Consider the following 72,089-nt stretch of genomic DNA (forward strand, 5'->3'; position numbering starts at 1 on the left):
ACATATTGCCTTGGCCATTCCCTTGTATTCGGCTTGAGCTGATGATCTAGCCATCACATCTTGTTTCTTACTTCTTCAAGTGACCAAATTTTCACCTACAAATGTAAAATATCCAGATGTAGATTGTCGATCCTCTATTGACCCAGCCCAATCGGCATCAGTATAACCTTCAATTTTCTAGTAACCTCATTTTTTAAATAAAATTAATTTCCCTAGAGATGATTTCATGCAGCACAAGATATGGTTGATGGCATTCATATGTTCTTCACTTGGAGAGTGCATAAATTGACTAACAACACTTAGTACGTAGGCTAAATCTGGTCTGGTATGTGCAAGATACATTAACCTCTCGACTAGTGTCTAATAACGTTCCTTGTTAGCAGAGACTAGATCTGAATGTGTTCCCAATTTTAGATTTTCTTCCTTGGGAGTACTAATTGGACTACATGTTTTCATACCAGTTTCCTTCAACAAGTCCAAAGCATATTTTCTTTGAGATAGAAAAATTCCTTCCTTCAATCTTGACACTTCAATACCAAGAAAATATTTTTGGTAGCCAAGATTTTTCATTTCAAACTCTCTGGCAAGATGACTTTGTAATGTTTTCTTTTCTTCTGGATCATTCCTAGTTACTATCATATCATCAACATACACAATAAGGGCTGTGATTTCTTCCTTTTTAGATTTCAGGAAGAGAGTATGATATGAGTTGCTTTGCTTGTATCCGATAGATTTCATAAAATTAGTGAACCTTCCAAACCACACCCTCGGGGACTGCTTCAGACCATATAGGGATTTTCTTAGTTTGCATACTTGTTTGCATCCTTTAGTTTGCATAATACATCCAGGAGGTAATTCCATATATACTTCTTCTTGGAGATCTCCGTGAAAAATGCATTTTTAACATCAAACTGATATAAGGGCCAATAAGATTCACAACCAGAGATAGTTGAATTCAAACATTATTGATTTTTGGCCATTGGTGCGAATGTTTCCATGTAATCAATCTTGTAGGTTTGAGTATATCCTTTGGCGATGGGCCTTGCTTTGAACTTTTCAATGGTACCATCGGTTTTAAATTTAATGGTACATACCCACCTGCATCCGACTGGTGTCTTTCCTTTAGGTAGGTCAACCACTTCCAATGTTGAATTCTTTTGGAGGGACCTCATTTCTTCATTCATAGCTTCTTTCCACTTAGGATCTTTCAAGACTTCCTGCACACTATTAGGAATAACATATAATTGATTCACAAATACTTCATTTGCCTTTGACAATCTATGATAAGACACAAAATTATGAATGAGATACTGAGATTTAGAGGTGAGAAGAGGTTCATAATTAACTGTAGGTTTTCCTCTTGTGGTTCGATAAGGTAGCACTCTTAGTTGAGTTTCAGAACTTACCTGAGGCTCAGACATGGACTCAGACTCAGAAGCAATTTATCCACTGGTACATTATGAAGGGGGGAAGATGTCACTGAGACTCTAGTTGCATCACTTCCATTTGGTCTTGAGTGTCTCCATCTTGTGAATCATGCTCATTTGTATCATTTTGATGTTCGTTGCTATAAACTGAATACTTACCACTTGTAGTATCAAAGGTGTCCAAATGATGATTAAGGGTTTACAATTCAATTATGTTCTCCCCTTGAATTTAAGATTCGGGTGTAGAATAATACATGTTATCTTCGTGAAATACCACATCAAAAGTGACATATAATTTGCGAGAGGGAGGATGATAATAACGTTATCCTTTCTAATGTTGAACATAACAAAGACACACTTGGGAGCTCGGGGTTCCAATTTATTTCTCAATGGCTTATAGAGATGAAAAAAAGCTACGCACCCAAAAACTCTAGGTGGCAGATTCGGCATAGCAGGTGAACTTATGGTTTCATGAAGAACACTCACGGGAGTCTGAAATTGTAATACACTCGAGTGTATTTAGTTGATAAGATAAGCTACAGTTGTGATGGCTTCACCCTAGTAACTAGTCAACATATGAATTTCAAACAAGGAAGCACGAACAACCTCAAGAAGGTGGCGGTTCTTTCGCTCTTCAACCCCATTTTGTTGAGGGATGTACAGACAAGTAGTTTGATGAGTAATACCATGATCATTTAGATTTTCTTTCAAACCTTGATTAACAAATTCTCTACCATTGTCACTGTGGAGAGTTTGTATTGTATAATGGTACTAAGTGACTATCATTCAGTGAAATTGTTTGAACAATGAACTAACTTCAACTTTTTGATTTCATTTAGCAAATTCAAGTCATACGGGTATGATAATCAATAAAGGAAATAAACCATCTTTTATCACTAAAAGAGGCTATATTTGCTGGACTCCATACATCAAAGTGGTTCAGATGTGGTTCATCGGTGGCATTCGAGAGTCACGCCGGAGTTCGGGTGGCGGCGGTGATGAATATGGGAGCACTGAAAGGTGGTATGACAACTGGAACTACTCCGTTGGGCCAAAGCAGAAAAACAAAGAGCTTTTGCTCTGTTTTTTTTAAGCGACTTCTGCTGGCGACAGAGATGAATACGGGAGCACTGGCTCTGATCTTCGGTGACTGGAAGGAGAAAAGAATTCTCTTGATTTGACACCAAGTTGATAATAAGAATTCAATTTCTGTGTTGTATTGTATTCACATCGTCGAGCTTAAATAATCGATTTAAAGATTGTAATAATCTATACATGGAATGATTGAGAGATATTACAGTGATTACACAATTACTTCATATGGGAAGAAATATCAACATGGAGAATCATAACTGTATTAAGATCGTTAAGGGGCACAATGACTATGTGCTCCTAAGCTCATGGCTTTACTCCTAGAAGTTTAAAATTTCCAATCTTGAGAAATCTGACCAATGAGGTGACGATCACAAGCTTGAAATGAGGATGCGTACTTTAAAATTAACAAAAAAATAAGCTTGATAAATTATGTTTGTGGACCTATGCTCATTTTGAAACTTTTGCATTCCACATTGGTTGATCTTGTGTGAAGCACTAGGTTTCAATTGTACTTGATTTAAAAAAATTTAAATGGATTGAAACCATATGCTCAAAATGGTTAAATGTATAGTGTGCTACGTGTTGTAAACTCTTGATGTGGCACTTAAATTGTGGAATTCTTTGTCAAAAGTAGAAAAAATAGTCATGCCCTCAACAAAGTAAACATTGCTTAGCTTGGCTTAACCGATCATCTTTTGGTTTGCCTATAAACATAAAACATTTTGAATTCTATGAAGGCAAACATGAACAAAAAATTGATAAATTTGTCCAAAGCCTTGGTTATTTATATGGCGCTCAAATTACATAAATGAACCTTTCAAATTATGGACATAAACATTTTGTAAAATGCTATTTGTCATGTATTTTAGAAACTTCTGTAAACTTAAAATGTAAAGTAGCTAAAGCTAAGTGTGTCTTGAGTGCCTAAGTATTTCAAGATTTGAGAATATCATGTTATGGTTCAAAAACTTGAAATGATTTTTGATCATTTTGATGCTTGGATTCATACTAATTCTCTAAATTGGAATGAAAATTTGGAAAGAGCCATTATTCCACGGTTGAAGATCAAATGGAAGGAGTGATTTGTTAGAGAATAAAATTGTGCCTAATGCTTTTAAGGTTAGAAACAAAAACCAAAATAGTCTAAAATTTTGAAACATATAGGTTTTCTAACCATTATGTTGGATTTAAGATCCTATGATGAAGAACATAATCAGATCATTGAAAGGGAGATAAGAAACCGAAGAGAAGAAGGAAGCGAAGGAAGAAGAGAGAAGGGAGAAGAGAGAAAGGAGAAGAGAGAGAGAGAGAGAGAGAGAGAGAGAGAGAGAGAGAGAGAGAGAATTTGAGAAAGAGAATTTGAGAAAGAGGGAAGGAGGATTAAGGATTGAGTGGTTTGCTTAATCCTTCCCCTCAACATCTATTTATAATATTGAATATATAAAATTACATCAATGGCCTTTACCCTAAGAAGGGAGGAAATGGACGGACAAGAATTAAAGACATTTTACATCATTGCCACTATACTGGAGTTACATATTTCAACACTCCCCCTCAATCTGGGAGAGAGAAAAAATCATAGATATCCAACTTGGCACATATAGTGGTTTGAATCTTGGATGTGATCGGCTTTGTAAGGATATTTGCCACTTGTCCTTGAGAGGAAACATGTCTGAGAGATATATGCTAGCTTGAATTTTTTGTCATATGAAATGTCAATCATCCTCAATATGTTTTATTCTCTCATGGAAGACTATTAAGTACCTAACCAATACTACCCAAAAGACCGGTCTGGTAGGTAGCGAAAAACCAAGTACTTAACCCAAGACCAATGGGTTATGAGCCCCTAACATCACACCCACCTTCACGAGCCAACATCCCGATGTCTTAACACATAGCGACGAAGATGATTGCCTATGTTTGAGATTCGCGATCGCCCATGCCTGGATTCAAACTTGTGTCGAAGAGCTAACTCTGATACTAAATATTACGGTCCCTAGTCATGGATCGTATAACACGGCGTGGGACTTGAGACTCCAGCACTGTCAGTCGGTTGCTAGACTCGGTAAGGTTAGGGAAAAGAGACCCTTTTCTTGACTGATCTCATCAGAAGGTAACACCCTCTTTGATGAGGCTAATATAGTGCTCATATAGGTCAAGGGACCCTATGTTATGAACATGAATTGTAGAGGGGAAGTGTTACCTTTTCTTGACCACGGAAAAGAGGGTAACACCCCTCTTCTTGCTGCTGCTCGTGTTAGGATTATAGCCCTAACTTGGATAGCCCTTGGCCTACGTTGAGGAGTTTCTACCTGGCTTCTTGTTGAACCCAATGCTGGAAAGAAACCTGCTTTGATGTTGCTCATGATGGAATGGATGGAATATGTCAATTCTGGCTCGGTAAGAGAGGGAGAAGCCTTCTCTTACTGTTTGTGATGGAGAGGAGGCTGAAGCCTCTCTTTGAACTCGGAAAAGGGACAAAAACTCCCCCTCCCTTGCTCGGTATTGATCAATGGAGAATAGATAAAAAATGAGATATAGATATGCAGATTTTGAGGAAATCTAACCTAGAGATCATCAAAGGAGATCTCCAAACCCTAGAGCTCGTCAAGGAGAGCTCCAAGCTTGTTTAACCTAATACTCAATGCTTGCCTTTTCTCTATTTCTTTACCCTTTAAATAGGGTTTGACGTCATAAGTGTTTTAGGGCTAAAAATGACCATATTGCCCCTACGTCCATACTCCTTACATAATTAATGAAAAATCATACTTAAAGAAATATCAATATAATACTAATAAAATTGATGAGTTATTGTCTCCTCCTTTGAGTGACTCAGTGTGCTATTGAGTCCACAACAGTCAGTAGCGGTAGAAGATAGAACATAGTCTCACCTTGAGGCAAACCTGTATAAATCTTGTTATGCCTTTTCGTGCTTGGTTTATCTTCTTCCACGTTTATTATTATTACTCTCGTTAGTTTGGAATTAGGACATCTAATTCCTAATAGATAATGCTACATGTAATAGTGTTTGTTTGAGAGTTTTGAAAGATGATTTTTCAAGAAATAGGAAATTGGTTTATGAGGCGAAGTTATTTCATGTGCGTTGTTGTATTCATATCCTGAACTTATTGGTCTAAGATGATTTTGTTCATATTAAGGATATAATTGAGAATGTGTGTGAGAGTGTCAAATTCATAAATCTGTTTGAGGCTAGACTTCACTTTTTTTTTTTAAATTGGGTAGGAACTACAACTAGGCGAAAAAAGGTTGGTTACTGATTGCCCAACTCGTTGGACCTCTACTTATAACATGTCTTTTGCATTAAAATTCAACGATGCATTTCCTAAATTTCAAGATAGAGAATCGACTTAAGATTGTTTGCCAAATCTTGATGAATGGGAAAAGGTAGAAATGGTGTGTGGGATTCTAGAAGTTTTTAATGTAGCCACTAATATAATTTATGGGAGTGACTACCCTACTTCTAATTTGTACCTCGGTGAGAAATATATAGGGTAAAAGAAGTACTGAATTTTCATTTTACAAATAAAAATGTTTTCATTAGGACAATGGTTAGTAGAATGAAAGAGAAATTTGAGAAGTACTAGGGTGAATACAATTTTTTGATGGCTGTTGCTTCAATTTTGGATCCAAGGGTAAAATTAAGATTGATAGAAATGTGTTTTCCAGAGATATATTTTGAGGAGGAAGCTACAATGAAAATAAACTTAGTTTGACAGACCTTATGTGAGATTTATGATGAATATGTATCCATATATAATGTGAGATTAGTAATGAAGGGATTACTTCAAGTATTAACTCTACGGGTGTTTTCACACGTCGTAGGTCACATTCTTCATCAAGTTCAGGTTAGTCAAAGTAAATGACTTATGTGAAACAAGTGGAAGTAGTGAGTTCACTAAGGTCAGAATTAGAAAATTATCTTGAAGAAGGTGTGTATATTTTTTAGAAAACTTTACAATATGAATTTGATGTTTTAGAATGGTGAAAAGTGAATTATTTGAAATTTTGGTTGTTATCTAAGAAGACAACAAACATCCTCATAATTCTCATATCCAAAGTAGCTTTAGAGTCTACCTTTAGTGCTGGTGGTAGAGTAATAGACCCATATTGTTCTTCCTTGGCACTAAATACAGTTCAAGTTTTGATTTGTGGTAGTGATTGGGTTCGGGTTCCTCACGGTGTCAAGAAAAATCAAAAGGTGAACTATTTTTGAATAATTATTTATTATGATATTTTTTTGAGTAAATTTTTTAGTTTTATTTATTAAATTTTTGTTTCATGATTACAACCCGAGAAGAAGATTGTTGAGATAATGCTACCAATTACTTGATTTTTTATTTTTTTCTCTTTTTTAATTTTAATATTTTCACTATATTAAGTACTTAGTAGTGGAAAAATATTTTTTTATCAGACAATAATAAGTTTTATTCTTTTGTTTTTGCCATAGGTGGAGAATTTGCTCATGTAAATGGGGACTTCGTATATTGTTTTCTAGCAAGAAAGAGTTAGAGTTTAAAAATTTATACTAGATGTATAGTTTTTATTTGGGTGATTGTAAATTGATATTGATAGTTTAATGATGTTTTTGTGTTTGATTATTAAATAAATTTTAGGCATAATATTATATAGTGTTTATGATCAATTTTATGTAGAGTGTATACACAATTTTATGCAGAGTTTATATACAGAGGTTATGCCCAATTTTATTTAGAGTTCATGTCCAAATTTATGTAAAATTTATGCAAAATTTATGCATAATTTTATATACACTTTATTTGACTTGTATTTTATGCAAAGTTTTAAATGTAGGTTAGAGCTCGAACTCAATTTATATTAATGGACTCGAGCTCGATTACAATTTTTGGCTTAAGGCTAGGTTCAGCTCGAGCTCGAGTTCGAAATATTTAAATCAAGCCACTCAAACATAGCCAGGTTCGATTCCACCCCTAGCCATAACTTTGTATTCTGTCTCGACACTAGATCTCACAACAACATTATGCTTTTTACTTCTCCATGTGACTAAGTTTCCTCCAACTAATGTGCAATACCTACAAGTGGACTTCCTGTAATCAGATGATTCAGCCTAATTTGCATCCGCAAATCCTTCAATGTTGAATTGACTATGACATTATCTAGAAGTCCCTTGCTTGGAGCTCATTTTAAATATCTGAGGATCCTCTCCAGAGCTTGCCAATTGGAAGGGGTGGCATCGAATCGAGTTGAGCTCAAACCTGCCTATGTTTGAGTTTGGCTTGATTTAAATATTTCAAAATTGAGCTCAAGCCGAACCCAAACTCGAGCAGACCCAAGCCTCGAGCCTAAAATTGTAATCGAGTTCAAGCTGAGTTCGAGCTCCAACTTTAGGATTTTGTAATAATTTAATTGAAATCTATATAGTTGGAGTCCTACATATATCTTGGGAATTCCTCTATTGAATAAGTTGAAAGGCCTCCATAAAGGCCATTTTGACCTTCACAACAATATAAATACAACTCTCACAGGGAAATCATTTTGACCAGATCTTTAAGCGATTAACATTAATGATTCACATCTCTATCATATGTAAGAAAAAAATCGTAATTTTCCTTTTTTACAAAGATTCTTATAAGTAAATTCCACCACAAAACAAATAATTCACACCATTTTTGCATGAACACTAATAACTAATCACAGAAAATAAACTTATACCTGCTAAAATAAAATCTCTGACTTCTATTCAATAATAAAACACAAAAAAATCATTGAAATAACATACCTGCTAAAATAGAAGTTTGAACTAACTTTCGATTATGCAAAAATCTTCGACGAGTTTACAAAATAAATAGAGGTCAAGCTAGATATGACCCACAAGCATCACTCGACGAATTTTTCTAAAAAAATCTAATTTTTTTAAAGTGGAAATATCCATTAAGAGAGGATAAAAACTGATTGTAGGGAGCACAAGGAATCTGGAATCTATTTTCATCTCCTCCATGATATTCAATAAAAAATGGGTTTCTAGGCAATGTGTTCAAATGAATCAAATTTTTTAACAGAGAAGAAATGGATACATGAAGCGGACTTGCAGAGTGTAGAAGTTAGGACCCCATGACAATGATTCTAAGTTAATGTGGAAGAAGAAGGAGAGAAGAGAGAGAAGAGGGAGAAAGGAGAAGGACGTTAGAGAGAAGAGTTTGGATTAAGGGAAGGAGAGAATGAGTCAAGGGAGAAGAGAGGGTGACTGGACGTCTTCTCAAAGAGAGAAGAAGGCTTGAATGCCTTACTTCTTCACCAATGATCTTATTTATAGTGTTACAAAGCCCTTAGGGTAACAACTCAATAGATTAAAAGACATACTAAGACACTGTATTTACATCTTCATGCCATCCTTATGGAATATACCATAAATAACCACTTTGCCACTCCTTTGACATGTGAGCTTCTAGCCTTGAGCTTGTTGGCTTGAGCCTATCTTCTAACACTCCCCCTCAAGTTGGGGGAGAAAATACATCATAAATACCTAGCTTGCCACCTATATAAGATAAAATTTTGGATGCATCCGGTTTGGTGAGGATATCAGCTAATTGGTCTTGAGATGAAAGATACTTAAGAGAAATTATTCTTGCTTGAAATTTTTCCTGTATAAAAAAACAATCCACTTCAATATGTTTAGTTCTTTCATGGAAGACTGGATTTGACGTAATGTGAATGGCTGCTTGATTATCACAATGTAGGCCCATAGAGTCTCCTTTATAAAATCCCAATTTGGTAAAAAAAATCTTTATCCATAAAAGTTCATTTACAGTGTGGCACATAACTCAGTATTCTGCTTCAACACTAGATCTTTCAACCACATTTTACTTTTTGCTTTTCCATGTGACCAAGTTCCCCAACAAGGGTACAATACCCAGACGTAGATTTTCTATCATCGGGTGATCCAACCCAATCTTCATCTGAGAAACCATCTATATTGAAGTGACCATGTTGTTTACATAGCAATCCTCTTCCTGGAGCACCTTTTAAGTATCGTAGTATTCTCTCCAATGCTTACCAGTGAGTAATTTGTGGTTTATGCAAGAATTAACTTGCCACACTCACAACATATGACATATCTGGTATGGTTATCGTGAGATAGATCAATTTTCCCACAAGTCTTTGATATTTTCTAGTGTCAACATCTTCTCTAGTTGTAGAACACAACTTTTCATTTGCATCCATAGGTGTATCAACTGGTCTACAACCCTTCATTCCTATTTCTTCAAGAAGATCCAAGACGTATTTTCTTTGAGACTATACTATTCCATGGTTTGACCGAAGGACTTCAATACCCAAAAAATATTTGAGCTTACCCAAATCTATAGTCTTGAACTCTTTACATATCATATTCTTCACTTCTTTTATACTATGAACATCATTCTCAGTCAAGATAATATCATCAACATACACGACCAATAATATCTTCCCTTTGATAGTATCTTTAACATATACTGAGTGACCAACTGAGCATCTATGAAAGCCAAATCGTAGAAGTACTTGATTGAATTTATCAAACCAGATCCGAGGAGTCAGTTTAAGCCTATATAAAGATTTCTTTAACCGGCATACAAACTACCCCTCAACCACATATCTTGGTGGTTGGACCATATAAATTTCTTCGCGTATATCACCATTTAAAAAAACATTTTTTACATCGAATTGATATACTAGCCAGGATGAGTTAGCAGGAATAGAGAGGATGACACGTACCGAGTTCAGTTTTGCAACCGGAGAGAAAGTCTCTTCATAATATATCCTATAGCACTGAGTATAGCTTTTTGCAACCAAGTGTGCTTTAAGGCGAGCTACCGACCCATCTGGGTTGTGTTTCACCAAAAAAACCCATCTATAACCAACCGGTCTTTTCCATTTTGGAAGCCATGCCAATGTCAATGTTTGATTTTCATATAATGCATGCATTTCTTCATCTATAGCCGCCTTCCATCCTGGATGCATCAGGGCCTTCTGATAGGATTGTGGTATGGAAACAGACGAAAGAGAAGCAAGAAACTGAACACACTTATAAGATAAGTGATGAGAAGACATAAAATTGGCGATTGGATGAGACGTAGTACAAGAAAGGGTTTCCTTTTGTAACGCAATAGGCCGAGTATCAAATTCAGGCCCAAACATAGGAGGAGGAGAAAGACTTACCTCAGGTGGATCGGACAAATCCACAGGTGAGGGGACAGTTGGTGCTTCAGGGGGTTGACTAATATCTTCATTAAACGACACAAACGGGTATGGAGTGGTAGGAGGAAATGTAAATCCTGGAGGAGCCTCATGTGAGGAGTAGAAAGAAATGTCTTCAAAGAAAGTCACCTCCCGAGATACCATCAACCTTCGAAGTGTAGGATTATTATAAATTTAACCTTTCTGAGTTCGAGAATACCCCAAACAAATACACCTCAGAGACCGAGGATCAAGTTTACTTTTATGTGGTGAAGTATCATGAACAAAACATGTGCAACCAAATACTTTCAGAGGAAGAGAAAATTGATCTTCACCATGAAGTAAAAACAGAATACGGAGTTTGATTTCTAAGTATTGATGAAGTAACCTATTAATGAGAAAACATGTTGTAAGGATAGCATGAGGCCAATAAAAGTAGGGTACCTTCATGGAGTAGAGGAGGCCCCGAGCAACTTCAAGGAGGTCATGATTCTTTTTTTTAGCAACACGATTTTGTTGAGGGATATAGGTATATGATGTTTGATGAAGAAGCCCATTACCCTTACAAAATGATTTAAACTCATTAGACAAATATTCCTTAGCATTATCGGATCTATAGATTTGAATTGTTTTACCAAATTACGTTAGAACCATTGCATGAAAGTTTTTTAAAATAGAAAGAATTTTGATCTTTCTTTAAACAAAAACAACCAAGTCACTCGGGTAAAATCGTCCACAAAAGTAACAAAATATTGAACCTGAGAAATGTTAGAGAGCTTTAAAGGGCCCCATACATCAGAATGTATTAAGGCAAATGAAGCAGTACTACTAGTTGTAAGACGAGGAGAATATGTACTCCTAACATGCTTACTTAATTGACATGCCTCACAATTGAAATTAGACAAATATTTAAGAGATGGAACTAAAGAATGAAGTGATGAGGTAGATGGATGACCAAACCGGTTGTGCCACAGTTGAGCCTCAGATGTAGTAGATGAAATAGCAGCTACTGGTAAAAGAGTAAAATAATATAAACCCCTATTTTTAATGGTCGTCACCAATCACCTATTTTGTAGTTAGATCCTGAAATATACACTAAGATGGTGACAAAACAATTCAATTGTTTGGTTAATTGACTAACAGAGAGCAAATTTAACGAAAATTGAGGAATAAATAACACATCTTGGAGAAGAATAGATATGGTAAGAGAGAAGAAACCCTTGCCAAACACCTTCGTTTGGGAACCATTAGCAATAGTGACAAATTTATGAGGAAGACATTGAATGAAGCATGTGTTTGTTACCTGACAAGTGTTCAGAAGCCCCGAAGTCAATGATCCAAGAGGAAGGGGTTGGAGTGGAAGAAAGCATACTTGAGGCAATGGTAATGGCACCAGTAAGGCCTGGTGGAGTAGAGGACTGATTTAATAAGGATTTTAGCTTCTGGATTGTAGCATAGTCTTCCGTAGAAATAGTCACATTCCCGGAATGAGAATCAGTCTTATCCTCCTTTTTCTCAACATTAACTGAGGCTGGATTGGTTGTCGCCCAATCAGGCTTGCCATGGAGTTTCCAGTATGAATCCACAAGGTGGTTCTGACCACCATAGTAAGTGCACAATTAAGGCTCAGTGTGGGAATGGGTCAGACCCGTTCGACCACCTCTATTACAGCCTCATCTTGTATTTTTGCTGCGTCCTTGAAATGGGGATGATTTACCCTGATTACCAGAGAACATAGCAGATAGAGTATCAATCGGAGAAGTAGGAGACAAATCATAAATCCATAATAACATAGCACTGATGTCATCACAAGAAGGAAAGGCAGAGGAACTAAGAAGCTGAGTCTTAGCCACCTCTAGATACGACTTAATATTGGTAACGCAAATAGCCGCTGCCAGGGCCTCACGCTATTTTTTTTTTAACAACAATGTCGGTAGAGTAAGGTTGAGCAATTTTCCATTCTTGGAGAAGGCCACGAAATTGGGTTAGAAACTCATGAATATTATCTCCTTGTTTGGTAGCCAACATACATTAGAAAACATCATATACTCTTTGCAAGGAGGCGGTACAGGAATAGAGCTTAGCACATGTGCCACAAATATCCTTGGAAGTTTCCAAGTGGATCACATTGTTAGCGACATGCTCTTCCATGCTGTTAATAAGCCAATTGATAACCATGTTATCATTTTTGACCCATTTACGATAGACTTCATCTTCTTCATCAATCGGAGGAAGGATTTTGATAACATGACTGAGAAGGTCACGAGTAATGAGAACCCTCCGTACCGATTGTGACCACCTGAGGTAATTGGAAAGACCTCTTAGTGGAATTATAGTAATTCGGAGTATGTCACTCTTATTACTCATATGTCCACTCTACATGTTGACGCAAATCAACTAGTGAGGTGAATTGTTATAGGGACTCAAAGAACAATTACACAACGTAATTTGAAGCACCCGTAGACCAAATTAGCCACCAAAAATAAGTAGAGAATATTTTCACAAGAATAAGCACCAAATCATGGAAAAATTGGTATATTTTTAAGTGATAACAAGAACTAACCACTACTCAACTTCTCTTATATTTATAAAAAAAAATAGAGAGAAGAGAATAGATGCAACTCTTATCCTTAATCCAAACTCAACCACAAAAGCGAGAGCAACTTTAGACAACTTTTCTTGGCAAACCGAGAGCAATTTCTTGGCAAAATAAATTCCAACTCATGGGAATACTTCAACACAAACAAAAAAGATTCAATTGCTGAAGTTCAAACGCAAAAATAATAGGGATAAGTGAGTGCTGGAATTTCATCAAACGTATAACGGTCATCCAACAACATAACACACTCCCACGAGTAACGTTAGATTATAGAATTGACAACAACATATGCTGGAATCCCATATCAACAATGTTTGATTCCTGTTACATAAAGGTAGCTGAATCCAAATAACAAACCGAAAAAAATAACCTTTGATCAATCATGTAATTTTGCTACAAGAAGATCAAGACTACAATATCCTTTTAGTCATACAATCTAGATCTTCACATTGTTTATGAAGGTTATCTTGCCTTGACGTGAATCGAGAATTCAAGAAGAGGAAAAAAATTGAAACAGTAAAGAGAGAATATGAAAAAGAAAACCAGATTTTACTTTTCTCTTCATGGCAAAACTCCTTCTTCTATACACAACTTCTTGAATGGATGACATAACTACTTGAATAGGGATCCTAACCTCCATGCTCTGATACCATGTAGAAGTTAGGACCCCATGAGAATGACTCTAGGTTAACGTGGAAGAAGAAGGAGAGAAGAGAGAGAAGAGGGATAAAGGAGAAGGACGTTAGAGAGGAGAGTTTGGATTAAGGGAAGGAGAGAATGAGTCAAGGGTGAAGAGAGGGTGGCTGAACGTTTTCTCAAAGAAAGGAGAAGGCTTGGATGCCTTACCTCTTAACCAATGCTCTTATTTATAGTGTTACTAAACCCTTAGGGTTACAACTCAAAAGATTAAAAGACATACTAAGACAATGTATTTACATCTTCATGCTATCCTTATGGAACATACCATAAATAACCACTTTGCCACTCCTTTGACATGTGGGCTTCTAGCCTTGAGCTTGTAGGCTTGAACCCATCTTCCAACACAGAGTCGTCATCCTGTTCGAAACATGCATTTGTTATAGGATGAGCCCACACATTTAATTACTCCATCTTTTTGTCGTTTAGTAAAATTTTATTTTTCGTTTTTTTCATAAAGGCTTCCTTATATTGCATAGAATCAGCTAGGATTACATACGAGACGAGTAGAGGTCCAAATTGGAGAACCTCAGAGAAGGGACGAGAAGAAGTGGTTGAGACAACTTCAAAGCAAGAGTAAAAGTCTCAGAAAGATCCAGCTTCGTGCCTTCAGGCAACTTCCAATCAAATAGATGTAAGAGGATAGATAATTATTCCAACCTTTTGTACCTTTGGATTGTGAATTTATTGACTCTCGGTCTTGAATTCCAACCCATCTTCCTCTTCGGAACCTGAATCCTCACTTTGATTGTCATTTTGATGATTGCTGAGTAAATGCAAGCAACAACGGAGTTGGAGTTGGGAAAGCAGAGTACCGTAAGCAGAAGGAAGAAGATCGGAGAGGAAAAAATCGGAGAAGAACATTGAAGAAAAAAAATCGATTTAATAACCAAAACTTACATAAACAAGCTGATTTCAGTCCAATTTTTCTCGCCAACAGCAGCAGATTTCCATTAGATCTTCCCGAGCCCGAAATCCCCATTTCCCTGATTCCCAAGCTCGGAGTTGCCCTTGTGCTGCATATTTCCCGCATCCCTAAATTTCTCAAGCCCTCGTTAAGTTATCTAGCCAGCTCGCAAGCTTCTAAATTGAACCATGGTTCGATTGAACTCGGTTTGTTAACTTAAACAAGGCCGAACTCGATCTTGAATTTGAATCGAGATTGAGATAAATTGAACCACCGAGCCAGAATAGAGCCGAGCTTGAGCTGCTCACGAACTGGCTCGATTCGATGCCTCCCCTACCAATGGGTAAGTTGTGGTTTATGCATATACTGACTAACTACACTTACTACATATGATATATTCGGTCTAGTCAGAGTGAGGTAAATAAGTTTTTCCACAAGTTTCTGATATTCTTCTTCAACAACATCTTCACTAGAGCCTGCACACAACTTTGTGTTAGTATCCATGGGAGTATATGCTATTCAACATCCCATCATTCCCGTGTCCTCAAGTAGATCAAGAACATATTTTATATGAAATAAGATAATCCCATGCTTTGACTAGAAGACCTCAATACCCAAAAAATATTTCAGAAGTCCTAGGTATTTTGTTTTAAATTATTTGTATATCTTCTCCTTGACTTCTTTTATACTATATGTATCACTGCCAGTCAAGTGAATGTCATCTACATAAATCGGCAGTAATACACTTTCCTTTAAGGTATTCTTTACAAAGACAAAAGGATCTACTAACAATTGTTGAATCCAAACCTCAACATCGTTTGGCTAAATTTGTCAAATCAAGCCTGAGAAGGCTATTTTAAATGATAAAAAGATTTTGTTAATCTGCATACTGACTCCCCCATTAACAAAAAATCTAGGTGGTTGATGCATATAGATATCCTCCTTAATATCACCATTTAAAAAGGAGTTGTTCACATCCAAATGATATACCAACCAAGAAGAATTTGCAGCAAATGACAACAAGATTTATACCAAATTTAACTTTGCCACAGGGAAGAAAGTTTCCTCATAACCAACTCCATACCACTGAGTTTACCCCTTTGCTACTAGATGGGCATTGAGATGGGCCACAGAACCGTCCGCATTGTGCTTAACAATAAAGATCCATTTACAGCCCACCGATTTTCTTCCAGAAGGAAGTGGAACCAAGGTCCAAGTCTGATTCTCATTTAAGGCAATTATTTCTTCTTCCATCACCACCTTCCATCTTGGATGTCTCAGATCCTTTTGATATGTGATTGTGGGATATATATATAGAAGACATAGATGCACGAAATTGACAACGAGAAGGAGACAAACAAAAATTGATATAGGATGAGAAGTAGAGGGCCTGTACATGTCCTAGGTTTCTTATGAAGAGCAGTAGGCCTAGTATCAAATGGTGGGACAATAGTGCTTCAAACTCAGGTTTGACACCCCTAAAGTGGTAGCACCTTCTAAATCTTCCGTTTGTTATTCCAATGTTTTTTAATCTAGGACCAATGGTTGATACAATAGCAGTACTTGCCATATACTATCCAAGTCATCAATATACTTTGTCGAGGACTTTTATCCTTTGTGCAAAGTAAAAGCCTTAACATACAAGTCATAGACCTTGGACATATGTCAATATTTGGAAAAATGGTTATAAGACGATGTCCATATCCCTTTATCATTTATGTCAAACTCCACTTGACTTAAAATCTAAGGTTAGACATTGTATAATCACAATAGAAGAGGATTAAGGTGTGAGAAGAAGAAGAAGAAGAGTTGTGGAGAGAAGGATTTAGGAGGAGAAGAGGAAGAGACGAATTTGGAGAAAAGAGGAGGAAGAATAGGGTAATGGACATATCTCCAAACCCTCCCCCTTAAGCTCTATTTGTAACTGATAAAAGTATAATATTATAATCATGCCCTTCACCCTAGTAAGAGTGAAGAAGACAAGAAATATAAACTAATTATATCAATGATACCCTAATTACATCATATCTTCTAACACTCCCCTTCAAGCTGGGAGCTAATAGCAGTGATTCCAGCTTGAAGCAAATAACATAGACGTGACGTAGTAATAATCTCTTCCATCATGGTGTCCCAAGGTAAGCACGACACCGGGAAAAAACTCTCAAAAGATAGAAATAGGTGATAAGTCAAAACCAACCTCAAATAATTTCGAACAGATATAGTGATAATAATCACTAAAGTGGGTAATGCATATCATTCAAAAGATGACGATAAAAAAGGACCAATAAGAAGAAAAGATGAAAAAGATGGGGCCATCATGTGCTTTATTTTCTGAAGTAATTCAAATTCTTCATCGTGTGGACCAATGCTGACAACAATCAACAAATAATGAACCCAAGGCAAGCAACTGAGGAGTTCCACTTCAATAATAATGTCTCAATCAAAGAGGCACAATAGCAATTGCTGTAATGAGCCAATGCCAGACTAACACATACCAAATATGTTGTTATATAGCATAACCAGAAAATAGTAGAAGTCCTTAAGAGTAATAAGGACACATGAGAAAATTTGCAACAAGTCCATCCTTGAATAAGGAAGATGTGCAAATAATAAGTTGAAAACGAATTGCTAACAAGTTGAAGCAAGTGTTGTTAATCTTCTCAAAAAGAATAACTGAACTGAGTGCTACTGGTTCTGAGAGCAGCTGCAAGGTATTATCAAATATAGACAATAGTGAATAAAATAGTAATAGATGTTGCTTCCATGCTTACTGCATCAGTGATTAATTTAGATACAAAATTGAGAGATAGCCATATGAAACCAACTAATTAGCGGCCAATGACATGTCCTATTTCTGAATATAGTCCATGCTTAGAGATGTAATTACAAAATGAAATTGATTCTGAAAGGAAAGATAACAAACTGAAGGTAAAGATTGAGGCTAGACCAATTATATCTTGAAAGGATTTCATCGAGTGATAGACTGAATGAGGCTGCATACTTCATAAGTGAATACGTACCTCGAGTGCTGCTCCAACATGTTGTTAATAAGCTGTAAGGATTTCTCATAACTAGAGAAGAAACACACGTTTTGAATCTGATCCTAGATCAAAATATCCTTACATCTATAATTTTCAGCATTAAACAAAGTAACTTCTTTTTTGGTAAGTTGCCATAATTCAAAATAGGAACACTTCTCTTTAATAAATAAATCATGGAAAATTTCTGAAAATAAAATGATCTTTTAAAGAGTCTTTCCAGATAATGTTAGTTAATAAATAAAAAACTTCCAAGGGTCGATCGTGAGATACTTTCCTGATATTGTTTGATCAATAAAAACAACTCAAAAAGTGAAGATAAAAATTCAGCTTAAATTCTGATCAACAGAATACCTGCATGACCTTTGATTCTTCCAATGCAAATATCTCCTTAAATATAGATCAGATTGATATGAAATTTATCCTTATGAAACTAGTCTTAAATAAATTTCATCCATGTACAATATCACTTCATAAAGCATACTTATTTTTAGATAAATAATCTGATAGGTTTTTGACTTTGTAATCAAGCCAAACTGAGTACTCTTTCTTCTATGGCCAACATGACCATTGACTCTTTCGAGATCGATATCTCCACATAAAAAAACTCAGATTGTGAATTGATTGAATGGGTAAGACAATAGACTTACATATATTTCTTTTGATATATAATTCTTCGTATAAAGTCTCATTCTTGATGATATAAAATGGCTCCAAAGTTGAAGTTTTCTGCTGCTGCATGAAACTTTTCAACTGCTTGACCTTTGCTACTTCATATGTCGATTTCTCTTTCTAGAAAAATATTATTTCAACAAATATTTTTTATTTAGAAAATAGACTCAAATATATTAACGATATGTATTTTTATATATTAAACATATGATAAGAGAGTTAAAAATCCAATGAAAACATGAATTGGGAAAGAAAACTAAAGGAAAAATGAGAAGCTCCTCTTGTTTCCTTTTTTGTTATTCTCCTTCTTCCTCCCCTTCTTCTCTATCTTCTTCTCCTTTTCCATCTCAGATCTTTTCCCACTCTGATACCATGTTGAAACTTAGAATTCCATTATGTCTAATCACTATAGAAGAGGATAAGGGGCGAGAAGAAGAAGAAGAGTTGAGGAGAGAAGGTTTGAGGAGGAGAAGAGGAAGAGGAGGAAGAATAGGGCAATGGACTTATCTTCAAACCCTCCCCCTTAAGATCTTTTTATAACTGAAAAGTATAATATTAAAATTATACCCTTCACCCAAGTAAGAGTGAAGAAGAGACAAGAAGCATAAATTAATTACATCAATGACACCCTAATTACATCATATCTTCTAACATATTGTTCAACAGTGAAGACATGACTGTATAATTAACTATCTTTGACTTCCAATTTAAGATCAAGTGGGTCTTGAGTTATATATCTGAGTATCATTTTAAGCCTAAGAAAACTTGAACTGCTTGAGCCCAAGTACATAATTTCTTGCCTTGAGTTTCAAAAATGTACTTTTAGTGATATTTTGTTCTTTTTCATCACTAGTTGGCTTACCATCACAAAAGCCAGCCATTATTCACAACCACAACAAGAACGAACACAATAATAGACCATTATATGCTGAATAGTCAAGATTAAAAATAAATGGTCATGGGAGTAATGGTTTGCACAAATTAAATAGTAATACATAATGGATCAAACACCTCTTCAACTTTGGTATAAATAGGCAGTAGCAATAGTTGCTAGCAATCAACAATAACATTGGCAGAACTACACCACATGGATTTCCAGAGAAGATAGTAGGTAGAGAAAACCACTCAACTCTTTACAACTTCCCTAGAGAGGGTAGGCAACATGAATTAATTAACCAATTGTAAAAGTACCAATTTGGGAGTATCTTGATCATTTTTCATATTATGTTTTATCCTAGTTTATATCTGTTAGCTAGATAATGTTTTTATATTCTAATGTTTCAAGTTTCATTCAAAATAGGGTTGTATTTTAGGAGATATAAGATTTTTTAATCTAGGGGTATTTTTGTCTTTTTATTTACTTAAACCCTGAAATAAAAGAACGGAGCTTGTGCTTTTCTAGCTTAACTCAAATGCAGCTTTCCCTCCTCCCGTTTTTCACATTTTTTTCTCTTATTTCTCCCTCAAATCTCTTTCTTTATATGGTATCAATGCAGTAACGTCAATCTTGGGCATATTTCTTTCAGTTTGTTGCCTTTTCCCTTCTTCAACAACTCCATTGAAGTTTTTCCTCGAAATTTGAATTGGTAGGATAAAAACTCAACTTTTTCTCTTTTCTGCCTGCCATAACCAATTGGGGTTGGGTAATGACTATTGGGATTTAAAGCCCTTCAAGGAACTGCACTTGAAGCCCTAGCTTCATTCTTGCTTGTGTCATTCCCCAATTGCCTACATCAACCAAAAGCCTATGCCATCATTTTTTCTTTACATTTGGATCTCCCAACCAATTTGTGGTCTTAATTTCAAAATATGAGTACTTTGGTTTGTTTGTTGGATACATTGCATGATATTTTCCCCTAATTGTTTTGATTGTGGGGTTCACTTGCCTGCCCAGAAAAAATTAAATTGGTGAAAGTGAATCTGTGTGGTTATAGACATTATATTGGATTGAATTGTATTTTGTTTTTTTGAAATTGAAGGGCTGAATAGACACTCTGGTTATTGTCGAAAGGTCACCTGAGAGACCATATGGAAAACACTCTTAGCCTATTCAGATAACAATGATCTAGGTGAATGGATCAAACTATCTGAATTGGTTGTTAGAAGATAGGTTCAAGCCCACACGAGTATGGAGAAGGTCCACATGTATAAGAGAGGTGGCACGAATGTAAATTAGTCATCTCACAAAGATGGCACAAGGGTGTAATTAGTCAATGAGAACTTGTCTACTTATGTCTTTTCTTATGTAAAGCTTTTAGTCCTAAGGACATTACTGACATTATAACATCCTCTCAAAAACTATACTTGGGGTAGAGCATCAAGTCTCTCTCCCCTTCTCTCAATTCGTCCCTAAGCTTTTCTCTTATTCCAATCTCTCTCTCTCTCTCTCTCTCTCTCTCTCTCTCTCTCCCCTTTAGCCGTGCTCGTCTCTTGTTCTCTTTTCTTCTCTTCTCTCTTTCTTCTTCTCTCTCTCTCTCATCGCCTTGTTCAAGGTTTTAATTATGGGGTGGGTTCTAAATTCAATATGGTTTTAGAGCTTTGAATTTAGGATCCCCACATTGAAGTGATTCTTATCTTGGATTTTTGGCAGTTTATTACTCAACTCCTTATTCAAAGATGGAATCTCTATGGATTATTTCATGTGTCCTTATTAAGGACTATCATTATTTTTGTATGTGTTATTTGGACTCAGCCCCATTTCCGTTGTTGCTATTGTGTCTCTTTGACTCAGACATTATTATTGAAGAAATACTCGGTTGCTGACTATTGTTAGCATTGATTATTTTGATGAATTAAAGCACATGGTGGCCCTAACATATTATCTTTCGGTGATTCCCCATTACCCTTTTATTATTTATTAAAATCACTTTTGAGCAATGCCTATAGATCCACTACCTACAAAGGATAGGAGTGTGCCCAACATCTAGCATGAGTCAAGTCTATTATTCACCCAAGAGATGTTTTTTGAGCTACCCTTAAAAGTGAGTAGACTATATGCCCCACAGTTGGGTTACTTTTTCGCCTTTGAAATTGAGCGAAGTGTATTTTTGACTATGACCATTTGACTGGAGTATGGAGCTTTGTCATATTACTAGGAGTGATTTTTCTTTTCTCGACATTATATTGTGCACGCTGGTATCACCAGCTTAATGGGAGTGTTGGAAGATATGATGGACAACCATTTTATACAAGAAGATCCTACCCACTATTTACAACAAGTTGGGTGTTTATGATGTTCTCTCACCCAACTTGAGGGGGAGTGTTGGAAGATGGGCTTAAGCCCACACGACCAAAGAAGGTCCAAATATCCAAGTGTGTTACAAGATAGGCTCAAACCCACATGACCAAGGAAGGCCCACACATCCAAGAGAGGTGAAAGATTGGCTCAAGCCCACAAACCAAGGAGAAGGCCCACATGACCAAGATTGGTGGCGTGATGGTAAATAAAGATTCATCTCATAAAGATGACACTTATGTAATCATTTTAAGTTTTAGGGCTATAGTTGTAAGATTTTAGTTTTACTCATCTATAAATAGAGCTCCAGGGGGAGGGTTAGGACACAAGTTCATAACCTCATTCTTCCTCTTGTTTTCTCCTCAACATGTCTTCTTTCCTTTTCTTCATGAGCTAATCCATAGATTCATGAAAATCACCAATAAATGTTGGGATATGATAAACCTACCTAGGCCAACTCCATAGTCAGAGACACAAATGTCACTTCTCACACTGGGTCACATGACAAAATTCAGCAGCTACTGCAACTGTTACAAGGTAGGTTCCACCAAGCTTGCACGAGCTGGTGGGACTCACCATGAGGATGAGGGATGACTTGATGAGTCATCACACGAGCTGGCATGAGTTGGAAGAGTTTAAGATCAAGTGGGACTACCACTAGCTGGCTTTCTTATCTCATAAGTTGAAAGATTAAGTGGGACTCATACAAGCTGGTTGGAAGAACAAGAAGGACTCATAAAGAGAACCATGAGCTGGTTAGAAGATCTAGTGGGACCACAAAGATAGCCACAAGCTGGCATCTTATCCTAAAGGTTACGTCCTCATAAGAAGGACTTAGAGTTTGAGTTATGTTAGACTTCTAGTTTACATTGAGTTATCTTATTATGATAGGTTTATATTTAAGAGTTAGAGGATGAATCTAATTAGGAGAATGAAGTGTAATTATACATGGACTCTACCACGTCCTCTACTATAAATAGAGGACCTTGTACATGGATTATAATAAAGGAAGTAGTTTTAAACTTTTCTCTTCACGTGAAGAACTCTTTGCTTTCTTAACTTCTCTCTTTGCTTTCTTTGGTTTCTCTCTTCTCCTCCTTACCCGAGAGCACTCTCTTTCCTCTTTCTTTTTCTCCCTCTCTCTTCTTGATCGAGATTTCAAAAAAGGGATCCTAAATTCAGCAGCAACGACTTGGCCAATTGACTACACTGCCTACTACTTCTGCAATTGATTCTCATCCTTCATCCTCAACAAGTGCCACAGTGGCGAGTACAAGTATGATTGTACTGAATATGTCTCATTCTCACTTTTGGATCATCAATTTAGGAACCTCTACCCATATGTCCAGTATGTCCTCCTTATCTCAATCTGTTAATCTCTCTCTTTCATATTGTTGAGTTACTTTAGCTGATGGGTCCACCTTTCCCATTCAGGGAGAGATACTATTCATACTACTCCAAAGAACTTCTTAGATTCAATTCTCCCAAAATTTACAGTCAACCTCTTGTCTGTAAGTCATATTACTAAGTCTTTCAATTGTTTAGTAACATTTTATCCTACTTCTTGTGTTTTTCATGACTTGTATATGAAGAGGACAATTGGTTTTGAGCATGAAAATAGAGGCCTCCACCTACTGGATGATGTTTCTATTCCTAAAGCTATGTCACTAACTAATGTTGATTCTACCTACTTATGGCATCTATGCTTGACACATCTATCACCAATTAATTTGTATTAGTCTTCTCTTTCCTTGCCATCAGATATTTCCTTTGATTGCAAGTCCTATCAACTAGAAAAACATCACCGAGTAAGTTTTCCAGTTAGTTCTAGACGTAGCTCCAAATTGTTTGAATTAGTCCATTCTAATGTATAGGGTTCATGTTGGATTCCTACTCCATTTGGTTTCAAGTATTTTGTTTCGTTTGTAGATGATTTTAGTCAAGTAACTTGGGTGTATCTCCTATGGGAGAAATTTTAAGTATTTGATGTATTATGGAATTTTTTAATAAAATAAAGATTCAATGTGGTGCTTGTGTTCATGTTGTTCATACTGGATAATGGATTGGTGTATGTTAATCACAATTTTTCATCATTTTTGTGCCTCACATGGTATTACTCATCAAACATCTAGCCCCAATACTCCACAACAAAATGGGGTCACAGAACGTAAAAACAAGCACCTTCTTGATGTTACTACATATGCATGTACGTAGTCTTTTGGGGAGATTTTTTTTGACTTCCTGTTTCTTAATTAATCACATTCTCTTTTCAGTTTTGCTTGGTCAAGTTCTACTACAAGTTATGAAACCTCATTGTAAGTTGTTTGATATTGTTCCTCGTCTCTTTGGATACACATGTTGGACACTTCAGTCGATAAGTTATGACATTAGTTCGTTAAATCTGTCTTTTTGGGATACTCTCATCAATAAAAGGGGTACAAAGGTTATTTCCATGTTCAATGAGAGAAATATGTGTCAACTATGCGGCTTTCTTTGAGCATACTTCATATTTTTCATAATATTTTGAGTTTCCTATATCTTTTGGATCCTCGTTAGATAGTCCAGTTCCTATAGCTTTTTGGATGCACTAGTTCCATCATGTTGTTCTAGACCTCTGTGTCTATAGCCGATGCCCTCATGCTCCAAAAGTACCTCTAGCAAATAAAACTCCCGACTCCTCTCATCTAGACCGACCGTCTTCCTCTTTGGTTGTAGGTCCCATTATGTCAGATTTGTACTTGCCTATCTATCTCCAAAATGGTAAATAGTTTTGTACTTCACATCCCATTTCAAAACATGTGTCTTTTGATTTCTTGTCCCATCCTTTAAATCCTTTGTCATGTCCTTGTCTACTTCCAATGTTCCTTGTTCAGTGCAGATGCTTTGTGTTCTCCAGAGTGGAAATAGGACATGGATGATGAAATGAGTGCTTTAGTGTTAAGGAGAACATGCATTTATGTGATCAACTAGCAGTGGTAGATATTGTGGGGGTGTTATTGGGTTTATACCATAAAATATAAGGTTGATGGCTCTATTGAACGAAATAAGTCAAGATTGGTGGCAAGTGGGGTATACACATAATTTTAGTGTTGATGTTTTTGAGACATTTTGCGTGTGTCCAATCTTACATTTGTATGTATATTGGTCTCTATGGCAATAAATAAAGGATGGCATCTCTTCCATGACATGGATGGTATGTCAGTTAAAGAAGGCTATTCATAGACTTAAATAGAGTTCATGAGCCTGGTTCAAGAAGTTTAGTATTGTAGTGAGTAAAAATCATGTTGGTCTCCAGTATTTTGATGATAAAAAAATTGGTAGCTTGAAATTGTTCTACTAACAGTGTTATCAATGTGAGTAGACACAAAGCCTTCTAGCACTTACATTATGCGGTCCTTAGCAAAACTCAAACAAATAGAACAATAGATCAAGTCACCAAGTCAAGACCTAAAGAAAAACAACCTTGAAGATTGTTGTTGAGAAGAAGAACTTACAAAAAAAAATGTGTAAAGAATTGAAGTCTTAGAGTAAAGTCCAAATTAGAAATCTCAAGAACTCTAGTCATGTAAGTAGATAGTCATCCAAAATCCTGATATTTAAGCACATATATAGATTGGAGCTTTAGGACACCTCATGTTTTCAAAACCATTCTCAAAATCATCACATACAAAGGTTTTGGAATCATAACACATGCTTTAGCTTTTTCCAAAAACTAAAATATCACTTAAACTCGTGAAAAAGCTTTAGGTTATAATTTGCACTTAGACATGTTTAGAATAATCATAAAGATAATTTAGAACATACTAGAGCACTTACAAAAAAATGTTATCATGCTTTAAAAGTCTATACTTTTGAACTGGCATTGGAATGATCGATCAACCACTGGTAATAATCGATCATCCAGAACTGTGTATGCCAGAAATATGAATCATTATCATTCAATCGTAATTGATTGATTAATCATCTAGAACATGACATTTTCATGCTATAAAGTATGATTGTTCATCTTACCTGGTTGATAGATCATCTCTGCCCAGACAAGCTAATTTCTCATGGAATGATCAATCATCCCACCTAATTGATCAATCAATCAGAACCTTGCCAGTAGGGGACTTAACACATGATCGATCATACTTGTAATGCACAACCAGAGGGAATCTCGATTGATCAATCAATCACTAGCAATAATCGATCAACTTGATTTTTCTGGACCAATGATAACATATTGATTGATCATCTATCAATCAATAAGTCATTGTCTGATAGAAAAGTAGTAGTTATGATCAATTGATCGATCAATCAATGTATTATTTTTTAAAATGGGCAAATAATGACTAGTTTGAGTTGGGAAACTTATAAATACCTCTCTAAACATCTTCAAGATGATGATTTCCCAACCAAGGGTTCTTGGGCGGTGACTACACGTGGCTTAAGAGTGCCATAAACTCTTTGTAATTTCCAGCTATTAAAGTATATAGTGAAGATTTCCCAACCAAGGGTTCTTGGGCGGTGACTAAAAATAGGAGAACCTCAATAATAAAAAAATCTTTTGTTCCTTGGTTGTGTGCATGTGTGTTGAATGTACTTATCTGTATCGCTTTTATATGCACAATGAGATTTAGGTGTTTAAATTGATTACAACTTATATGAATGTTTAGCTTAATTAAAATTTTAATTTATATTCTCAATCCACCCCCTCTTAAGAAGCCACCTGGGCCAACAATTGGTAGTAGAGCAGGCCAAATACTTAAATGAAATCAGAATCCTCTTGGATTTGAAATAGATTAAATGACATCCTAAGTATAAATTATGTTCCAAGAGGGTCATGGTCCCTTTTCGGTTCCCTTGCTCATTACATCACAATACCAATGGTGGAAATTAAGAATGGAGTACTTCTTACAATCCATTGGATTTGAACTATTAGAAGCTATCATGAGTGAACCCTTCATCCCATCCCAAAATGTAAAGGGAAGATTCATTCCAAAACATGTTTATGATTGGGATGACCTTGACATTGCAAGAGTAGATGGCAATGTTAAGGCTATGGAACACATTCTTATTTCCTTGAGTGATGAAATAGTTGATTCTTGCTTATCTTGTAAATAAGCCAAGGATTTAAGGGATAAATTGGAATATGATTTTTCTAGGAACTAAGAATATTGCTTTTCACACTCTCAGTGTAATATATTTAGTAATAACATAGAAATTATTGATTGTGTGCACTTATGCTTATACGGAAACACCATCTCAGGTCGAAATGAAATTTCCGAGAGTGATAGTTGTGAGGAATCGAACAAGGAAGAACTTAGGAGACAACTAGATGAATCCTTATCCTCACTTAGGAGAAGAGAAAAAGAAAAAAGAAAATAACAAACTTAGAAAGTCATCTTTCAAAAGTAGAAAAGGAAACAAAATCCTTAAAAGCTGATTGTTTCACCAAACTAGAAGATTTTAGGAAAGAAATGATAAGCTCATTTCAGAATGTGAGAAACTCAATGACTATTCATCAAACATTATTGAATTGAGAAAATAAAATGATAATTATTGCTCTAGGATTTTAGAACTACAAGATGAAAACAATTCACTAAAATCTAACAACTTTATAACTGAAAGAAAAGCCCATGAGTTATCTCATGCTTTGAAAGAATTGACTATGGGAAAAGTCACTCCTATGAACAAATTAGAACGTCATGTGAGAAATGTGGAACTAGAGACTGATGTCCATAAGACTAGTGAAAATAGAAAATCTAGTTGCCCTCATAGGAAAAATGTGACCAGGGTCACAATATCACTGATGCATTATGATTCTTGCTATAAATGTAGAATCATAGGACATTATGCATTAAAGTGTTCAACTAGAAGATCAAAGCTGAATAAGGTGAATCAAATTTGGATTCCCAAGGGAAGCCTAAATTTGTCTTCCAAAACTGAGATTGTGGGACCCAAGCAAATTTGGGTACCCAAGGTCACTTGATCTTCAAGCTAGGAGTGAATTCTCCAAGCCAAGACACACACTAAAGGAATATCACCTAAATAGCTTGTGGGAAATGAATTGAGCATATCAAACTTCAAATTTGATATTCATGTCATTTCAGATATTCTTCCATAGGATTTGGTTTTGAGGATTGATTCATTGAAACTTCTATGAAAATCAAACTCCTATATAAAGTAGTACTTTAGTATTAATTGACTTAAGCAAATTAGATTATCAATAGCCAATGATCTGTAAGGAAAGATTTTGATAGTTTCCAACCTAATCCAAATTTAGTTAACATATGTTGGAAATAACAATAGTTGTTCTTAAGTTAGGTTATGCATAAAACGTAGGATTGTGAGTAGCCTTGATTCATGCTTCTTGTTGAATCAAGAGGCTATGGATGATGTGTTTGACTTATGTCAACATGGGCAACATGAACTCATATTCTGAAATCCATGTCCATCCTATTCACCACATGAAATTCATGTGAATCCCCTCATTCCCAACTAGAACAACCAACCTTAATGGGATAAGGCCTACTCACCAAGACGTAGAAGAGAAACTCTTTTAAATGAGTAGCTTTCGTTACACATTTATTGATGCAATCCCTTCCTTCTCATGGCATCAAACAAGAATTTATGAATTGAGAAAGAACTATTCATCTTGTGTTTTTAGAGTGTCTAAGCAACAAGTCACTCTTGGATATTTGATACCATCTACCTTATGGTATTTGGGATAGACTCTGATCATCAAATTGCAAATATTCCACTTGTATCAATTGGATAGGATAATACTTTGGAATTCCAATAACACATCAGATAAAGGTAGTCATGGGTGAGTATCTATGAGTCATATTAATTTCCCAAGAATTCTTGATTCGTTACTTATTGGTGCAAATCAGCTTGGTATTGTTATGCAAAGAAATACTATAATTCTCACTCCAAGATAGTTGATTTATCTTTCACTACTTAGCTTGAAAATAAATTGGATTGCTTCAGAGTATGCTAAGATATGTGAAAATGTTTTATTGTCTAAGGACTTAGACCAAAAGTCAAATAATTAAGACCTTGGAAGTTAGGTGTCTCCGACCTCAAACTAAGAGTAGAAAATTCAAAGCCTTGTAGTTTGAGTAGCTTGAGCTAAATGGATGATTCAAGTGGTTTTTTTTAGACGAACCAATAAATGCTTTGAGAATTAAAAAGTTAAATCAGCCTTACCTCATTAACCAATCTTGAAACTTGTTCTTGTGGAATTAGGCTACCTTAGAAAATTAAGCTCTCTACATTAACAAAATTTTGCCTACTAGGTTTCAACCTAGCTGAGGGTTGAGAAACTAGATAACTCTGAAACCTTAAACTTAGATTAGTTAATCTATTACCCTTAGTTCTAGCTGTATGAATTTATGACTTAGAGCATATTTGAAAACTGAACACACAACCATAAATTCAAACTTAATGTGTAGTTATATCCACAACAAAGTGAATTCAACCAACGATTAATATCAACAATTGGAAGAATTAACTTCTTTGTTGGCATGGGCTTAATTAGCAATCATTGTTTTCCTACTTTAGTAAATCATGATGTTTGGATGAACTTGGGTAAGCTGTAGCCACATATTAATCTTTTCCCAAAGTTAGAAAAACCATTTATCTTGGGAAAGGTTAGTTTATTGGAGGAATGAAACCCATGAAACTATGTGCCTCTACACAAACTAATCAAGCCTAATATGATAGAAATGGATTAGGACTTGATTAGAAGAAAATTAGAAAATCTTTTAGGTCCTATAGCCATCAGATCCCTTATAGCCCAAAATTGGATTTATCATAATATCTTAGATGATTGGCTATATTGGATACCTTTTTGCCTAGAAAGCAAATTAAAAATCTCTTGGTTTAGGCAAATCAGGCTCATGTTGCCATGAGCCTTACTTATACCATAAGAACTAATGAGCTGGGTGAGTTAAAAAAACACAATACTTGAGTAAGTGCATATTAGGTATTATTAGGAGTTGAAGATGGAAAATTTCAAAGCCTACTCCAAACATCAGATAGTTTGTGCTCATCCTTATATTAAGTTAAATATTACAAATTAATCGATTAATTTTTTTTTTAGCTTACAATGTTAACTTTGATAATGTTGTTAGTTATAGGAAAAGTTTGATGTTGACTTAAATAGTAATGTGCTAGTACGAGCTATTGTGCATGCCATATTGGGTACTGCATTTAGATACCATCGAATTGCTATACACACCTGGTATAGAGGGTGTTGGGGTTACCCCCACAACATTGTCTACTCTTTATAAAGTTCCCTTGAGGACTGGGAGTGGTTGTGCATGAACGTGTTTGAGTGGGAGAGGTTCCAGGTAATTAAATTATTAGGCATTTTTTAAATATCAATTATCATTATTTTACTCATGTCAGATTTTTATTTGTAAAGACATCACCGAGTAAATGCTAAAAACATTAGGAAAAAAAGTGTTCGACATAGTACTGGATAAAAAAATATTTTATGCATGTTTGAGAGAGATGTAATGTATTTAACTTGGATTATATTCTCTTTCAAATGCACTACTAATGTAATACACTTACATGCATGTGTCCTACTAAATGTATAGGGTACAAAGTGCTTTGATATTGAACAATTTTGAATCACTCATCAGTCCGATTACAGGTGGAATGAGTGATTTGAAGAACAATATGTAAGTATAACTTTCTTATAAATATAATATTTTATTTTAAGCAAATATAATTTTAACTTATGTTATTTTTTGACATGAGGTGATACAAAGGGTGGTACGAGCAGCACAAGAGGCTAGTGCGATAATTTATGAGAGAGCCATTGTGTGATAGGTTCATTAAGCTTGATCTGGGTATGTTAAAGGGCTGGGTTTGTCTCAACCGCCTCTACCTAAGAATTGACGACCAGATTTAGATGTACAACATCATGTTGAGGAGCAAGTGCATAAGATGAAGAACTTAGAGATTCATATGCAATTATTCTTTCAACAAATGAAGACTCCAAGCCAGCCAGCCCCAGATCCTCACGTTAACGTTGTGTAGTTTTTAATTTTGTATAACTTGAATATTTTAATATTTTTAAAAAATTATAATTTTTTAATTTTTTTGAGATTTAATTATATATTTTTATATATAGTTTATTTATATTAATTTTTTTATTTAAAGGACTCATTTATTAGATAGGAAAATTTTAAAATAAAAATATATATAAAGTGATATAAAATTGCCATTTTTTTTGCATAATTGGCAAAAGTGAATCTCTGCTAACAAATTTATAAAAGTAAATTCAATGAAAATTTTAAAATAATTATTTCTTAAACATTATCTATTAAAATAAATTTATTTTCTACCAATGAATTTGAGTTTCATAAGCAGAAGAGTCACCCAACGAAAAATAAATATCGTTGGAAGAATCATAGTCCAACAAATTCAAAACTCACTGGCAGGAAATCTTCCCAATGCATTTCTTTCATTTTTGATAGAAGGTTGTCCCAACAGGCTAAAGTCTCTTCCAACATAAATTAGCCAAGAAATTTTTGCCAACGAAAATTTCATTGGTAGAAGTCTAATTTTTTATAGTGTCATTTGATCGATTGGTAATTGGATTCATCCAAATTTTATCATCGATAAATGCCCATGTTGTATTTTATTTTATTTAAAAAAAACAAGTCATCTTCTCCTCAGCATACAAGGCAGGATGCAGAGTCCCCTCTCCCCTCCCACTTCCTCATGGCATGTGTGGGAGCCGCATTGTAAGATGAACAAGAGGGTGGAACCCTTTAACCTTTTGTGTGTTTTCACAAGAGGTTTCAATTGAAAATTACCATACATTAAATCTAGATATTTTATGTAGGTACAAAATATTATTTTTTAGTGTTGATTTTTAAGACTACATGGATTACCTCATGGAGAAAGTGTTAAGTTGTAGGGCTTAATTAATGCCTTACGCTGAGTTTGTATGCGGATTGACCTTGTGGAGCCCCCTTTAGGTCCTCGATATATTGATTGTTATTTTATTAAGGGTAGTTTGGGGATTTCACTCTTGTATTGCGGTTGCCCTAGTTTTCTCTTTATATTTTGGAGCACCGCTATTAGGGATCATCATCGAGGGGGATCATCAATTACGGTTGAGAGAGAGGTTAGAGAAAAACACTTGAGTGTGTGCAATTTCTCTTGTAAACTATTTCATCTTCATAGTGAATTACTACAGCGAACCTGTATAAATCTTGTGTTTTTCCGTGCTTACTTTTTCTTCTTCTGCAATTATTCTTGCTCTTGTTAGTTTTGAATTAGGGTGTCTAATTCCTAACAGAAAGAAGAATAACACACATGAGAAGAAAAGGGAGAAAGAATGAGGTTATGGACTTGTGTCCAAACCCTCACCCTTAAGCTCTATTTATAAATAAATAAAAGTATAATATTATAATTATGCCTTTCACCCTTGTAAGAGTGAAGAAGTGACAAGTAACATTAACTAATTACATCAATGATACCCTAATTAAATCATATCTTCTAACACTCCCCCTTGAACTGGGAGGTAATGGATGTGATCCCACCTTGAAACAAGTAACATAGTTTTCATAATAAGCTCCTCCATTACGGTGTCCTAAGGATAAGTACGACACCCAACACAATTCTCAAAGGGTAGAAATGGGTGATAAAACAGAAGTCTCATCCAACTTCAAATGATTTCGAACAAATATAGTGATAATTATCACTAAAGTGGGCAATGCATGTCATTCACAAGACGGTGATAAAAAAATCCAAGGGTACAATTAAAACACCCATATATATAAAAGAGACTAACCAAAGCAACACTCCAAAAAGGGTTGGCTAAAGGGGTAAGTGAGAGTCAAATAAAGGATGGTAGGAGAAAGACTGTCAAGTAATAAGAGGGTAACGGGAATCAAAGGATGATGAGATGTTGGGGCCACCCCGTGCTTTAATTTCCCAAGAAATTCAAATCTTCATCAAAATAACCAAAGTTGACAACAGTCAACAAATAATGAACCCAAGGCAAGCAACCGAGGAGTTCTTCTTTAGAAATAATGTCTCCATCAAAGATACACAATATTAGCAATAAAAATAGGCCAACACCCAAATAACACGTACCAAATGTGTAGATGTATAGCAATGGATAATCTGTAAATAATGGACATCCTTAGAAGTAATAAGGACACATGAATCAATCCGGAGCTTGAATAAGGAAGTTGTGCACAAGTAATAAGATGACAATAATCCAAGGTAATAATTAAGTCAGAGGCAAAGAACCAAGTCAGACTGAGGCAAGCCACCGAGTAAAACCGAGTTAGGTATCAAACCAATATAGCTAAGTCACAAGAGGAATCGGTATAGAACTTGGGACCTGGGCCAATATAACAAAGGCAGAGAACAAGTGGATCGAGTCAAGCTGACTGGAGCCCAAGTTCATTCGGCTTAACTCGAGTTGAGTCAAGACCGAATTGAGTCCGAGATAACCCCAACAAACCAGAACCAATATGGTAATCAGTCATATGCAATATGATACCATTGGACTGAGAATAGTAGTAATAAGCAGAGTAATCAACTTGGCAGTAATCAACTCAAGTGGGTTAACTTTGAACCAGTGTAGTAGAGTAATCAACCTATAACTCGACAGGGAGATAACTCGGCAGTGATTATTCTCAACAATAAACTCTAGTAAATTTGAGATTGGCTAGTTAGGCAATAACAACCGAGAAAGAACAACAACTTGTATAGTCTACATACGAGATCTTTCCAAAATAGAGTAGTAATCATATGTTATCAGAGCATAATGAAAATTTGAGAGCAAGATTACTGGCTCGGAGTGGTGATCTTTCCGAATAGAGGAAGATCAAATATATTTTCAGAAATTGAGATCAAACCAAGATATAAAAAAAAACTGTTTATCTTCCCGAACAGAGCAAGATCAACAAAGAATAACTCAATATCTTGTATAACCTCTTAGCAATAAACCAACTCGGCTCTGTCAATTAGAGTTACGACGTTACCAATCAGATTAAAAATGGAATGATAGGATCCGAAGATCAATCAGATGCTAGTAGCAATAATCCTGGTCAAAGGTAAGCTTGATCAGAAGGGACGAGCCAATGAGATAAGCATGATCAGAGGAGATGAGTCATTGAGGAATAACATTCCAAATGTTTAGTTGCTCATTTTGGCGAGATAACAACAACATTAGATTCAAAACTTGGGATACCAGCTCCTAATGGACAGTGAAGCAAAATAATGTTTCCATGTGATGAAATCTTGTACGTGGTGATATGATGAACCAAGATGATTTTCCAACCACAAACAAAACCGAAAAACACTCTGATCGGTATTGTTGAGCGAAAGGCTCTTCCTATGAATCAATGAAGCTACTTTCAAAATAATACACCAGTAGCCAACGGTTATCTCCTGAAGGTAAAACAAAATCAATCTTCCAGACCGGATGTTATATGCTTGATCATAAGCCAGCTAACAATGATGACGAGAACAGTGAGTTGCGATGATGAGGCCAGAGAACCAAAATGCCAACAATATCTGGGTAACAAATTACGAATGTGAAGAAACGAACAACAGAAAAAATGAAGTTTCAACAACAACAACAACAAAAATGAGCAACAATATAAAAAAGAAGTTCCAACAACAACAACAATAATATGTAAACTCAGCAACAACAACAACAGAAACGAAGTTCGAACAACAGCAACAAAAACAAAGTTTTAGCAACTTGAAGTTCTAGCAATGATGAAAAACAAAGCAGCAATATGGTCAAATAATCTGAGATGGGTTAGCGAGGTAGCAAGATCGCAAGAGAGCTTTTTCCACCACTAGGCTCTAGATGCTGGTGCTTATCACAACGAGATCACAAAAAATACCAAAGGAGATTAGCAGTAACTCGAGCAGAGAAAACTTCGAGCAAAAATACGATGATGAGTATTAGCAAGAGATACCAATCAACAAGTCGATCTTCCACCAAGCAGAAACAAGTTTGGAATTCTAAAAAAACCATAGCTACGAGTCTTGAAAACCAATGCTCCGATACCATGTTGATTTTTAGGACTCCATGGATTACCTCATGGAGAAAGAAGAAGAACACATATTGGAGAAGAAAGCGGAGAAAAAATGAGGTTATGACCTCTGCTCTATTTATAAATGGATAAAAGTACAATATTATAATTATGCCTTCACCTTAGTAAAAGTGAACAAATATAATCATATCTTCCAACAATTAGTTTGACCAAATATATTTTTAATGTTTCAAGATTATAATATAATCAAATATTATAATTTAGTATAGTTTTTTAAAACTTTTCTTTTGTTTGGATAATAGGTACAAACATTATAATTGTTTTTTCAATCGTTTCCTATGATTATAATGCAAGTAACTAGGTCAAAGATAACATGTTTTCCCATAGAAAATTGAACAAGAAAGTTGTTAAAGATGAAAATGATTTTTTTGTTATCGTATTTTTTGGTAATGATAGACGTCGTCCCTAAGTGGTCTATTATTTCCTAAATGGAATCCAATATATGTACTTAAGAATTTTATAGCTTGATATTCTCTAAAATAGTATCTTAAGTGTGTTTTCATTGTATTGTTCAAGGGATGCAAACTAAAAAAAGAATTTACTGACCACATGCTCAAGATATCTTTTGAGTAATCATATATAATAGGACACTTTTCCTTCTTCATGACACAAGGAATAAAGTTCCTTCTGTTAGGAATTAGACGCCCTAATTTCAAACTAACTTGAGCAATAATAATAATACAAAATTAAGGAAAAAAAAGCATGAAATCAAACATAAGATTTATACAGGTTTGCTTCAAGGCGAGACTACGTCTTGTCTTCCGCCGTTGCAGTAATCTACTATAAAGATGAAATAGTTTACTAGAGAATTCGCACACACTTACAGGTGTTTTCTCTAACTAATTTTTGGGCTACAACTCGAACTCCTTATCGATGATAATAAAACCCTAATCGCCCTGCCCTCCCCCCCCCCCCCCCCCCCCAATTATAAAGAGAAAATTAGTGTAACCGCATTACACACTTATAAGTGTTTTTTCTAACCTATTTCAATCCGCGTACTGACTCAGTTTAGGGCATTGATTAGGCTCAACAACTTAACACCTTCGACAACCATAAATAACTCTTTTTTATCAAATTTAGAGGTCACAAATTCCAATTGAAAAGGGTGTAAACATATTTGAAAAACTATCATGTTGAAATTAAATAAACAACTACAAAAAGTTTTTCATTTGTTTTACTTATGAAAAATACTAAAAAGATGAGAAAATGAGTTTCCTATTGCTCCAATAGAAAACTATGAAAAAAATAAACTTATAATCACTAAACTAGTTCTCATCACTTCTTATTTTAAACTTATTTTAAACTTCAAATGCAATTACTCTTATTAATACCACATCCTTTCGAAGTATTCTCGGTCATAAATCACAGTCGGTAACACTACGGACAAGCAATTGCTCCCTCCCCCACTCAAGAGAATTGATGCAGTGGCTCATCATTGAAGGGGATTATTTGTGCGCCTGCATCCACTTTACCCCAGAAAATTGCTACCTTAACCCAGAAAGAAAAAAAATTACCCTGAATTTATTTGAAACATTTAAGCAATTTTGCATGTCCGTATAGAGTCTTTAGGCAGTATTTATTTTCTTCACCTACCCTGCATCGTAATTGTAAGGTTCTGCCACTTTTGAGTAGATTCCCGATGACCCAAAATAAAATCTCATATCCATATTGTTGTCCCTGTATCAGTTCTATCACTCATCTGACAGTTTCTGAATTCGCCATGGTGAGGAACCATCAAACCCTGCCGAGGTCCGCCCACCCAAATGCTCTTTCCATTAATTCCGACTGAAAAACATAAAAAGACAAATATGTCAACCAGAGTTGGATCTGTTTTTTCGTAGAACAGTACGGGCCTAATCCCTTCTAATGATCAGCTTAAGTTTATTGAAACTAATTTGCTTGAGAAACAATCAAACAGGTCTCATTCACCCTTCCTAACCCTTCTCGTTTCTGTAGTCAAGTCTGTGAAAGCAGCTGGAAAAGAAAGAAATTACGGTGAACATACAAAACGAAACAAGAAACGAGTACTCATCCTCTGGAATCAAGGGAGGATTGTGACTACAATATACAAGTTAACTGTATAATCTGTGTATGAATAAATGTACTGTATCAATCTAATTCCACCCGGCGAAATCATCCTTCTTTCATGCATCCTTCGCGACGGAGCTCCGATGGATCGTCTTCTAACCGGCCAAATCATGTAGCAACTGGGCTGCCATCAGGTTTCTGTAAGGCAGGTTCTGGGATTCTCCGTCCAAAACGGAGTACTGGATGGGTTGACACTCTTCCATGTGCTGCCTCGGGTAGAAGAGAGACGGCTGAGATCCAGTCCGGGAGAATGACAGGCCCAAGCCGGCTGCCTCACCATGCTGCTGCAATCCCAAAGTCAGAGACACGCCACTGGCACCTCCACCAGCGAATGTCCCATCGCTATTGCCGCCATACGTCACCGCGCTGTTTTCATGGCTGTAAGATGAGAAATCGAGATCCACCACCCCGAAAGACTCCGGCCTTCCGAATTCGTTCTGTTGCTGCTGCAGCTGCTTATCTTTCCGCTGCAATGGGTTCCTTCTATCCGGTTTGTTGATAATGGAGGAGAGAGAATCGGAGTCGTGAAGGACTAGTTGATCTGGCGTGGGCTTGTGATCCTCCAGACGTGGCTGTAGGTCCTGACTAGGGTTAGGGTTTTCTATGGATTCCAGCCGGCCGCCACTGTCCTGCTGGCCCGAAGCTGCATCGCCTTCTTTTTTGTCCTGCTCTTTTGTTTCTTCCAAGTACATCTCCTCCACCATGGGTTTCCACAACCGGACTCTCGCGTTTATAAACCAATTGGAAACCTATCAAAGCATATCGACAGAGTTCATGCAAATAATATATGCATTTCGTGACAAATATGAGACGATTAATCACACGATACTATAATAATCCTAATTGCAGCAATTTAATACTAATACGAGCCTCCATCTACGAGAATCTTTAATCATTAAGAAGAAACTTTTGAGAAAAGACGACGTACCTGACTTCTAGAAAGGCCTGTCTGCTGAGCAAGAATGTGTTTATCCACGTCGCTTGGGTACCTGTTACTCATTACAGCAGATTCATATAATTATCAGAGCTCGTGAGTGTTTGAGAACACAATCAATGGATTTCATCTTTTCAGTACTAGTTAGGAAGAAGAAGAAGAAGAAGAAGAAAACTATTAATAATTAAATACGTGCTTCGACCCGGCTTTGTCCCGGTCACCGGAAAAGCTAGAGTCTACTGTTTGAAAAGATCAACGGCAGCTCAGAATAATCCCTCTACAACATTATAGCTGCTGATCTGGGTGATCAACAGTTTGATCCCCTTTTCGCAATACAGGGTAGCACCATCCCAATATCCATGCAACACGTCGCGCGACAGACCCACTTTGCAGAACTCACTGATGATCATGATTTTTTTTTCTGAAGCTCAAATTACTAAATATATCTGGTGGGATTCATTGAAGATCAAGAGAGATTGGTTGCAGAGGATCAATAGTAAATTAGGGGCTTTCGCAGAGGTAGATGAACGTGAAAAATCGATCCACTTTCCTAGTTCCCTTAAATGAGAAATAAGCCCAAAAAAGCTTACTGTAGAAGAGAGAGAAAGCCGTCAAGCCAAAGCTTTTGATGCCTGCAAATCTTTTAAACTTGGAACAGTTGCTTCGGTGGGTGAATACCCGAAAATTTTCCTGTTTCGGTTTCTTTAACATGGGATTTTCTTACTTGTATAACAAGGTAGACAATGTTCGTTTTCTAGATGATGCGAGAGTGAGAAGAGGGACTTACGGGTGCAGGAAATGTTCGAAAAGCCAGGCGCGAAGAACCGAGACAGATCTCTCAGGCAGTCCTCTCTGAGGTCTCCATGGATGGTTTTCCATCAACCCCATTTGCTGCAACGCCCTCTGCTGTCGGAGGGTCTGGTCTAGAAACCGAAGCCTCGGTGTTTCGCCTCTGGCGGTCCCCGGTGCAACTGAATCCTTCTCTCCCATGGCCTTTCTTGTTGCCTTGATCTGACACACAATTCCATCCCTCAGACATCTGAAATGTCTTGACATGGCCTTCGACGCGGAGCTTGAGTAAACGGCCGCAGATCCTGAGCCGGCCACCGCTTCAAATGAAGATACCACCGCCTTCATCTGTTCACAGTATTGTCTGTATCTCTTATCCACCTGTAGAAAACATCATTTAACTCCATCAAACCCCACATATGTGGCTCTACATGCTTCTTTTCTCTGTTTAAATCGGCACTTACGTACTCTTTCTTGAAAAAATATGATCATTCACCTGTTCGTTGCGAAAATGGGTCCTTTAAGAATTTATCGCGTAGTGATTGAGAGGAAGTTGGGTCCAAAAAAAAAAAATCTAACACAAAATCTAGCTACATAAAACCTTTTACAAGTGAGAGGACTCAATTTTAAGCAGTTGTGGTAGAGACTGGAGAGTCGCAGAAGCTCAGACAGAAGAAAGAAGGGAAGATCTGGGTCGACGCATAAAAACAAGAGAAAGCAAAAAAGGCAGATGTGGCTCTTTAGAGTACATTAATGTCCAGGAAACGGATATAGACAGGAACATTCACTTTCACACGAAGACCTTCCTGGTTCCCAATATCAATGGCCAAAAAGAAAGAAATTGAGGTATCTTATCCTCCAGTAGTACTATTAGTCAACTTTTGTTCTGTAAGAACTGAGAAGATGGTGACTTGCTCTTGCCATGGAGAAAAGTGGGAAAAAGGGAGATGAATGCTTGTTTTCATTTTCCGACTGAAATTACAGCATAGGGGAGATTTGGTGGGGGAAGAGAGGACGGAAAGATGCCATAGGAGGAATGAGAATAGAGGTTTCCAAAAGTAAATGAAATGCCCGAATTATCAGTCTGTCGCTACCCCAGGCTGGATAACATTAATGGAAGGCTCGCATTCTCCCAATTAGTTCAAGATTCACGTCTCAGAGAACTATAAATCAATCATGCCCAGTAAAAGTTCAGCAAGTTTTGAAAATAAAGATGTGTTTTGATATTTAAAGTCGAGTAACGAAAAAACAAAAGGGAAAAACACAGAGAGAAGGTAACAGAAGAAGAATAAGAGAAGAAAAATATGAACTTTTGAGAGCTTTTTCATGGCGAAAGTTAGAAAAACAGAAGAATAAAGAAAAAGATAAACTGAAATCCAGTTTTTCACGAACCTCTTCGAGCATGGAAACCAGCTTTGCTTTTCTTTTCTGTAATTCAAGAAGATCTAAAGAGTAGAGAGATTGATTTCCGGGTGACACTTCCTCTACCCATTGTTTGCTTTTGTGGTGGTGCTTAGAACTCTTGGACCAACCATCAGTGTACCCATTTTCCTTGGTACCCAGATCGCAAAACTCGTTCAGAAGTTCCTGGGTCGGAAGTAAGTACTTGGAGTTCTTCAATTGCTGATAAGAGACTGACTGTAATGAGAACGACAGACCTTCTTGCAGGTACTGTTGATGAAAGTCGGAAGCTTTTCCGAGAAACCCATCTCTGGAATTTGAAGAAGCATATAGATGATTCGTGTCTCTCAGTTCAAAAGATTGCAACCCGATCTCAGACGGATTGTTTGAACTCAGAGAAAGAGAGAGTCCTTGACTCGGCCGCTCATTCGTCTCACACGGGAAAACGCACCGGAGAGAATCGTCCACAAGTAGACGATTCTCCGGCCATGTCGTCTCGGGTGCAATAAGTATGTTCTCGTTTGGGTTTGCTTCAGTGAACCCAGAAGAGAAATCCGGCTTTTGGAATTCGGGGTGGTGGTAGTAATCACCGGAAGGCTCCGAAGCAGCTGTCTGGGAAGACGAAGCTTTGTCCAGAAATCCTCTACACGGAATAGAGCTTCTATCCCTCTGCTGAAGATTCTTCCACTGCGGACCTAACATCTCCATACCCATCTGCAAATTGAAAAGCTCCGTGTTTGGCTCGAAGCTCTGCATCTGGTGGTCGAACTGGGAAGCCGACAAATCGCAGTACAAAAACCCGGAACCGATCTGAGACTTAAGCTTATGATCATGGCGTGCTTCGCTTGCCATGGAAGAAGCCGACGTACACCACAACTGTCTACCAATCCTTCCTAATGACAGTTCTGCTACAGGAAGCTCAACTAAACCCCCTAAAAAATCTCACCGTCCTCTCCATCACTGGCAACCCAAAAGAGGACTTCACAAAAAGCCGAGTACAACAACAACATACTCCCTTTCCAGCAAAAGGAAAATCAAAACAACATCTTGCCGTTATATTAGTGCTAGCACACAGATCAATCAATCCCTTAACGATTTTAGTACAAGCAGACGCCTTGTCGTAGTGTTCTCCTGACCCCTTAACAACAAATGACACAACGTAGCTTAATTGCCATGGAGAACCAAGCTCCGGGTATGATCACATCTGAGTTATGATTTGCCCAATAAAGCCCGACGTCACCCCCTTTTTCATCGACCAATCCAAATAAATAAAATCCAAAAATAAACTGAAATCAGCAATTCACCACCTCTGACCGCTCCCCTCCCTTACCCGCGATCACAGCTTCCGTGCTTCTCTCCTTCGTTCCCAAGGCCAACTCCTCGCCGCCGCATGTAAAAAGCTTCCACTTTCTTTCCATTTTTTTTTTTTTTTTACTGCACAAACCCTCAAGGGTCTTTACTTCTCTCTCTGTCTCCCTCTCTGCTCTCTGATCCCTATAAAATTTTAAAAAGCTCGAATCCCGATTTGCCTGGACTGAGAGTTTTTCCTGAAGTATTTCAGAGAAACGGAAAAGAGAGAGGGGGGCGGCGAAGAGGGAAGAGGTGTCTGATGGAGGAATAGATGCGCCTGGAAAATGTTCCGAAAATAGAGCTGGCGCCGACCCAAGTTTTGGTGGTCCCCATTTTCCAACTAATTGGAATTAAACGGGTATTAAAGGAAAGGCTCCGCTTGAGCTATCCGACCTTTTTACGGGACCGGATCTACTTTCTTTTTTTTTCCCCTATTTTTTTATTTTCGGTATTTGGATTTTTCTAGCTCTGTTTTTACCATTCGAGCCGGTGGTCCTGCCACGTTATCTCCGCCGCTCTCTCATCTCAGCATACACAAATCGCCTACTCGCTCCTCAAGTGGTACCGACCGGAGGCTACTCTCACTCTCACGCTTCCACCTCAGCTGGTCCCACGCAGTATTTCACGTTTTCCAATAGAAAAACGATAAAACGAATATAAACAGAAATTCCAAGTTTGCGGTAGGAGTTTTACAGGATATCCGATATCTTCCGTTTCCGATACGCCTCGGTTTATGTGGGGACTGTTTTTCCCGTTTTTCACATCGTACACGCGGGGGAGAGATTAGACATGAGTGAGCAGAGACAGGAGGAAGCGTGAGGGCAAGGGTGCGTACTACGCACGCCTGGATTTTGCTCTGGACAGATCGCTCAGGTGCAAGAAAACATCGACTTCACCCCGATATAGAGGCACAAGACGGCCTCTACTTTGCCCCCTGTTTTTTTCCGCTTCCTTAGCGTGTTCTACAACTTGCAAAGTAAGATAAACGAAGAGAACGGGAGCCAGAGAGCCGTAGGATATCTATATCATGAATTTCTCACGGCGTTCCACGAATAGAGTGAACGGCGTTGTCTCGTCTATCGTAGATGTTTGTCGATGGTAACGTTCAGACATGCCTCTGCTAGACCGGACCCCTTTTATAGCATCCTCTCCATCAAAGGAGACCACAAAAGGACCGGAAATTATGAGATTGTAACCAACAACCACCATTAATGGAAAACCGATGACAGATAGGTCACTTAAGTGACGGTTCTTGAACCGTCTTACACCTCCCACTCCATCTCCCTTGTGTTTTCTTTTTTAATTACATACACTTAGGTTATAAATACGTTATTTTTATCATTGAATTTAAGAATATTTAAGGATCAAATTTACTTTTGTATTATACATTAAAATACATTTACTTTATTATACATTAAAAAATACATTTCATTGCACTATGTATATGACATATTAATACAAAAAAAATGTACATTATAATTCATAGAAAGTATATCACCCTCGAATTCACATTCAATTTCACTTTCTTGGGGTGATCTATTTTCTAAGTACACTCTACCCTCTTTAATCTTGTGCATTAAGCAACCCATTAAGGCAATTTTAATTGAACTAAGAAACTAATAGCAAGAATACTAATTTATCTTAGCTCATAGTTCCTAAAACCTTCCTTCAGCTAAGACCATTTGGGCGAAAGTAAATCTTATCCAAACTAAGAAACTAAGTTAGCTTATGGTTTCTATTAGCCTACCTTGAGCTAAGCCTTCTAACTAGACTAAGACCCACATCTCCTAATTAGATTACCAATTTTGCTTAGTTTATGATTCCACCAGCCACCCTCAAACTAAGCATGCTTGGCTTGCTCAAAGTCATCCCATTCCACACTGGGTGTTGGCAAATTTTGTATCTTGTTTGGATGCTTCACCTTTTTGGTTTGAATAGTGAGGCTTGTAATGACCCTTTCACATGGATGATAAGACTTGTAATGGCCGTCCAGCTTGCATGGAGCACTAGATGTGAGACTAGTTCTTCCCTCACATCCTAGTTTTTTCTATGTATGAGACTATCACCTCTTCTTTTGTTGAGTAGCAACTCTTTTTGTTGCCCCATAATATCAATTGATTCTGCAACACCAACCACAATCGATTAAGTCTTCTTCAAGATTTTTTTGCTCATTAACTTGTAGAGAACTCATCTTGTCAACTAACAATTGAGACAAATTCATTAACTCTATGATGGCAATGGTTCTTTGTCACACATGCAATTTCGGCCTTGTAGTTCTTCTTGTCTTTAATGTTGAAAGATAAGCATTCACATCACCGATCGACGATCTCGTCGACTCTTCAAATTCGGCGAGTTTTGTAACTACAATGATCACCTTATTGAAATCATCGCTTTTTTTTCTTCTCATTGTTGCTATTTGATCGACTAGATGGAATGTCCCATGGACTAGCTCGAGTCTACTCAACCTTTTGATATATGACCTAGAGTCAGGTCAAGATGTATCTCATACATCATGCAAAGAGAGAGAGAGAGAGAGAGAGAGAGAGAGAGAGAGATTTACTTTATAAGGCATAATTTTGTATTGCTTACTCTATTCTAATGGCACAAAGAGACTACATTATATTAGACTATTTTTTGGAGTATATTCTGCCCTTTTTTCAAAGTGGAACTAAAACTAAGGTCTAAACACATTGAACCAAGACACTTTTCTTAAATTCCTAGTATTACATACTAAGAAACCCATTCAAGGTAATTTCAATAGAACTACCGATAAAAATCCTAATTTATCTTAAATCATAACTCCAACAAATTGTTTTGTTTTTAATTTGTCATATGTTTAAGAAAATGATTTAGGCTATATTTTGTCAAAATATATTTTTTGAGTCAAAATAATACAATTTCTTGAAATATTATTGCAATTAAAATTAAATTTTGGTATGACCAAAATTTTATAGTGTGTGTGTGTGTGTGATATTTTTGGGGACAAAAAAAATTTATGCTTGATTTCTTTTACCTATAAGAAATATTACAAATGATTAAAAAAAAAATTAATAAAAACTAAAAGTGGTTCTTATCACTTACCTCTGACTTCATATTTAATTTTTATTTTTTATAAAAATTAATGTTATTTTTTTTGTAAACACAAACATTTTTTTTGTTATTTCCAATAGTGGTAAAAATGCAAGAAAATCGGTCAAAGAATTTTTTTTCTTAGCAAAATTTTTTAATAGAAAATTAATTTTTCATCATTTTGGTTTCCTATGGTGGCACAAACGGTCCGTTAAAAATAAATTTTTTAAAATCCTAATAGATAATATTTTTTATTCGAAAACATGTCATCGGGATTTTATTTTGAAGTCATAGAATTTTTAGCTTTTTTCAAATCATAGAAGTTCTAAATCAGTGTTCTCTTTAATACTACTACTTATGACAAGAAGGGAAGTAAAAAAATAAGGGAAGAAGATTGATGAATGAATGAGAGAAGAGTTAGTCTCACTTTTTGAAATCTAATTCCTTCTCAAGACCTAAATAGAAACCTACAGATATGAAAAGAATTTAAAAAATTCATTTTTAGTTTTTATTGTAGTCCAACTACTAAAATAAATCCACTATCACTAATAAATTGCCCTAGTTAGAATGCAACAAATGTCGGGTAGAGTAAATACCTAAAAGACGTTAGCTAATGTGAAGAGTTCAAGTTAAATCTATGTTAAACCTAAAAAACCTCATGAGCACATGAAGAAGGAAGGAGGACTGGCCCCACCTAGGGCAATGAACAATTTTCAATCAAAGGGTGAACAATTTGGCAACATTTTATGATTTCTACCTTCGAACAAAAAAAAAATCTATAAAGAAAATCTATTTTTTAAAAAAAAATTGAAGATAGTAACTCATAAATAAACATATAGTGGTCCACAAAAGGAAGAGGTGTGATAACAATGAGACATGCATCAAAGTTAGTAGGGTTTCAGAAAGAGAAATTGAATATTTTATGAAATCTAACAATAACCAAAAACAATTTTCTCCAATTTCCACAACCCCACAAAGATGTAACACCTTGTTGTAGCTCTAGACAACTTTGGCTTGTATGACTTAGAACTTTTTGGAAATTGATCGAGGATTACACAGACAATCGAGGAGTAAGAGGGTTTTGTTTCAACAGTGATGAAATTTTTTCACTAGATCACTTATGTAAGAAATTATCAACTACTTCTAATTGAGAAGTTGGATGAGAGCAGTGGTTGTCTCAAAGGAATTACCAGACCTATGATAAGTAACCATAACCCACAAACTAGGAAGTTAAAAAGTACAATAAAACTTAAGGAAGTGGTGATAATGTTAGGTAGTGTAAGTACCGATAACTTCATTTATGGGAAAGTAGCCAAACAATTGGGTTTAGCCATGTTCAGTGTGTCTACCCTCAATGTCAAGGTTGGGAGTGAAAAATATTAGTTGTGCTCATCTATGTCTAAGGGGGTGGGGGTTATGATGTAAGACATGAGTTGGTCCTTGATTTCTTTATTATGCCTATTAAAGGAACAAACGTGGTATTTGGTATCTAGTTGCTTCAAACTCCTTATACAATTCATTAAAACCTTTTTGATTATTTTTTTGAGTTTGACTTTGAAAGGGTTTCAATGAAATGGCAAATTGTGAAACCAGTTACTAGTGGGATTGAGTTGGATTTGGAAGCAATGGGCATTAAATGTATCACTGGCATAGTTTATTTACAACAAGAGGTTGTTAGTCAAACAATGAATGGTGAATCTTCTATTCGAAATAATTTGGAGTCAATTGTGGAGTATTTTGATGCTCTTTTAGGAGCTAAGAAGACTGCCACCATGTGAGTAGGGCCACAAGATCCCCATGTTAGCTAGGGCTCTTCTTACAAACATACATATATATACCAACATATTTAGAAAACTAAAATCAAAAGATGATGCAAGAAATGTTGAATAATGGAATCATCAAGTGCAATACAAGCTTGTTTTCATCACCTGTACTACTTGTCCAAAAAGAAAAGATGGTAGTTGTCATTTTTGTATCGATTATCATACATTAACACCATTACTTTGAAGGATAATTTCCAAATCCTTGTTATTGAGAAACTTTTAGATGAGTTGCAAGGGACCCATATATTCTCAAAGCTCTACTTGATTTCAGCTTGTCATCAAATTTGTATGAGTGACTTAATCTTCGACTTGATTAATGCCCCCTCCATGTTTCATTGCCTCATGAACATGGTGTTCAAAGCATTTCTATGCAATTTTGTTTAGGTCTTTTTAATAACATCTTTGTCAACAATAAAACAATAGAAGCACATGTTTAACACTTATATTTAGTGTTAAATTTACAATGATAGAATCGGTTACTTTTTAAGAGGTAAAAGTGTGTATATGGATCTTCTAGAGTAGACCGTTTGGGTCACATTATTGACTCAAGGGGAGTCTCAACCGACCCAAACAAACTAAAAACTTTGAAATCATGGCTGACAATCATGACTGTAAGAGTTGTAAGAGTGCTTCTAGGGTTAATAGCATATTACATGTGTTTCATATGTCATTATGGGACTTTAGCCAAGCTACTAACAGACTTGTTGAACAAGGGTGTTTTTCAAAGGTCACTTGAAGCAAATACCACTTTTCAGCACTTGAAATTTTTTATGTTACAAGCTCCTATTATGTCACTTTCTGAATTTACGATGTTGTTTGTGGTTGAGTGTGATGCTTTGACACGGGGATTGGGGCAGCATTAAGCCAAGAGGGTCACCGGATGTCCAATTTTAGTTGTGCTATGAAAGGTTTCGCTCTAGGATACTCAACTTACAAAAATGAGATGCTTGTCGTGGTTCTAGGTATAAAACATTGGCAACATTGACTTGGGGCATCATGTCATGATTAAGATGAGAATAATGTCAACATAAGATGAGCATAATATGTAGAGACATAAGTTAAACATAATGCATAAAAAATATGACTATACTATGAATTTAAATTTTCACAATATGAAACTATGATGAAGTGCAATATGAAATTAATCATAGGGGTATTTACATGTACATTTTTTACCATAATATGGAATGAATGAACAACATAATACTAGAATAGTTTGAAGCATAGTGTTGAATAGCAGGTATGAAAAAGTCTTACATGACTCTGACAACATGAAGTCTCACAAAGCTAAAATTATTATGGTGGAGTTTTACAAAAGTCTCACAAAAGGACGTTTCACAAAAGAGTTTCAATTAAATGTGTTTTAGTTATGTTAGTCTTCTACTTATATTCAATTGTTCAATTATTTTAGGACTTATCTTTTAGTATTTAACTTTGGGTGTAATTGGGATAAGGGTAGTTTTATTGTAATTGGATTCTACTTGTTTCCTTTATAATAAATAGAGGTTCATTGTACTCAAATTACATTAAGTCAGTGAAGTTTTTCTCTGTTTCATAAATTCAACACATAATATATGATAATTCATAACATTATGTATAACTTGTAAAATACTTAGTCGAACTTTAACTAAGGTAGTTGGGAAGTTGCCATAAAAAGTCATGTTGATTGAATGTGCCCTAAATCTCACCATCTTGTGCTTCAACAATATGAATATTTCAATGTTCACTATCCTATAAATTCCACTTGTATCTAATGTTATGGATTTAAACTACTTGATTGAAATGTGACTGCTCATTCAAGAGATTGTAACATATGTGTTAGTTTTTTTTCCAAACTTTGGGATATCCATTTGACAAAGAAGTTTTAGAAGTACTAAATATACCTGTGCAATTCTTGAATTGTCTTGTATGACAGTTTGGGACACAAAATTTGTTGATTATTGTTAGTATTATAGTTTGAGATAGTTTTTTATGCATTCATACGCACTCCCTAATTTCCTCCAATGTTATACTGCATACTTCATTGACTAGTACGCACTATGCGGTGGTAATAGAGTAGAATGCATGTATGTCAAGTAATTACACTAGGGGTGTAGGTAAATGCAACCAAAATTTTGACAAATACCTTAAATTATCACCATGCAATAGTAAATAATTGTAGGTCCTAAATGGATGCGGGGGAATCACAAACTTGAGTGATCAATGAAGTTGGATGTGATCTCTGAGATGTAATCTGGGACCTTTCCCATGTAGAATTAGGGATATTAAAATAGAGTATTCTCTCGTATAGTTGGGTGTTGACGATGGATAATTTTTTCTTTATATGTTTTGGTACTAAAGTAAAAAATGGAGAAGAGTTAGATGAATATTGTTTGAAATAGACCCTAGAGTAAAGAATATAAGAAAAGGGTAGATGCTTTTATTTGTATGTTGCACTCCAAATATGTGGTAAGGCAAGACAACAAGATGTTTTATCCATACAAACTATGTTAATAATGTTTTTTGGGATGTACACCAAATAGAGAACCACTTATATGTGAATGGGATGTTATTGAGTTGTTGTTGATGGACATTTCATAGGGAATAATTTTGTACCATAAGGAAATTGACTGAAGGCAAAATTCTACAACTTGGGTCAATCATCAAACGAGAAGTGAGGGTGGTATGCATAGTGGTATTCATGATCTTATCCTTGATGTACAAGTTGCACATACCTCTCAATGACAGTCAACCAGGGTCCAATAGTCATGTCTAAGTCTCTGGATTTGGACCAAGTGGGCTTGATAAATTCTTTGGCTTGTTCATGGATGCCAATAGGCTATTATATCCTGGTTGTTAGGGTTTCTTGCTCCATACACAATTTTTTTCCAACATGAGTAATAAAGTATTCGATAGTATATTTTTTTATCTAAAAGAACCATTTTCTATTGGGGAGTCACTGCCTCACAACCATTACAAAGCTAAAACTCTTTTATTGAGTTGGTATTCCATTAAAAAAAGATACATGCTTAAAAAAATAATTGTATCTTTTTTTGGAAGGAATATGAAAAGACAAAAAAGTGCCTGCAATGTCATTAGACGAGGTACATACTGTCAAGCAACAAACTAAAGTCAGTCTTGCAAAAGATCTTATGCTATTTTCCTCTCAAACTACAACTTTAGCTAATGTTTACATCAAAAGATATAGTTAAGGACATGAGGTGGCATGCCAAGGTGCTTGTTTACGAAATGGATACATTGAGACATCTACCCGATTCAGAACTTTGGCATGAATTTGTTAAAGAGCACCCGTAGTTTGCTGCAACATACAAAATGTATGTCTAGCCCTTCCAAAAGAAGATTTCAACTCATTTGGCAATACATATGGCTTATGGTGTTGATGTTGTATAATTTATACCCATGGAAATGTATGAAAGATCACTATTATATGATGAACTTACTAATTCTAGGGCCAAAGGCTCCTGACAACCTCATTGATGTTTATTTACACCCTTTGATGGACAAGTTGTGGTCAGGAGGAGAGCAAACTTTTGATACACATACAATAGAGATGTTTATAATGCATGTTGCACTTCTTTGGACCATACATGATTTCTCAACTTTCCAGTCACTTTTAGTTTGAAGTAACAAGAAAAAATTGGTATGTCCAACGTATACGAGTGAAACACGTTGTTTGTGATTGAAGCATGGAAGAAATGAATGTTATATGGGTCATTGACGCTTTTTACCCTTGGAAGATAAGCGATCAAGGGAATTTTTTTATATTTTAAGATGACGTATTGAATCCCCCAATTCAGTTATCTGGATGTGACATTGAGTTATCTACTAATAAATTCAATTGGAAGAAGATGAGCATATTTGTTGAGTTATGCTATTGACCGAACTCGAGATTGAGATGAAATTTGGATGTCATGCATATTGAAAAAGACATTTGTGATAGTATTATTTGCACACTCTTAAACATAAGTGGTAAAACGAAAGAATCTACAGATGCTCAGCTTGACCTTGAGATATGAGAATGAAAAGGGCATTGCATTTGAGAAGGGACAATGATTCAATTTATATGATCGTACAAAATGTCTTAACAAGAGAAAAAAATGATTTTTCACATCACTCTATAACCTTAAGTTTTTGGATGGGGTTGCTTCAAATATATCGTGTTGTGTCAAGGTGGATCCCCTAAACGTATTGAGCTTAAATAGTCATGATCGAGACATAATGATGCAACATTTACTTTCGGTGGGTTTATGTGGTTATCTATGAAACAATGTAACTACTCCAGTTATTAAGTTGAGATTCTTTTTCAAAGAGTTGTGTTAAAAAAACACTTAGAGCTGATGCATTGGAAAAATTACAAAGAGGCATCATGGTGATTTTATGAAATATGAAAAAGATATTACCATCATTCTTTTTTATATAATGATCCATCTGGAAATTGACGAAGCACTATTGTGTGCTCTAGTATAATATTGATGGATGTACCTCACTGATATTTTTTTCATCAATTGAAAATATTGGTACAGAATAGAGCATGTTTGGAAGGTTCAATAGCACAACATAACAAGGAGGCTTTGACATTTTGCTCACTATACTTGGATGGTGATGAAACAAAATTTAACTAGACAAATCAAAATTATGATAGAGATGTTGATAGCCTGAAGAAAAAAATATCATTTTTTACACACACACCGCAAATGAACTAAGTGAAAGAAGCGAATTATTCCTTAACTCAAATAATTTTAACAAGGTATTGTCGGGTGTACTCAACAATTATGATGAGATCAAACAAAAAAAAATTTAACTAGACAAATCAAAATTATGATGGAGATGTTGATAGCCTGAAGAACAAAATCTCATTTTTTACACACACACCACACATGAACTAAGTGAAAGAAGCAAATTATTCATTAACTCAAATGTTTTTAACAAGGTATTGTCAGGTGTACTCAACAATTATGATGAGATCAAACAATACATTTTGTGAGTACTTGTTGATTTCATCTTGTAGATTTAGTTATCAAATATGATTTTTAATCATTTAGTATTTTATGTTATACATTAAACATAGAGAAGTTTTTCAAGCAGATGGTATAACCAACTTGAGCCAATGATACAAAGAAGAGTTTGTTATTTGGTTTAAACAAAAAGCTAGTTGTGTCAATCATATATATATATATATATATATATATATATATATATATGGGTTCACGATTGGGGGGTTTATTGCATAATATTCTTGATGTTATCTAATCTATCATAAGTTAAATCTCTAGTAGCTTGTGGCCAACTTGAAATGAAGAGCGATATTTAGCATTTTGGAATGGGTCCTATATCAAGTAATAGCTACTCGAGTTATATTGTTAATGACATGCCCGTCCACAATGAAGAATTTGAGGTAAATCATATGACTCAAAACAATGACATCATTTTAAAGGGGTGTTACAAAGATAATTATCTTGACTATTATGGGATTGTAATTGATATAATTGAACTACAGTATTTTATCAATAATTCCATTTATATGCTCAAGCGCAAGTGGTTTGATATAAGTAATAGTGGACAAGGTCTTTGGCATTTAAAATGGAATAGGTTTATTCCATGAAGACCCTAAAAATGATGGTTCATGGTGTGTATTTCAAAATATGGTTATGAGCAGTGTGTTTGATGTATTAGAGCAACAATTATTTACATATGATGAAATACCAACAAGAGTCGTCAAATGCTAATCTCCATGTTGACCAAGTGGACAATGATGTGGGGCTATTGACAAGGTCAGATGTTCCTTTAGATCATATAAGTGTGCAAGTGATTGAGAATGAAGATAATGACGAGGATGTAAACAAAGAAGACGAGGCTGAGGTAGGAGACAAGTATGATGAAGAACAAGAGAATGCAGAAGAAGAAGAAAAAGAGGTTGAAGAAGAGGAGGAAGAAAGCAATAAAGAGATATAATGTTGTTAACCAACAATGAATCTAAATAAATTTTCATGGGTCTACAATAATAGTTTATGTAAAATTATTTATTTCAAACATCATTAGTGTTATTATTTTATAGAAATAATATTATTGATATTATAAACATACTATGCAAGCTCATCTGATACCATATCTTCTCATCCACTTAGGCTACCACTAGTTTCATGCCTTACATCATCCGAAGACATGGATTTGGTGGAGCCGCCATCGGAGATAGATGGCAATGCAACTTGGTGGGAAGGGGAGAGGATTGTGTCCCAGAGACACAGGGTATGCAAGTTCACTAATCATTATTCCTTGTTTATATTAAATTATGTTTGCCTGTAATAATTTATTACATAGTATATATAAATCTTTCCACATTTCTCCATCCATGTCCCCTCCATTCATGTCCTCACTGATGAGGCAAGCACATTTCCCACCAAGAGCTCCAGAGCCAACGATGTTATGAGAGAGCTCCGAAAGAGGACCCCAATGGAGTGTAGAGATTGACATTGGAAGGCATCTAGACCTTGTAGTCCACTTTGCAGTCATTAGGAGAGTGATATCCTTAAGACTCACATGGAGGTGAAAGTGGACAAGTTCAAAGCTAACACCGAAGATCAGTTAGGTTGTGGATATCCCTATATTGAGGTAAATGTTACAAATTACTCAATAAGATTTTTCTTTTATATTTTTCTAGATGGCAATGTTAAGTTTGATTATTCGTTTTATAAGGAAAAGTTTGATATCGATATCCAAAGTGATGCAGTTGCACAAACTGCTGTGTATTCTATATGGGGTCCTGCATTTTGACAATACCGAATTGTCATGCATGCCTAGTATAGAGAGTATGAAGGTTATGCCCAAAATGCTGTCCTCTCTTTATAGAGGGGTTTCCCTCAAGGATTGACAATTGGTGTGTGTGAACTTATTTCACGGGGAGAGGTTCTAGGTGATTAGATTTCTTGGGGTTGTGTTTCAAAGTTTCAATTATTTTTATTTCATTCATATCTAATTTTCATATGTAGAGACATTGCTGAGTAAATGTAAAAAATGTTAGCAAATAAAATGTTTGACATATTACAAGACCGAAGACTTTTAGGCATATCAAAGAGGAGATGGTATCTATTTAATTTGGAGTATATTTTCTTTCAATTTTAATACTAATGTAATACATTTACATGCATGTGTCCTTTATATATGTAGGATACAAATTGTTCTAGTATTGAGTAATTTCGAAAATTGATCAGGCCAAGTACGGGTAGACTAGGAGATCTGAACAAAATCATATAAGCTCAATGACACTTTTAAATTTCGTATAATTACATTTTGTTTTAAGAAAATATAATTATGATTGTCTTATGTTATTTTTCCTAGGTGGAGATGTAGCGGTTGGTACGTCACAAGAGGTTGGTGAGTAGGTTGATGAGTGTGTCATTGTGTGCAATGTTTGTGCAGCTAGATCTGTGTATGTTAAGAGTCTAGCTGAACTGCCTGTAGTCAAGATGGCCAGATCATCCCTGTCTTAGTTGATCGAACATATAGAGAAGGAATTGTGGTAGACTAAAGAGGTGTTGACCCAAATGCAAGAGTAGGTGAGAAATGTTTTGTGTAGATTGAAGTGTTTGATCGTCGTGCTAAAGAGCAGTTGAATAATCTATGAAATGACAACAAAAATAAAATGAAGTTCAACAAGGATAAGATGTGTTGGTTATTTTAGTAGTTGCAAACTCAAACCTCCGGCTCCTCCCATAGATGGTCTAAAGTTTTTTCTTTCTTGTTTTTTTATTCTTTCCTCACTCTCACTACAATTATATAATATGACCCCCCTCTCTCTATATATATATATATGTATGTATGTCTGTATGTATATGTGTGTGTGTGTGTGTGTGTGTGTGTGTATATATATACACATATTCAGCATCCAACCCAAAACCCACAAAATATTTGTATGTTTGTATGTATGTGTGTGTGTGTGTATATATATATATATATTTACATATTCAACATCCAACCTTAAACCCACAAAATATCTGTATGTCTGTGTGTGTGTGTGTGTGTGTGTGTGTGTGTGTGTGTGTGTGTGTGTGTGTGTGTATATAGACATATTCAACATCCAACCCTAAACCCACAAAATATCTCTTTCATACATAAAAGGTGGAAAAAAATAAAATTAATTTATATATGATCGTCAAGTTTACCTTATTTTCAAGTACGACCGTGTAATTATGATGTTGTGGACAAACATATGCCTGTCCTTAGTAAAAATAAAATAAAATAAAATGCTAGAAATATATAAAATATCTATTTTGCTTAGAACATAAATTTTATAGTTGTATGATAGGAAGAGACGGGGGACCACCTCTCCATTTATTTTATTTCATGGTAAAGAGAAAGGTAGATCCACCATTTCTCCCTCAACCTTGTATGGTACTTCTTTAGATAGAAAAAGCTGGGTGTAGGGCTACATGTCCTTTGTTGTAGAGAAGTAATAAATTAATAAATATGTATCCTTGCAAGAGAAGGAAACAATTAATACTAATCCCAGTGTAGGACAATGAAGGTTGTGTGATTGGGGCAGGTCTTTGTTCCAAGTAATTCCAACACTGCCATTTATCCATAAATAGTATTTCAACTATATTAGGACCCTAGACTACTCTTGTAAATAGAAGGATAAATATTTAAAAAAAAAATTTGTTCCATCTTTGTTTATAAACACAACAATGGAATAAATAAAACGTATAATCAATTTAAATTTGTGGTCCTGACTCCTACAGTCCGACATATCTACGTGGTGTGGACTACTCCACAATGTCTTTGTTGAAACATCTCATCTATCAAAAGAAACGACTTAAAATTTCAGTGAAACGAACAAAAAATACCTAGCATAAATTAATTATACTTATTATATACTCTATGCAAGACTGACTAATTAAATATATAAATATTAGTTAATGAAATAAATAATTATTATTATAGCTGCTATATTCATATTATATGATATCACCTAATAATTTAAAACAATAATAAATTACTACCAACTAAAATTATTAAGAATTTATTAATTATTAATTATTTAAATAATTTAAAAATATTTATCTGAAATCAAATATACTAAATAAGTATTATATTATCATAATTTTACCATTACATAATATTTTTTATAATAATAAAAAATTATTATTATTAAAAATTAAGTTAAATAAGTGTATTTATTAAGTAAAGTCAAATATATTTAACTTTAAAAAATATTTAAATAATTTAAGTAATAATTAAAATAATTAAAATATAATTATTATAGTTATTGTGTTTATATTAACATATTATTGGATATTTTTGTAACAATAAAGAAGTTATTATTTTTATTTTTTTGAACTTCAAGTAATTTAAAACTTAAATGATTTATGTTAAAGTACTTATAAATTATTAGATATTAATTTAAATTTTTAATATTAAATAGTATTAAAATTGAGTATATGAAATATAATAGAGTGAAATATGACTCCTTTACAAAACTTTGGGCCACACAAGGTTGAAGAATAAAGTGAGATAAGATGAGATGAAAAAGTTGAATGGGTTCCCATGTATAGAGTGACACATGAAAAGCATGTTGAGGGAAATGATATTAGGAGATAATTCCCTTTCCAACCAAGTAGACACAAGAAATCCTGGATCGGGACCCACAAGTACGGAACCAGAGACGATGATTTTCACCAAGAGGAACGACGTCCCGCATCCTCTTCTCTGCACTGAATCCTATTTCTTCCGGACTGTGGCCACCTTCGCCACCTGCGATTAATTCTCGGCGATGGGGTTGGTGAAACTCGACAAGCTTAAAAATTTCGAGCCAGACCATTTCGAGTTAATACGAATCACCCAACACCAAACTAGAACTGAAAAATCGGTATTGGTCAAAGTAAAGATGATTGTATCCATCATCTTATTTTCCTTAAGAGTTATCTCTTATTAGATGTCTTTGGTCCCCCACATCTCGCGAGAAAGTTTTGAAGAAGATGGGGTGGGCAAATGATTCCTCCCCACCCTCGTAGACCTTTCAAGTTGATGGTGGAGGAGAGAGGACGGGGTCCGCGCGTACTCCCCCTCTCCTCCATCTCTGTGGTCGAGTACTAGAGTTTCCAAATGAATTACAAAAGCTTATCAGGTCTGTTGGATCTTTTACCTGCAACTTTAAACATTATTTCTTAGTTAAACAGGAAGAATGTATTCTGAATTGTATTCCTTGAAACACTACCGCGCGACCCAAAGAAATCATAGCTTAGGCCAAACCGTAGCCCTCTAGCATCCATTCAGAAAACTTCCATGGAACAGAGAATAAGCTGTAGGGAACGAAATTCCAAACAAGCGAAACAGTGGGGACGTGTCTCATTAGTAGACTAAGCTTTCCGGTACTCTCAGTGATTCTTTCTGGCCCCCAAGCAACAAGAAAACGAAGGGGCCACTTTGGAGAAAATTGCAGAAAAACTGATGGACGATTAAAGCTTGAAAGCCACTCTCATTGACTTATGCGGGTGCAATGGAAGACTGAAAACGGGCAATGCAATCACACCCAGAACATTTGAGTGATTAAGAAATATTTGCCACGACCCTTCTTCCTACTAAAGTGAGAACAGGCCTGGTATTGTTTGTTCCAGAGGATGTAGGTCCTTCATGAATGAAGGGAACAAGACAAACAGCAATCATCATGCCGTGATTGCCAATGCCATTGCATTACTCAACAAGGGATGCGTCCTCTTATGCTGTCCTCTCCTTTGTCAACACGCCTACCTGCCTGAGAGTCAGAGAAGACCCAGGATTTGATCAACGTCTTCCTCCTTCGCTCTTGATGACCTCTCTGGGAAAGAGCTTCAAAGTATTAATGAATTAACGATAAAGACTATTTCCTTTGGGTTTTCTAGTTAGCTAAACCAAACCATGGCTGCCAACTAGATAAGGCAGCGATTCGTTGATTCATTTGTCTCTTCTCTCCTCACATATATAGAGACGCCTGCTGTGATGCATCATGGTGATGGACGACAACTTTCTTTAAGGGATCCGCGTGACCATGTACCCCACAGGTTTCAAATTCCTACCAACCTCTTATTGTGCTTCCCAGAAAATCAAATCATCCAGAAAGATGACAAATTCAAGTATCCACTGAGATAAACACCAGCTACAGAGAGTCGCTTTGTCATTATATTTCCGTCCCCTCCACCAAACGTAAAGGTGTGAAAGCCGTAGGGAAGCACCGAAGACGACGAGGAAAGAGTCGATGCAAATGACAAGAAGAAGAAAGCTTCTCTCGATTTCTTAATTTGCTTGCATAAATCCTCTCCCTTTCGCTTTCTGGCTTCTGGACTTTTTATGACAATCTCCCGTTCCCTTCTTTCTCCCACGCGCTGTCCGCGTCAACCCGCGCTTTGTTACCTACATTGAGTTTCTACGTAAACAGAATTCTTTTCACATTGGTGTAAGGTTCGAAGGTGGAATTTTTTATCGCTGGTTCAATAATGGAGAAGGTTCGTCTTGGAACGGGGTCTCAGACATTCATGAATGAGAATTTTTTTTTGTTTTTGTCAACGAATGGTGTTTTCTGTGGTCTTCTTTATTAGATATAGGAGTTATTTTATCTTTTCATAGGATCTATATGGAGTCAAGGGGAAGGCCATTCAAACATATTATTGTTGTTATTTTTATAGTAGGGAAATGATTTATATATCGGTTGTCAACATTATACACAAGTTTCTCAAACATTTTGAAAATGTTTTAATTTATACTTTTTCATAATATTTTAATATGTTTTTTATTTCTCTTCTCCATGCACTACAAGAAAGTCCGACTTTGCCAACAAAATAACGTGCCAAATTTTTTTAATTTTGTTGGTAGAAAGACCTCTCCCAATGAATATGACGATTTATTGGGAGAGCATATTCACTCGCAAACATGACTTTCTATCAGCAAATTTAGTAATTCGTTGCGAGCTATCAAATTCCAAAATACTCTACCAACGAATTAATAACATTTGTTGGGAGGTCTAAGGGAGTATATACCCTCTCCTAGTGGATTACAAAAAATTGCTCAGGGGGGTTAGTCCACAATGAACTTGAAATGAAGTGAAGAATTCAATTCATCTTAAATGAATTGATTCAACTTCAACTTATCCTTGGGTGTTAGTGTAGACGAGTTCAAAGTGCACTAAAAAACAAATTCTAGAGTTTGTGCCCCCAAATGCATAGTATGATATGAACAAGAGAATGAGTAACCGTTTATAATATACTTAAATAGAACATATACCTAAACAAATAATTAACCAAAATAAATATGGTTACTACACAAATAAGTGATTTAACGTGTAGTATTAAAATATATTAATATCCTAATTAATAAAAAACTATATTATATTACTTAATGATTATAGTTTATTATAAATTAATAAAATAATTACGTTTGACTAGAATAAATTATTAAAAATAAATAAATAAAATTAAAAAATAACATAAGCGAATATAATAAATAAATAAATTATTTTTTAATAACATAAGATATATTTTAACATTAAAAACCACTAATTTAATAAAATAATAAATATATATATGTATAATATTTATCAATAACATGATATATATTTTTATGTATTATTAATTAATAATATATTGTCACAAAATTTAAAACCATTGGTTAATTAATTATAGCAATGGGATAATTAAACCAAAACAATTTATCAAATATTTATTTTAACAATATTTTAATTATGACTATTAAATCACTAATTTAATACAGTAATTATAAAATGAATATATTGAATAAATAAAAATAATTAATTTATAAATAAAAAATATAAATTATTCTTTTATTTCGATGGTTTACTTTTTCCTAACTTAGGAAAAATTAAACTTCGTCTTCCACAGCGGCGGGAGACTTCGGCGGGCCAGTGGGCAACGGCGATGAAGGCGGCGCTCCAACGGTACGTCGAGAGGGAGAAGAGAGGTCTGAAGGCCGAGAGGCTCGGCCTCCCGTGCTTTGCAACAGAGGTCGAGAGGGAGACCGAGTGGAGGAGGAAGGCCGACCGGGGGGAGGGAGAAACGCGTGTCCCGCGCTTCATGTCAATGATTCGAAAAAAAATGGCTGAATCTGGATTCCCCGTTTTTTGCTTGAGTGAATGAATTGACGTGAATCAAAAAAAGTGAAATTCATTCTACACTAACACCTTAATCTAATGAACTAAGTAATGCGGGAGTAATTCATTTTGGTTCATTTTGGACTAACCCCACCTAAGAGTTCTTCCTTTTGTCCTTTTTCCTTTTTCTTTCTTCTTTTTCCTTTTTCTATTTTTTCCCTAAAGAGGAGGGAAAAAATAGAAAATCGGGTACTCTCTCCCTATGAATTTCCATAAATTGTTGGGAGGCCCTTTTGTTTTTCCCTTTTTCCTTTTTTTCCCTTCCTTCAATCCCTTTCCTCCTTCCCTTTCTTTCCTTTTCCCTTTTCCTTCTTTTCTTTTCTTTTTCGTTTTTTCTTCCTTTCTTCCCTCTTTTCTTCTCCTATTTTTCTTTTTTTCTTCATCCTTCTCCTTTTTTCCTTTACCTCTTTTATTCCTCTCTGCTTCTTCTTTTTCCTTTTTCTCCTTTTTGCATTTTCCTTCTTCTCCTTTTTTCCTTCTAGAGGAATAGGGCAATTGAAATTAGAAAATTGGAATTGGGTTTCTTCCAACAAATTTTGGAAATTCCCTTTTTCCCTTTTTCACCCTTTTTTCTTTCCCTTCTTCTTATTCTTTCATCCTTCTTCTTTTTTCTTCCTTTCTTTCATTTTCCCATTTTCTTCATTTCTTCCTCCTCCTTCTTCGTTTTTCCTCTTTTCTTCTTCTTTCCTCATTTCCCTTCTTCTCCTTTTTCCTTGTAGATGATGAGGAAACATTTGGGAAATTGAAAATTGAGATTGGGTTTCTACCAGCAAATTTGGGACTTTTGCTAGAAGAGGGTATTCTCTCCCAGTGAATTTTAAAATTTTACTGGGAGGCCCTTTTTTTAATCCATTTGCCATTTTTTCCTTTCCTCCCCCTTCTTGGCTTTTCCCTCTTTTCTTCCTTTCTTCCCCTTTCCATCTTTTTTTCCTTTCTTCCCTTTTCCCTCTTTTTTTCCTTTCTTCCCTTGTCCCTCTTTTCTTTCTTTCTTCCCTTTTTTTCTTTTTCTCCTTTTCTTCCTCCTTCACGATCTCCTTTTTCCTTATCTTCTTTCCTTACTGCCTTCCTCTCTTTTTTCCTTTTTCTTCTTCTTCTCCTTTTTTCTTGTAGAGTAGGAGAACAAAATTGCAATATGGAATTGGGTCTCCTAGCGAATTTGGAAAGTTCATTATGAGAGGGAATGGGAGGTCCTTTGTTTTTTTTTTCTCCCGCTCCTCTCTACCCCTCCCCCCTCCCCCCCTTCCCTTTTTTTTTTTCTTTTCCTACATTCTCCTTCTTTCCTCCCTTTTCCCTCTTTTCTTCCTTTCTTCCTTTTTTCTTCTCCTCCAACTGTTGGAAGTTAAGATCAAGCCCAAACGACCAAGGAAAGCCCACATATGTAAGATTATTATAAGATGGGCCACACGACCAAGGAAGGCCCACAAGACGGGTCCAAGCCCAGAAGAAGTAGGACCCACAATGATTACCAAGAGTTGACATCTTTATCACATTAGTTGGAAGATCAAGAAGGACTCACAAAACTATCTTTATCTTAGAGTCACGACCAAGAAGAGTTTTAGTTTAAGTTATATTTGTCTTTTATCAATATTGAGTTACCTAATTATGTTAGGACTTACCTTAAGTGTTAGAGTTTGGGTGTAATTGGAACAAGGGTAGTTTTATTGTAATTGGACTCCACTACCTTCCTCTATTATAAATAGAGGTTCATGTACTCTGATTACAACAAGTTATTGAAGTCAATGAAGTATTTCACTTTTCCATAAATTCAACATGGTATCATAGCAGGTTTTGTGAGTTGACTTGGTCAACTCATGAAGGTAATGTGATCCTTTTCTCTAAACCCGAAACCCTAGGTGTAGGTTCGTAGTTATTTTTTTTAGTCCCTACACTCGTAGTTTCTTTGCGATTTTTACCTCTATACGTAGTTTTTCATATTGAAATTTATATATTGACGAAAAGATATTTGAGTCAAATTTCCAAAGAAGAATGATTTGTTCCAATCGGAGTTATCTACAAAGAGATATCACTATTTGAATGAGCAAAATTCAGATTGCGAAAAGGTTCGAGCAGTAGCAGCAATCTTTAGATTCTGAGGTATTTTTTGCTATCAAGAACTAGACTTTATATGGAGAAATATATATCAAACAAAATATCTATAAGTCTATTCTTTTACCTATCCAACCAATTTTTTTATCTGAGTTATCTACAAAGATAAATCGATATTTGAAGCATCAAAGGTTAGATTATAGAAGAAGTTCGAGATGCAGTAGAAAACCTCAAATTTCGAAGTATTTAATGCTATCAAGAAAGAGACTTTATGTGCAGAATTATATATCAGCAGAAATATATGTAAGTCTATTTTCTTACCTATTCAACCAATCCTTGGTATGATATTTTTATAAGGAGATATAGATCTTTGAAGAGTCAATGGGCATTCTGGAAAAACATGAGAAACACTATTTAGTTCGGCCGGATGACAGAGACCGAAATATATAAGAGTATTTATCTTCTTAAAATTATATTTTATGAGAGAAGTTATACTTTGATTAAAGGTATTTAAGTCTACTTTCAGAAGGAAAAAATTTCATGTCAATCTGATCTGTATTGAAAGATATATTCGAATTGGAAGAATCAAAGGTCATGCTAGTATTTTGTTACATTGAAAATCTGAATTTATGCCCAATGTTTTGTGTCGCTTTTTAATTTGAAATATCAGAAAAATATCTCACTTATTTATACATCTTTTTTATTTGGGCTTATTGTTACATCAATGATATTTGGTTCAAGATAGGATCATTGTCATTACCTCCAAGCTTGAGGGGGAGAAGTAGTAGAAGTACAAGAAAGAGGTATTTTTCCTTATGTTGTAGATAAGTTTATGTGACAAAAATATTCAAGAAAGGGGGAGCACAAAAGATGAAGCTTGTGCTTCAATGAAGAAATTTTTATATCAGATTATTTAATGGGTTCTTTTACAAAGATTATTATTTGGTTCATGTTATATGTGTTGGAAGATGGTCGTGTTATATTCAGTTGTAGCTATTATGTCTCTTTGAGGGCATTATTATTGAATAAGAGGTGACCTCATGTCATCATTTATTTTACCCCATCAAAAAGATCAAAGTTGTTTGTGGTTGGGAGTCCACGGCGGAGGAACTTCATCGCCGTCAAAAAGATAAAAATTATTTGTGGTTGGAATTCCATGACGGAGGAACTTCATCCCTGTAAAAAAGACAAAAATTATTTGTGGTTGGAAGGTCATGACGGAGGAACTTATGATTACATCTATGTTATCCTCCCCCCCCCCCCCCCCCCCCCCCCCCTGTAATGACTTTTATGTCTCCTACCACTAGAGAGTCGTTGTCTTGTGGAGGGACACGGTGGTGGACACTTCAGAGTAATGTTGAGAGACATACTATCGATAGCAGTGGAGTGTGTCCTATATCCACCACTAAGACTAGAGTATGAAACAATGGCTTACCGGCTAGGAGTGATTTTTACTCTCACTTATAATGCCGTGGGGCCTCATGGAAGGACGCAACAGCGTGAGGGGGAATGTTGGAAGATGTGCCATTTTATACAAAAATATTTTATACATCATTTGCAGCAAGCTGGGAGTTCATGTTGATCTCTCACCCCCAGCTTGAGGGGGAGTGTTGGAAGATAAGATCAAGCCCAAATAACCAAGGAAGGCCCCCATATGTAAGATTATTATAAGATGGGCCATATGACTAAGGAAGGCCCACAAGATGGGCCCGAGCCCAAAACAAGTAGGACCCACAATGATTACCAAGAGCTGGCATCCTTATCACATCAGTTGGAAGATCAAGAAGGACTCACAAAAGTATTTTTATCTTAGGGTCACGACCAAGAAGGGTTTTAGTTTAAGTTATATTTGTCTTTTATCTATATTGAGCTACCTAATTATGTTAGGACTTACCTTAAGTGTTAGAGTTTGGGTGTAATTGGGACAAGGGTAATTTTATTGTAATTGGACTCTACTACCTTCCTCTATTATAATAGAGGTTCATGTACTCTGATTACAACAAGTTATTGAAGTCAATGAAGTATTTCACTTTTCCATAAATTCAACAATAATCATTCTCTTCAAAAGTTAATTGTTTCTAGAAATGTCACCTTTTTTTTTATACATCCTTTTATTCCTCAAAAGATGCTCCTCCGGGTCTTTCATCTGTTCAGGCATCTCCAAAGCCTGTTGTGCCACTTAATGCAAATCTACTTCAGCCCCCCTAAAGCCTCAGTCGATACGACACCTGTGGAGTTTACGGATCCCTCCGAGGTAAGCATGCCTTCACCTATTTTATTTGACACACAATTTGATACACAACCCCTAGTTCTATAGAATGAGCCTCAGACTTGCACTAGGCCCTCTACTTCTCGTCCTATATCCAATTTTGTTTCTCACTATTGACTGCCTTCTTCATGGTGTCAATTTCTTGCATTTATTCCTTTCATCTTTTTTCCAAAGTCATATCAAGAGGCTTTAAGACAATCCAGCATGGAAGGTGGCCATGGATGAAGAAATACATGTATTATATGAGAATCAGACTTGGACCCTAGTTTCTCATCCTCGTGATAAGAAACTGTAAATGGGTCTTCATCATCAAGCACAATCCAGATGGTTTTGTTGCTCGCCTCAAAGCCTGTCTCGTTGCAAAGGGATACACTCAGTGTTATGGAGTGGATTATGATGAATCATTCTCCCCAGTGGCTAATTTAAACTTGATACACATCTTAGTATCTCTAGCCACTAATTCCTCTTGATTGGTATATCAATTGGATGTAAAAATACCTTTTTGAATGGGGACATAAAAAAAAAGATATATATGCATTAACCACCTGATTTTGTGGTTGAGGGGGAATCGGTATGGAAATTGAGAAAGTCTTCATATGGGCTTAAACAGTCTCATCGGGCTTGGTTTGACAAATTTAGCCAAGCAATGTCGCAGTTTGGATTCAGTTGGTGCTTAGTAGATCATTATTTCTTTATCAAGAATACCTTAAAGGGAAAAGTATTACTAACAGTTTATGTGGTTGATATCGTTTTAACTGGTAGTGATGAAAACAACATGAAAGAAGTCAAAGAGAAGATATGCCAAGAATTTAAAATGAAGGATCTTGGACTTCTAAAATATTTTATAGGTATTGATGTATTCCAATCAAAGCATGATATTGTATTATTTCAGAGAAAATATGTCTTGGATCTACTAGAGGACACATAGATGATAGGGTGTCAACTTGCAGACATTCAAATGAATGTCAATGTAAAGCTATGTGCAAGCTTTGGAGAAGATGTTGATATAGATAAATATCAGAGGCTTGTGGGAAAGTTTATTTACCTTGCAGTGACCATATCAGATATATCATATGCAGTAAGTGTTGAATTTATGAAAAAGGGAAATACTTCATTGACTTATTATAATCAGAGTACATGAACCTCTATATATAATTGAAGAAAGTAGTAGAATCTGTTATGGTCCCTAGCCATGGATCTAGTAATTCGGTGAGGTATAGATGAATCCAACACGTTAAGAGGGTTTGACTTATTGTAATGACCCAAGAACAACCTATTCTCTTTGGTGAATTCGTTTCTCTTGAAAAGGAGTTTCCTTTTCTTAATTATGAATGAAACCAGAGAATCAATGGAGCTCATTGAGGCCCCAACGTGGAACCCCTTTCTTATGACTCACGTCAAGGTAGGGTTTCCTCTACCATGCAATACTGGTACTTTACATAAAAAGAAACAGAATTCTAATCTTAAATACTTGGAACAAGATTTTACCTCTTGAAGTCAACACCAATCCAACAACCAGATTTTGTCCTCCTTCTTGGCTAGACTCTCGCCAACCCTTCTCTCTTTCTGGAATTTCCGTGAAAGAGATAGGACTCTCTTGCAACTCGGAAGAGAAGGATAAATCCTCTTCTCCCTTCTCTCACGATCACCTTAGATACCCCAATGCATTCACCAAACAACTAGTGCAAGTTCAAGCCAAGAACCCTAGAATAGGGAGCTCGAGCAAGAACCTAATTACCCTAATTTACTCTAAATCCAAACTTGCTTTATTTCCCTTTCCTTACCCCTTAAATAGGGTATTCCATGTCATGATAGTTTAGGGTTATAAATCCCAACTATACGCCTACGTTCAAGTCTTATTACATAACCAAGAAATTCGAAATTAAAAGCAACATAAATAATGAAAGTAAAAGTAGATGACTCGGTGAGTCATTGTCACCTCCACTGAGTGACTCAGTGTGCTATTGAGTCCATAACAGAATCCCATTACAATTAAACTACTTTTGTCCCAATTACACCAAAACTCTAACACTTAAAGATAAGTCCTAGTGTAATTAAATGACCCAATATAAATAGAAAATTAACATGACTAAAACACCTTTAAACTGAAACTCCTCTATGAGACCTCCTTCCATATTAATTGTGGCTCTGTAAAATGTCTTCTTGTGTAAGACTTCTTATTGTGTAAAACTCATAATGCCACCTCACGAGATCATGGTGGGTCCCACTAACTCCTGTGATCATGGTGGGTCCATATCGTATGGGCTTGGGCCCATCTTCCAACACACTTGGATATGTGGGTCTTCCTTGGTTGTGTGGGCTTGGTCTCTTCTTCCAACACTCCTCCTCAAGTTGGGGGTGAGAGAACAATATGAACTCCCAGCTTACTGCAAATGATGTATAGGATCTTCTCGTATAAAATGGTTGTCCTCCATATATTCCAACACTCCCCCTCATGCTGGTGCTCTCTTCCATGAGGCCCAGCTGGTATAAGATCAGTGAAAGTAAAACCACTCCAAGCCGTGTGACATCACTCCATACTCCAGTCATAACCTATGTTAAATGTAGGGCACACTCCTATCATTCTCAGGTAGTGGCACTCATATCTTTTGTGTAGTGGATCTATACATAGTGCTCATAAGTATAGTAAAAACTCCTCCATCACCATGTCCCTCCACAGGACAACGACTCTCAAGTGGTAGGAGTAATAAATGCCAATTAAGGGGGGTAACATATATGTAATAATAAGCTCCTTCATCACAGTGTCCCAACCCGGGCACCGACTCTCACAGGTAGAAATAGGTGATAAATGCTTGTCATTCATAAGACGACAATAAAAGACATGATACGTGATAAATGCATGTCATTCACAAGAAGGAAATAAAGGACGTGATAAGTGGGTAAGGCCTGTCATTCACAAGAAGGCGATAAAAGACCCACGAGTATCTATATATAAAAAAGTCTCAATGGATTTAAAACACCCATATACGTGATGACTTAAATTCCCAACTGAAGCAACACTCAAGAGGTTGCCCCAAAGAAGTATGTGAGAGTCAAATAAAGGATAGTAGGAGTAAAGTTATCAAATAACCAATAGGTAATGGGTAAACAGGAATATAGGATGTTGAGGACACCACTTCTTCAATTATAATGTCTCATCCCAAGAGACACGATAATTGCAGCTGAAATGGGCCTGGTCCCATATAACACGAACCAAAATAATTAAAATCCCTGAAAACATTACCCATGCAATAATCCGATGCAATATATTGACCAAGGAATATGTTGCAAATACCTCAAAATAATAATCCAGCTCAAGAAATAGAATCGAGTCCAGTCAATTATCACCAATAATTACCACAATTATTACTGTAAGACAAGATTTTTTATTTTCAATTTTCTTTGCTGCAAAAAATTCTTCCTAGATGCAAAAGCTTCATCTTTTGTGCTCCACCTTTCTTGAATATTTTGGTCACATAAAACTTCACACAACATATGGAATAAAATACATTTTTCTTGAATTTCTTCTACTTCTCCCCCTCAAGCTGGGAGGTAATGACAGTGTTCCCAGCATGAACCAAATAACATAGATGTAGTAACCAAAAAAGGGGTAAGTGAGATATTTTCCTGATATATTTGATCAATAACAACAACTCAAAAAGTGACAAAACAATCGGCTAAAATTTGGAGTTTTCAATGCAACAGGATACCAGTATGACCTTTGATTCTTCCAATGCGAATGTGCCCTTAAATATATATTAGATTGACATAAAAGTTTCTCTTTCAGAAACTAGACTTAAATACCTTTCATTCTAGTATAAATTCTCTTCATAAAATATACTTCTATTGAGATATATAATCTGATAGATTTTGGTCTCTGCCAAACTAAGTATTCTTTCCCCTTTTTCCAGCATGACCATTGACTCTTTCAAAATCAATATCTCCATATAAAAAACTCAGATCTAGAATAAGTTGAATAAGTAAGAAAATAGACTTACAGATATTTCTTGTAATATATAATTCTCCATATAAAGTTTTGTTCTTGATAACATAAAATAGCTCAGAAGTTGAAACTTTTTACTGCTACTCGAACGTCTTTTGCAATTTGACCCTTTCTGCTTCAAATATCTATCTTTTTGTAGATACCTCCGATTGGAAAAAAAAGTTTTTCTTTGGAAATAATAGATCAGAAAAGGATCACATTATCCATGTGGGTTGACCGAGTCAACTCATAGAACCTTCTCTGATACCATGTTGAATTAATGAAAAAGAGAAATACTTTATTGACTTATTATAATCAGAGTACATGAACCTCTATTTATAATAGAGGAAAGTAGTAGAGTCCAATTACAGTTAAACTTCCTTTGTCTCAATTACACCCAAACTCTAACACTTAAAGATAAGTCCTAGCATAATTAAATAACTTAATATAAATAGAAGATTAACATGACTAAAACACCTTTAAAATAAAACTCCTCTATGAGACTTCCTTTCATAATAATTGTGGGTTTGTAAGACTTCTTCTTGTGTAAGACTCATAATGCCACCTCATGTGATCATGATGGGTCCCACCAGCTCGTGTGCTCATGGTGGATCCATATCTTATGGGCTTGGATCCATATTTCAACATACTTGGATGTGTGGGTCTTCCTTGGTCTTATGGGCTTGGGCCCATCTTCCAACACACTTGGATATGTGGGTCTTTCTTGGTTGTGTGGGCTTGGGCCTATCTTCCAATAGTGTGGTGTGTCAGTATATGCACAAACCACAACTTACCCATTGGTAAGCCTAGGAGAGGATACTGAGATATTTAAAAGAAACTCTAGGGGCAGGGCTTCTTTATAAGAATCATTACCACTTCAACATAGAAGGTTTCTTAGAAGCAGATTGGGCTGGATCATTTGATGACAGGAAGTCTACTTCAGGGTATTGTACCTTAGTCTGAGGTAACCTGGTTACAATAGAGAAGCAAAAAGCAAAATATTGTTACAAGGTCAAGTGTAGAAGTTGACTACAGAGCTATGGCTCACACAGTCAATAAACTTCTATGGATCAAAACCCTTCTTACTGAATTGGGAATCTACAAAGGAACTTCTATGGAATTATATTGTGACAACCAAGCGGCCATTCATATCACTTTGAATCTTGTCTTCTACAACAAGACAAAATACATTGAGGTAGATTGCCACTTTATTTGGGAGAAATTTTATGTTGGTATCTTATCTCTCAGACATGTTTGATCATAAAGTCAGGTGGTAGACATTATTATGAAAGTAATCACATTCAAGATTTTAACCACTATATGAAGCAACTTGGGAATCTACAAGGTTTTCTCTCTCCCAGCTTGAGGAGGAGTGTCGGAAGACATCTTGAAGTGACATTAAGGTAAATACCTTCTTGGAGTAACATTAAGGTAAATACCTTCGTCACGTCAAGGAGGTAAAAAATTATGTAATTTTAAAGGTCTTCTCATAAGAATGACACAAGGGTGTAATTAAAGAAGATGAAGTGTGACTACTTATGTCTTTTATTTTTTAGAACTTGTAGCCCTAAGCGCATTGTAGTCATTGTATATTTACTTCCTCAATTATAAATAAAAGCTCAAGGCATGGGGTAGATCATTAACTCTCCCTTCTTCTCTTTCAAAATCGTCCTTAGACGTTTCTCGAAAACTCTCTCTCTTCATCTCTTTAGTCGTCCCTCTCTGTCCTTTTCCCTCTCTTCCTTCTTCCTCTCTTTTCTTCTCCTCTTCTTCTTTCTCTCCTCTCTCACCAACCTGGTTGAGGACCTTATCATGAGATCTTAAAAACCAACATGGTCCAACACAATATTGGTGGATGTACCAGATTGAGAGGTTCTTGCACAAATCAATATGGAATAGAGCTCGTTTGGAATGTTCAATTGGAGAGCAATCTATGGAAATGTCGATCCCATAATGATAAACTCTCAATTCTTGCACCCACCTCACATGAACTAAGTGGAAAACAAGAATTGATCCTTGACACAAAGTTGTTTGACATGATGTTGTGGGTTATACGTAACAATTGTGATGAGATTGAACAATACATCTTATAAGCATTTGTTGGGTTTATATTGTACGTTTAGTCATGAACATGATTTTACATCATTGAATACTTTTATTATATAGTGAACACAAAGAAGTTTTGTAAATGGACGCTAGAACTAACCTGGACCAATGACATGAAGAAGAGTTTGTCTTTTGGTTTAAACATAAGGTTAGTTATAGAAATCAACTATATGAGCTCAAGATTGTTGAGTTTATTGAATATTTTTTATGTCATCTAATTTATTACATGTCAAAACTCTAGTAGCTAGATATCTATCATCTTGGAATGGATCCCATATCATGCAATAGCTACTCATTTTGTATTTTAAAGGCATACACATCCACACTAAACAACTTGAGGCAAATCTTAGGATTCAAAATAGCAACATAGATGTAAAGGGGTACAATGAAGATAATTATCTTGATTATTATGGTGTCATAACTGACATAATCGACTTAGGTACTTGGGCAATACTTTTGTTTATGTACCCAAGTGCAATACAGTAAACATGGTATTAAGACAGATGAGTAGTTTAACGGTGTTAATATCTCATTGACCTAGTGAAAATGACTACCCTTGGGCATTAGCGTTTCTAACTAAATAGGTGTATTATATTGAAGATGAAAAAATTGCGGGTCATGGCATGTAGTTTAGAATATGGCTTGTAAGAAATGTGTTTGATGTATTAGAGCAACAACTATCTACACTTGATGAAATGAATACCTACAGATAAGAATGATCAAATACTATTCCCGTTATTGATCAAGTGGATGATGATGATAGCCCATTGACAAAACAAGGTGTTCCTCTAGATCGTGTTAGTGTATCAGTGGTTTAGGATGAAGACAACGAAGATGATATAAGCGAAGAAGATGAAGTTGAGATAGAGGACTTGTACAATGAAAAACAAGATAAAACAAGAGAAGAAAAAGAAGTGGGAGTTATAGAGAGGGGGGAGAAAGTGATGAAGATAATATAATCTTGTTAGACGGTAATGAATCTGAATATTTATTTTATAGGTCTACAATGTTAGTATTTGTAAAATTATTAAATGAAAAAATCATTAGCATTATTCTATTTTTCGAAAATAACATTATTGATGTTGTAAACATACTCCATATGCTGGTTCATCAGACATCATGCCTCCTACTCCACCTAAGCTACCACTGGTCTCATGCTACACATCACTTGAGGATAGGGTTTCATCAGGGCCACAATATGAGATGCATGATAAAGGGTTACTTGGGAGGGATGATCAGGTCCTACAGACACAAAGTATGACAGTCAATTAATTATTATCCCTATTTTTTGTTAAATTATACTTAGCCTATAATAATTTATGTTTTGTGTATAAAGATACATGCACATCATCTCCATCCACATTGGTTCAATCTACATCCTCATTGATGAGGCCAAAATGATGCGTGAGCAAGGACTCTAGGGTTGATGAGTTGAGCAAAGACCTCCGCAGGAGGATCCCAATGGAGTTTCGAGATTCGCAGTGGAGTTGGGTCTTCATAGTCCATTTTTCACTCATCGGGATGGGCTATGTACTAAGGACTTAAATGGAGGATGTAGAAACTTAGGATTCCATGATGTATAATCAAAGTAGAAGAGAATTAAGGGGTGAACAGAAGAAGAAGAAGAAGAAGAGTTGGACAGAGAATATTTTAGGAGAAGAAGAAGAAGAGTGACGCTACTTGTGAACTTTCTTCCATAACGACATAAGTTGCCTCTAGTAAGGATGTTGTGGAAAAGGTTGGCTCCATATATATGGGGGGAAGGGGCTTCTCTTGGACTTAGATGCATCACCCGGACAGAGATTCAGGTGAACTCTAACTACTACCCCATTATTTCATCAAAATAGGCAACTCTATTATTCCTATGTCATGATTTGTCAAATGCCCTACCCAAGGTTCTAGACTGTACATTTGATAGTTAAGAACTATGAAATAAAGGATTATGGCACGATTTGGAGAAAAGAGGAGGAAGAAGAGGGTTATGGACTTATTCAAAACCCTCCCCCTTAAGCTATATTTATAGATGCTAAAAGTACCGATATTGTAATTATACCTTTCACCCTAGTAAGAGTGAAGAAGAGACAAAAATGTAAAGTAATTACATCAATGACACTTTAATCACATCATATCTT

General features: G+C 35.8%; 1 protein-coding gene across 1 annotated transcript; it reads right to left on the reverse strand.

Annotated features, from left to right (window-relative positions):
• Positions 1-37,045: 37,045 nt before the first annotated feature.
• Positions 37,046-41,774, reverse strand: LOC137934907 (homeobox protein BEL1 homolog). The gene is made up of 4 exons (XM_068779491.1): positions 40,172-41,774; positions 38,778-39,160; positions 37,985-38,045; positions 37,046-37,805 (listed from the first exon to the last, which is right to left on the reverse strand). The coding sequence occupies exons 1-4, from the start codon at positions 41,030-41,032 to the stop codon at positions 37,152-37,154; spliced, it is 1,959 nt and encodes a 652-aa protein (XP_068635592.1). The 5' UTR covers positions 41,033-41,774; the 3' UTR covers positions 37,046-37,151.
• Positions 41,775-72,089: the final 30,315 nt, after the last annotated feature.

The sequence above is a fragment of the Aristolochia californica genome, unplaced genomic scaffold, assembly GCF_029961685.1.
Source record: "Aristolochia californica isolate CCGP_79_NKW_82.1479 unplaced genomic scaffold, dmAriCali1.0.hap1 SCAF_6, whole genome shotgun sequence".
In the NCBI taxonomy this organism is placed as follows: domain Eukaryota; kingdom Viridiplantae; phylum Streptophyta; class Magnoliopsida; order Piperales; family Aristolochiaceae; genus Aristolochia; species Aristolochia californica.

Excerpts from the sequence above, each read along its gene's own strand:
- LOC137934907 (XM_068779491.1), bottom strand. The coding sequence starts at position 41,032 with ATGGCAAGCGAAGCACGCCATGATCATAAGCTTAAGTCTCAGATCGGT. Across the intron at positions 38,046-38,777 it reads TTCGAACATTTCCTGCACCC|GTACCCAAGCGACGTGGATA; the intron begins GTAAGTCCCTCT and ends AATGAGTAACAG. Across the intron at positions 37,806-37,984 it reads CAGGCCTTTCTAGAAGTCAG|GTTTCCAATTGGTTTATAAA; the intron begins GTACGTCGTCTT and ends ATGCTTTGATAG.